Source organism: Diabrotica undecimpunctata, chromosome 7 (genome assembly GCF_040954645.1).
Source record: "Diabrotica undecimpunctata isolate CICGRU chromosome 7, icDiaUnde3, whole genome shotgun sequence".
NCBI lineage: Eukaryota > Metazoa > Arthropoda > Insecta > Coleoptera > Chrysomelidae > Diabrotica > Diabrotica undecimpunctata.
This window is the reverse complement of record NC_092809.1, coordinates 27,620,081-27,692,169: the sequence shown is the minus strand read 5'-3', so window position 1 is coordinate 27,692,169 and position 72,089 is coordinate 27,620,081. Positions and strand designations below refer to the sequence as shown.

At 34.4% G+C, this 72,089-nt stretch overlaps 2 protein-coding genes and 4 non-coding genes across 6 annotated transcripts; 2 read left to right on the top strand and 4 right to left on the bottom strand.

Annotated features, from left to right (window-relative positions):
• Positions 1–25,023: 25,023 nt before the first annotated feature.
• LOC140445112 (mitochondrial fission process protein 1) lies at positions 25,024–44,237 on the bottom strand. The gene is made up of 3 exons (XM_072536940.1): positions 44,028–44,237; positions 43,848–43,975; positions 25,024–33,094 (listed from the first exon to the last, which is right to left on the bottom strand). Exons 1-3 carry the CDS (start codon positions 44,095–44,097, stop codon positions 32,810–32,812), a joined length of 483 nt encoding a protein of 160 aa, XP_072393041.1. The 5' UTR covers positions 44,098–44,237; the 3' UTR covers positions 25,024–32,809.
• Positions 44,238–44,308: 71 nt separating this feature from the next.
• TRNAP-CGG (transfer RNA proline (anticodon CGG)) lies at positions 44,309–44,380 on the top strand. The gene has a single exon. It is a non-coding gene; the product is annotated as a tRNA-Pro (tRNA).
• Positions 44,381–45,030: 650 nt separating this feature from the next.
• Positions 45,031–65,149, bottom strand: LOC140445111 (18S rRNA (guanine-N(7))-methyltransferase). The gene is made up of 7 exons (XM_072536939.1): positions 64,965–65,149; positions 64,867–64,904; positions 64,539–64,717; positions 63,940–64,014; positions 63,398–63,516; positions 62,085–62,295; positions 45,031–45,244 (listed from the first exon to the last, which is right to left on the bottom strand). The coding sequence occupies exons 1-7, from the start codon at positions 64,998–65,000 to the stop codon at positions 45,078–45,080; spliced, it is 825 nt and encodes a 274-aa protein (XP_072393040.1). The 5' UTR covers positions 65,001–65,149; the 3' UTR covers positions 45,031–45,077.
• On the bottom strand, positions 45,317–45,400 carry TRNAL-UAA (transfer RNA leucine (anticodon UAA)). The gene has a single exon. It is a non-coding gene; the product is annotated as a tRNA-Leu (tRNA).
• On the bottom strand, positions 49,152–49,235 carry TRNAL-UAA (transfer RNA leucine (anticodon UAA)). Its single transcript has one exon. It is a non-coding gene; the product is annotated as a tRNA-Leu (tRNA).
• On the top strand, positions 53,007–53,090 carry TRNAL-UAA (transfer RNA leucine (anticodon UAA)). Its single transcript has one exon. It is a non-coding gene; the product is annotated as a tRNA-Leu (tRNA).
• Positions 65,150–72,089: the final 6,940 nt, after the last annotated feature.

Here is a 72,089-nt window from a genome sequence, read left to right as displayed (position 1 = left end):
AATGGATGAAATCATAAAGAAAGTTAAAAAAAGAAGAGGATATACAATGGGAGAAAAGGAAATAAGGATAATATGCTACTCCGACGACGCCATAATAACAGCCGAAAATGAAGATGACCTACAAAGATTAATTAAAGAATTCAAAGATACGGCTCTCATATACAACATGGAGATCTCAACAGAGAAAACTAAAGCGATAGTGATATCAGCGGAATTGAGAAGATGTAAACTAGTCGTAAATAACAAAATAATAGAACAAGTGATAGAAACTGAATACTTGGGAATAAAACTGTCAAGCTACGGAAAAGTGGAAGAAGAAGTACAAAAACAAGTGAACATGGCAAACAGAACAGCAGGATGTCTCAACAACACAATCTGGAGAAACAAATACCTCACAACGGAAACGAAAACCAGGATATATAAATTAACAATAAGACCGATAATGACGTACACAGCGGAAACAAGAGCAGATACGGCGAAAACACAAAGACTACTGGAAACAACAGAAATGAAAGTCTTACGAAAAATAACAAACCAAACTCTAAGAGACAGAGTAAGAAGTGAGGAAATACGAGCGAGATGTGGTATAGAGGAAATAAACGCGTGGACCAAAAAAAGAAAAGTGGAATGGAATCAACACATCGAAAAAATGACAGAAAACAGAATAGTACGAATAGCAATAGACAAATCATCAAATGGAAGAAGATCATTGGGACGACCGAGGAAAAGATGGTCAGACAACGTCATTTGATGCTAAAAACCGAAGTAAAACAGTCATTTTGCCTATTTATAAAGTAGGAAGAAGAAGAAGAAGAAGAATTTGACCCAGTCAAATGCCTTCTTAAGGTCCACGAAACATAGATGTGCCGGTTTGTTGTATTCTAATGATTTCTCTTATTATAAATATAGCGTCGATGCGTGGTCTATCCGACCTGCTGTGTTGTTCTTCTGCTAGTGTTATAATTTCATTCAGTTTATTTGTTATCATTTTGGTTGTTAATTTTAGTGTTGTGTTTAATAAATTAATTCCTCTGTAATTTTCCAGGTCTGATTTGTCTCCCTTTTTGAAGAGAGCTATTAGGATGCTTGATCTCCATTCTTGGGGAATTCGGTTTTGTCCATTAACATTCCAAGTTAGTGAACAAAAATTTAATGCAATAAATGATGCATTCTCAAAATATGGCCAAGCCTGTCCCATAGAAGGATTTAACGTAATAAATGTTCTTAGCTTTCATGGTCTTTATCACCCACCATAGAGTACCACATATGATAATCGCAGATAGCGGTGTCCGATTTTAAGAACGGCCTTATTTCAGAATTTATCGATACACAAAAAATTTTGATTCACTACACAACACCAGATAATCCATAATTAAACGAAATGATAGAACGTTTTCACCCTAGAGTTTTAGAATACCTACGAATACTTGGGAAAAAAGAAAGATTCTTAGTATTAAGGAACATAAGTTAAATGCTATTTTGGGATATAACAATTTATTCTAATCATTAGAATTATTAATCCTCAAGATCCATTCGATATCGTGATTAATAAAACTAATTAATAAATAACTATACACTGCACCATAGATTAAAGACAAAAGAAATCTACAAAGAAATAACCAAAAAGCTACAAGAAGCTACAAGAAGAAAAATATCGACAAAATAAATGAAAAAAGACAAACATCGATAACTTATAACCTAAGCACGAAAGTGTACAATAGAAAAACAGTAAAAAGAAACAAACTCCTTCCGAAATTTTCTTCCCGCATTATGAAAAATAATAATCCAGTGACAAACGACATTCAAGATAAGTCAGTACACAAAAAGATCATTAAACAATCATCATCATCAATTAGCCTATATTTGTCCACTGCTGAACGTAGGCCTCCCGTAAAATTTTCCACCTATTCCTATCTTGTGCTTCTTGCATCCAGTTCGTGGTGATGCGTTTGATATCATCCGTCCATCTAGTCGGTGGTCGTCCTCTGCTTCGATATGCGTCTTGCCTTGGTCGCTGTTCCAGAATCTTTCTGGTCCATCTATCATCCGTTAATCTGGCAACATGTCCGGCCCAAGCCAATTTAGCCATGGCTATTTTTTCCACTGTTCCTCTTCTGTGACTCCTGTTCTTCTTCTTATTTCTAGGTTTGGTACTTTATCTCTGATGGTAATACCTACTATTGATCTTTCCATAGCGCGTTGTGTAACTCTTATTTTTTCTATTGTTCTTTTTGTCAGAGTCAGTGTTTCTGCGCCATGTGTAAGAACCGGTAAAACGCACTGGTTAAAAACCTTTCTTTTTAAACAAACTGGGATAACAGACTTGAAAATGTTATTCAATCTACCAAAGGTAGCCCATTTGAGACCTATCCTTCTTTGTATTTCAGTTGTCTGATTATCTCGGCCCTAGATACTTGTAAGCTATTACTTGATCGATGCTATGGCTCTCAATCATAATTTTACCGCTGACTACAAGGTTGGTCATAAATTTTGTCTTTGAGGTGTTAATTTTAAGACCAATTGTTTTTGACACTTTATAGAGCGTGTGCAGCATTTTTGTAGCTTTATCAACTCTATCGGATATTAAAACGATGTCATCGGCAAATCTTAGGTGGTTCATATCTTCCCCATTTATATTAATTCCCATGCCATTAAACAATAGCCAAGCCTAAATATAACGTTAAAACTGCTTTACAGATGTAACTTAGTAGCAGTCCAACAAGTTCAAATATATAACCTGAAGGACAATCCAGGGACCCTCCCAAAAACCAATAAAGCAATAGAAAATGGACTCAGTCAATCCTTTTTGATAGCTTAGAAAACTTTGATAAAACTGTACAGTACCTCCTCCAAACAGCAAAAGGGAAACTAGACACAATATATCAAATATCTAGAAGTAGAAGAAGACATAAATGGACTGAGAAGTGTGATAGAATCTATTTCTGGTAATCTAGATCAAGAAGACGCACAAAGATACAACGCTGCAATTAAATCACTTGAAAGTAACCAATATATTATTATTACCAACATCAAAAGCCAACTCTGTCTCAATAAGAAACTAATAACTAGACTTCGGCAAATATGCATATTGCATATTTTGCATATTGTGCATATTTTATGCAAATATTTCATATTTTGGCATATTTGTATAAAAGTTTGCATAAAGTGCATAAAAGTTCAGATTTTTATACTGTATTTGAAAATTTTTAAACATACCAATTTATTTCAATTCTTGTATAAAATTTTGTAGTCATTTTAATCAAGAAATGATCTAAGTACGTAATCTCTACAGGTACAAAACATTTACAATTTCAAAGAAGATCAATTTAAGTAGCCCTCAACATTCTTAGAAAGTCTCGGTCACTGAGGCATTCAGTTATTGGATAATCGCTAAGGGTTCGCTCATTTGCATTTTATGATCTAATCCCCAAATCTATCTACAATTTATTGTATCTTAACAGCAGGTAAACGGCTAATAGTTTTGTTCCTAATTTAGGGATTTTCCAATATCTCCCAGTTTATTGAATTAGGTACCTAAACATTTCTAATTTGATGCTCAGATTTGTAAATCATTTTTGTTTTGATATTCAAAGCGTAAACACTCGTTGTGCGTAACAAAAAGGAAGATTGTGATTTTATAATGCCTAAAACAACCAGTGCTTCAACTTGGATTAAACCTTATAAAGAGCTGTCTATGGATATGGAAAAAATCTACTGTTCAGTCTGTGGCAAAATTGTAAGTATCTAATATTTTCTATTAAATATCTAATATTTCATACATACAGGGTGTTTCCAAATGACACTTACAACGTTTGACTGTAGATACTTCTCGAAAAATTGAACAAAACGATATAGTTAATGAGGGGTCAAACTTATTTACTTTTCGAGATACAGGGTGTTAAAATTAAAAAAAATTAAATTCTTTTAGTTAATAACAACAATAACTTTAAAACCAATAAACGTATTTACTTGAAATTTAGTACTCGTAGATTGTTTTTAAATGAAAAATAGCTTCCTTTAGTGAGAAAAAATTGTCCATGGTACAATACAATGGTGTGTATTTAGAAAATTTTTTCACCTTTACTTTTTTTATGAAGTCAGCTATTCTAAAACACAATTATTTTTATTGTAATTGAATTAACAAAAAAAAACTTTTGTTGAATTTTAAAATAAGTTATATGATGTACTAATGGTTAGTAACAAAAACTAATTTGTGGATTAATACTGCATTTAAAACACTTAGCGAGTGTTTTTTTTCCAAACCAGTTATTTGATTAACCAAAAACACCTTGTATATTTTTATATTTTAAAGGTTGGGTTAAAATAAAGGTTTTTATTTTTATTTATAGATAGCATGTGAGAAGAAATTTTAGATAGACCAACATGTGAGAACTGCTTCACACATTGCAAAAAAAGGAAAAATAGGAGGAAAACATCAAACTTCAATGGCTAAATGTTTCCAATCTACTTCAAAAAAATTAGATGAGCAAGAAACTTTTAATGAAGACTTGTGTCGCGCATTAGTGTCTGCAAACATACCGCTTTCAAAATTAGCAAATGTAAATTTTAGTTCGTTTCTAAAAAAATATTGCAAACTTAATGTTCCAAGTGATCGGTCTCTAAGAAGAAATAATGTGAACGGGCTATACTCGTCGGTGTTAATTAATATTAAGGAAGAAATTGCAGATAATTATTTTTACATATCTGTAGACGAAACCACTGATTCCTTAGGAAAGTATATTGCTCATTTATTGATTGGTGTTCTTAAAGAAGATACCTTACCAAAATCTCATCTTATTTCATGCCAGCAACTTGAGAAAACAAATGCTTTAACAATTTCGCGTTTTATACAAGAAACATTAGCAACTTTTTTTTCTTCCGACAACTATTCCTTCTAATAAATTACTGCTTAATTTATCGGATGCTGCTCCTTATATGGTGAAAGCAGGACAAAATTTAAAAATATTTTTCCCAGATTTAATACATGTTACTTGTGTAGCGCATGGATTAAACAGAGTTGCAGAGGAAATACGAAAAAAGTTTCCTCTTGTAAATACCATGATATCCAGTGTCAAAAAAGTATTTCTTAAATCTCCTATAAGAATTCAACTTTATAAAGAAATGCTACCTAACATTCCTCTTCCACCACAACCTATTTTAACGCGATGGGGAACATGGTTAGAAGCAGCTAATTTTTATGCAGATCATTTTGTTAAAATAAAGAACATAATTGATACGTTAACAGATGAAAGTTCCCAATCTCTTATGGATTCTAAACAAACTTTTCAGAGTAACTTGCTTCAACAAGAACTTTCATTTATAAAATCAAATTTTAGTTTTGTTCAAAAAACAATTACTCAGTTAGAATCACCAAAACTGTCATTGTTCGAAAGTACAGCATTAATAAAAGAATTTGCGTCATGTTGTCGGAACGTTAGAGGTAATATTGGAAAAGATATTTTAAAAAAATTTGAAGCTACTATGGAAAAAAATAAAGGTTACCATATTCTTTCTGAAGTAGTCAGTGTTCTAGCTGGAAATATTTCGGAAACAATTAATTTAGAACCAAATGTTTTGGTTAGTTTGAAAAATGCTCCCGTTACATCAGTTGATGTTGAACGAAGTTTTTCCATATATAAATATATGTACTCAGACAGAAGCCACAAGTTTTTGTTAGAAAATTTTGAACACCACTTGGTCATTTATTGTTACCATAATTCTAAATAAGTTTATTCATACTTAAAAATGATGTAGTTACTTAAAATAAATGTAAATCTTAATGAATAGTAGGAAATATTTAGTTATGTACACTTTTTTTTTTAAATAAAATTGTTACTATTTTACGATTTTTTTATTTATTTGTATGCATATTTTGTAAAATATTTGCATATTTTCGGGTAAACACGTGCATATTTATGCGCATATTTTCTACATTTTTATTTGCATATTTGCCGAAGTCTACTAATGACCAATCTTAATAAAATTATTTTATTACTTAAACATAACTAAGACATAGCCGAAGAGAAAAATGAAAATTAATATAGATATGAACCGATTTGTTTTCGACTTTAATCGTTATATGAGGTTCGAAGTATTTTTGACCAGATAAATCTAAATTTGCACAATTATACAAATACTTGATGGTCTACAAACAGCAATTACATTTGCAAGGATCAAAACTTTACACAACGGTCTCATCAAACCTGAAGAAATACAATGGACTGTACAGAAGATGCTTGAACACCACCCTGCATCCAGCTGGTTCCAGTAGATGTATTGTCCAGTAGATATAATTCGAATTCGTAGTCTTTTTCGTCGGCACCTGTGCTATGCAGAATGGGTATAAGAATACTATGGCATACATTATAATCGAAAGCCTTACAATTCGTATGAATGTTCTGATCTGAATCCGAATTCTGCTGCTGGTGTAATTTCTATTATTTTAGTCTCTTCCTTTAGCCTAGATAATATTAACCTCTCAGCAATCTTTCTTATTGATTATTAGGCGGCTTAATAAATAATGTAAACCAGTGATTCCCAACCTGGGGCGATTTGAGATATTCAGGGGGGCGATAGAGCGAAGGTGGCGATATGGGGGGCGACAGAGAAAAGGGGGCGATAAGGGGGGCGTTTAGCATCCGGAAAACGAGAAATGGGTAAATGAGAAAAATAATAAAAGAGAAAAAAAATACAATACTTTCGATCGGATATCCATAGGATAATAAAAAGTAAATATATGTATACCAATGCAGGTAATAATAACACAAACATCTCGTCTAGTCACAGAGAGCTATGAATCATAATACAATTTAATTCTATACATTATCGTTATAATTATACATTATAACGAATTCTGCATTTTCCTTTGATCGAGCTTTCGTATTGTGCCATCATCCGCACAAAAGAAAAAGAGAAAGAAGTGGGATAAGAATGATGAGAAGTAGGTACCGCTACTGCCGATCTGACTCGAACAAAAAGCGAACGGCCGAGGTTGTCGTCGCTTCAAATGCGGAGTCTTTCGTTCCCGAGTTTTGTATTGTGGTATATAAAGTTGTTTTGTTTCAACTGACAGTCATTGTGTTCAGTGAGTCAAAAAGTGCCAAGCCGCACACAATTGGAGAAGAACTCATCCTCCCAGCTGTCAAAGAGATAGTTGATACTATGTTGGGACCCAGTCAGGCCAGCCAAGTAACAGATGCAGTTCCTCTCAGCAATAATACTGTCTCCAGAAGGATTGATGAAATGGGAGCGAATGTCGAAGATGTTTTCTGCAACAAATTGAAAAGCAGAGAGTTTACTGTGCAACTTGACGAGAGTACCCTGAGTGACAGCACAGCTTTGCTGCTGTCATGTGTCCGATTCATTGACGACAATGGAGAAATGGCCAATGAAATGCTGTTTGTTAGAAGTCTGATTACTGATACAAAAGGATCTTCCATATTTGAGGTCGTGAAGAGATTTTTTGAGGAAAAAGAGATTCCCTTATTAAATATGATCGCCTGTGCTACTGACGGTGCAGCATCAATGACAGGACGCCATCGGGGATTTATTGCACATCTGAAACAAGCAGTACCTGGAATTTTGTGTGTTCACTGCGTCATTCACAGAAAGCATTTGGCTGCCAAGAATTTGAGTGGGAGGTTGCACGATCCTCTTCCACTTGTCATAGATGCGGTAAATAAAAATAATAACCAAAGAATGATCGAATATTTCGTACACTTTGTGAAGAAAATGATGAGATATTTAATACATTGCTACTACATATGGAAGTCCGCTGGTTTTCTAAAGGCAATTGCTTAAGGCGGTTCTTCAGCCTCATGGATACTGTTATTGAATTTCTTAATACTTCTGACCCCACACTGAGTACAGAACTACAAGAGAAGCGAAATGACATCGCTTACTTATCAGATATTTTTCAAAAATTAAATGAAATGAACCTGCAACTACAGGGAAAGAACATAAATATGGCCAAAGCGAAGGGAGTAGTCGGAGCATTCATTGACAAACTATCTATTTTTGAAGAAAATATGCAGAGAAGAGATCTGACCAAATTCCCCAACTTGAAATCTTCTTGTGTTGATTCTGAGGATCTTCAAACATACTGCCTTCACCTTCAAACACTGAAAGAAGATCTGCAGTCCCGATTCCAAGATTTGACTAGTCTGAAAGTGCCAACTTGGTTTATCAATCCTTTCAGCGTGGAAGTTTCAACGGTATGTCCTTCTCTTCAAGAAAACTTGATTGATTTGAGACATGATGTTGAAATTGAAAGTTTGTTTCGGGAGTGTGGTACGAAAGATTTTGGCCGCGGATAAAAGAAAGGCATTCCAATCTTGTGGAATACAATCAAATTATTATTATTGGCATTCCCCACAACATATCTAGTGGAGAAAGGTTTTAGTTCTATGTGTATATTGAAAAACAGACAAAGAAATAGGCTCGACATAATAGAAAGAGGGGATTTGAGGTTGTTATTAACCAACATTGAGTCAGATATAAAGAAATTATGTGAGGGACACCAGGCCCAAGGAAGCCATTAACAATTCTTTTACACACATATAACCATTTATCATTTTACGAAATGTAAAAATAAATAAATATGGATACTTACCTTTTGTATAGATTCATTATTTGTTTCAATTTAATGGGGGGGGGGGCGATTGTAGTATTCATAACTAGTGAAACCTGTCTAAGGGGGCGATCAGGGGAAAAAGGTTGGGAACCACTGAGTAAACGGCTTCTTATCCGTTTTTTGAGACCATATTTGTCACTTTTATTGATTCAATTCCTGTTCAAAAAAGAGCTTCGGTATTTATGTTATTTTTGTGGTTACCCTCAACAGTCCCCTGTTTACCATTTTTTGGTGGTGTTATTTTCTAATAGGAGGGTAAGCCATTCTATTTTGTTATATTTTTCCAGTAGTTTATACATATTCGTTTTTCTTTATAGTTTTTGTCTGAATATAAATTTAGGTGGTCCTCTGTTTATTTTTATCTGCTCAGTTTCTATTGATGGTGCATTTTTTTTCTCAATAACTATTAAAAAATTCTCTTTCTTTCTTTTTTCAATTTTTTTCATCTGTCTTCTCCGATTCTCTTATTTTCGTTTGTCTTTTTTTTATACTCCTCTTGTTTTTAATTTTCTTCGGTTTTTCGAGTTTACTTTATTATTTTTCTTTTTCTTGACGACAAATGTAAATTCTCCCTCATTTTTCCCTCCATATATTTACTCCTCATTTATTTCCATTTCTGATTCGCTTATTTCTGCTTTGTTTTTTGCCTTCCTTCAATAATTGAGCATTACTTTTATGTTCTTTCTGTCCTACGAGCTGTTTCATAAGTTTAATTGTTCATTTAGGAGTGAAAATTATTTTGCCGTGCCTTCGTCCATTCCTTGTTTACTTTCTACTTGTTTGTCTTTTTCTTGTTTGTGTTTCTTTTTTTCACTTTTATTATCATTATCACTGTTTGTCCATTTCCTCCTCTTGATTGTTTAGATAGTTTTCCTCTTTTTGTTGGAAGAATATTCCTCGAATATGCTGGACCACGGATCTGATGTTACTTGTAAATTACTTACTGGTAAATTTCCATTTATGTTTGGCTACTTGAGTTGAAACGGCATTTTTGTAACTTTTTCCAACTTTATATCATTTTTAAATTACTCGTTTTAGGCACGATTTAATATTATTTACTCGTATCATATAATATAACTGCATTGGTATTTCAGTGAAAAAGTTATAAAATCTGACCTAGTTTAATCCCTTGTTGTATTTTTCAGCCGGGACCGGAACAAAACTATAGATGTTCTTAGAAAGTCCAAATGGTCAAATAGGAATTTACATTCTTTTATTACGAAATATACATTGTAAAATAATCTTATTGAACAGGTAAATATCCCATACAAATTTGGCCCCAAAGTTCCCAAGGCTAGATATTTAATACTAATAAGCAGAATGATTCATTGTTATTACAGTATATTGCGGTGTATAATAATGGTTAGCATTTTCAATAGATTATCAAACTTAGATATTTATAACAATTTGCGTGTACTATCTTATCACCTGTGCTGTCATTGATCTATGTTCTTAAGTTTTATCCATACCTACTTTTTATTCATACTTTGAATTATATTATTTTTGTTTGTTATTTGTGGTTCTCCAAGACCATAAAACTCCTACAAGTGTTCAATACCGTCGACGGATTTAACGAATGATTCTAAGATTAAAACTATAGACTACATACTATATACGTAATACGATATAATAGTAAAAACCAACCTAAAACCAAAGAATATAGACGCTTAGCGTCTATATTAGTATATATAAGCGTCTATATTCTTTGCTAAAACTGACGGTTTAAGACGTATTCGACTAACCCACCTTAAGGCGGGTACACATTTGCTAGCAGAACTGTTCGCGAACCGTTTGTGAGCGCTATATTCGTTAATGTGTACGGCAGAAAAAACCGCTTGCGTACTGTTTCATCGTGACTCGTCGCGAACCAAATTGTTGCGGTTTATTTCACGACTTCAAAGGAAGCTCGGCTTTCAGTTTGGACGGCGCTTACTAGACGCAGCGAACATTTTTATTGTCTCTTATCTTATCTAAAGTCTTATCAAATCGACATTGTGTGAATGACGTGTTCCATCCTAGAGAGACGTGAGAAAACAGTAAACTGATTATTGTACATATTTTTATTTTTGTTAAACAAGCAAATGCTGTTTTGATTTAACATTTTCGATTGTGCCTTTCGTGTGTGTGGGGGAGACTGGTGTGGGTTGTTACAAATCTCACAAATTGTTTTTTTGAGTCAGTTGAAGTTTTTGAAATTTTTAATTTATTCTAGCCTATACTAGGGAGTCTATTACACAGTATCTTTGGCTCAAAAGCTGGTTAAGTATTACAGAAATGATTGCTGGTGTTGATTGTTAGAGAAATTAACCCATAGAGTAAATAAATTAAATAGAAAGTAGTAAAAAATATATTTAATACTACAATGACAGAAAAGAATATGTGTAAGCGTTCGAAATAAAACCAATAACAAATTCTGGTAACATATTTTTAAAGAGAAAACACTAATCACAGTCAGATTTACAATTAAAGCAAATGTATAATGGGCTTTTGTTTATACAGTTTAAATGGGTAACGTGCTTACATTCTCGACATTGTACTAACCACCAATCTTCGGAGCTTGATGAATATGGACCACCGCATACCAAGCACAAAACTTCCTCATTGGAAGACTCTTTTTCGGTTGCTTTCAGGGCTGCTTTTCTCTTTTTGATATTTTTCTTTAATTGCAAAGATTTTGTCTTTAGATTATGTTCAACCTGAACTTTACGCTTGAAGGTGTCCCTTTTCTTCGAATTTTCTTCTTCAATCAACATCTTCTCTGGTGTATCAGTCAGAATATAGCTGTCTTTCGTCTCGTTCTTCCTTCTTTTTTGAGTTTGGTTAGATATGCTTTCGGCAGTGGCTTAATATCTTGAGGCGAAATAAATACAGCTGGATTATTAGGCTTGGCTGACGGAATAGTGTGTATTTTAGGTGACAAGGTAGTGGATGGACCCGGTTGACTTTTCAAGTGACTGTTGTCTTGAACTGTAGGTGGTTCAGGTTGATTAATTTCTATGGTTTCTTCATATAGAGGTCTATGAGTTACGGTCTATGAGTTGATGCAGTAAAATCACTATCGTTGGAAAATATCTTGATTGACAGGCCAAATACTAGTGCAGGAGAAACCAGCAAGAATATTGACAGGCATAGTGGTCAAAGGAAATGATGTTCTCATAATTGAAGACCAATCGTATAGTCATTCTTTTTTCAGCATTGTTTTTCATCCACTGATTTATTATCTAAAGGTTTAAGCCTATGTGAAGTGTGCGGCAGAAATGAAAGTGGAGTAATGAAATTAGCTCTCCAAAATTCAATCAGAGAAATTGAAATATGAGACTAGTGGTTGTCTAGCAATACAAGCACTTTATTGGCTTCACTTGATTTTACGTGTTTCGTAATAACAAGAAATTCATTATCTTGCGTCCATCCAGACTTATTTCCAGTTCCTATACACTCAACTGGTCCATCTCTAATAAAGTGGTCTTGAAAACGTAACCGTGTGAAGACGAACATTGGAGGTACGGTATTCCCCACTTGCTTAGTTTTTTTTTTAGCTATAACTTTGGATAGCTTGTAAGGCTCAAAATTATATCTGTCTAATTTAGTTGACAATTTATTAAAAAAGTTTACATTTTCTTTACTAAAATTCATTGCTCGTGAAGGGCTAGTAGCTTGAGGTGTACAAAGACTTAAATTTGAATTTCGTCGCATGAATGCAATAAGCCAATCTTCACTTGCACGTTCAGTCGTGTCCAATTTTTCTGGGCAGGGCAGTCTGTTACACTTTGCAAATTGAAAAGCTAACTTGCGTAAATCTTTTGTGGTAAGTCCGAAATACAAATATACAGCAGTTTCGCAGTATTTAGCAAGCTGTAACTCCATTTCGTCATTAAATACTCTGTTGTGAGGATTGTATCCAACCAGAGATTGTGAGTTTTCAGCTAACGATTTAACATAGCGATATAAAGAATCGTGACACATACCATAATCTTTAGTCACTTTTCTAATAGATTGGTTAGTATCTATTTCCTTCCTAGCTGCTTCGTCATAAATAACTATTGGTGTTAACCCCAATAATTGGTTAAATGTGCACTGGAACCAGTCTCTTAAATTGCGCAGCCAAGATATACGTCGTCTCCCCACGCTTCGTTTGCCCTGAATCTTTCCTTGGATAATTAACTGGAACAATCGGTACTTTTTCCCTCTCATCACATGGCCAAAATATTCCATAGAAAATAATTAAACTCTATTAAATAATAGTATAATAGGTGTAAATTGTAACATGTTAGAAACGACACCGCAGTGTGTGTTACAATCGACACCAAGTTAACCTATAAATAAGAAAGATGATTTTTGTATATATTATGCCCTTCATAGAAAAAGTTAGCTACAGTAAACGGAGGTAAAGATGTTAAAAATCAACAATTTGTGGCGCAACTAAAATTTACTTTTATGATGATGATAGAAACAAGTGACTCTAACTTGTGCAGTAGGTTACGGCCAACTCTGAAACTACAGTCGGTGGTGTGAGGCAGATATCCGTCTATGCATATTAGTGCGTTTTGATTTATCTCAAATGATTGCGCCAATATCACTCTTGTTACAAATGACACCAGTCTCCCCTACGTCTCCAAAATGTGTACGCATTTTGACGTTGAGTTCGCGGTTTTTAGTTTAATTGGTTTAAATTTTGTACGGAAAATGAAATATTTTGTTGACTGAACATGAAGCTAGAAACGTGACGTAATAAATACCCTAATTACAAATTAAATGAATATGACGTGTCCCTAGAGACGTGAGAAAACAGTAAACTGATTATTGTTAAACAAGCAAAAACAGAAACATAATCAGAAACATAATCAGTACCCAAATTATAAATAAAATGAATCATTTCGCACATATGTGTGTTCGTTGTTGGTTTGTCGCTTTCCATGGATCGAGATAAGTATGCGATCAGTACGATGTAGAATATTTTTCAACGATCTGTACGCGTACGGTTCGCGAACAGTTCTGCTCGCAAATGTGTACCCGCCTTTAGAGATGAACGACCAGTGTCGTAGAGTATATGATTGAAACATTTATTTGAACTAAATAAATATATTTTTTAAATTGTACTTATGTAAATTGTATTTTTTAATAAAACTTATTTATTTTATTCAAAAATAAAAAGTTTCTTGCCATTTGTAAAAGATACATTTATTTAATTAAGGAAAAAGGCGCCAAATGTCGCCTGGCAAAATTTCCAATGTGTTTTAAATGTATCCATTATTTTCGAATCCGGAGAAAACTAATAAATATTTTTGAAAAATTTAAACGCAGAATGAAAGATTACATTATTACTCAGGGCAGAAAGTCCCTGAAAACTTCTACAATGTTTATTTTAATATGTTATGTAACAGGGGTGAAAATAAAAGAGAAAATATAGTATAATTTTTAATTGAAAATATTGCATGCAAAAGAAACTTTTTATTTATTCTAAAAAATATTTCATTCTGCCTTTAAATTTTTCAAAAATGCTTTTTAGTTTTCTCAGGATTTGAAAAAAAAATGGATACATTTAAAACACATTGAAGATTTTGACAGGCGACATTTTGCGCCTTTCCCCTTTAATACCTTACGATTACAACTACTATTACTTACCTTATATAATTACGATTAGAAAACTATTCAAATTCAAAATAAATAGGATCAACTTCGGAATCCGAGTCGTCTTGAGGGTTAATAATTAGGTTAATAATCTCTACGGTCGCATCAATTATGTTATCAAGATCCCACATTTTTTGTTTTTCTTCTATTACATGTCTTACTGCATCTTTCCAGTTTTGTTTTGTAATATGTTATAAAGACTCGTATAACAATTCACGTACAGCTTGTATTTTATATGACGTATTTTTTCTAGCCACATAACTTTTCATTTGTGCCCAAATGAGTTCAATTGGATTTATTTTGCAGTGGTAGGGTGGAAGTCTAAAGACTGTGATGTTTCGACTTTCCGCCATTTTGTCAACTACGTATTTCTTGAACTTAGATTTGTGTTGCCGGGCAATTTTTAAAAGTTCTGCTTTTACCATTCCATCTTCGTAAGGCAGATACTTATTCCGCAGCCAGTCAAGAATATCCTGTTTCTTCCACGCATTCGTTAGAAGTCTTTCTACTAGTCGTGAATGATAAGGTGCATTATCTAATACTATAATTGAATTTGGTGGTATGTGTTCAATCATTTGCTCAAAATACTCTTCGAAAACATCAGCTGTCTTCTCCTCGTGATAGTCTTTTGTGCTTTTGGAATGAAATTCCAACAAACCATGCTTAACAAATCCTTTTTCAATGCCAATGTGAGAAATTATTAATCTACTGCCTTTACCATAAGGTGGGGAGATATCAGTAGACCAGCCTTCCATAAAGGCTTGCCTGGAGCTTAATATGTTTTTATCTGACGAAATTTTTTTTAGGGTATGACCTGAGTTTACCCACGTTTCATCCTGGTAGAAGATGGGCCTTTCTTCAGCCCGGAATTTTCGTATGAATCTTAGATAATTTCTTCTCCAACATCATCTTCTCCTCCCGGTCAATCAAAAGTGATTTTCAGTCTGATTTCTCCCACCGGAAATTTAATTCTTTTAAAACTTGCCACAATTTAGTTCGTCCGATATGAGGCAAATCCGGGTCGTCTCTAACTTCTTGTAAAATTTTGTTTAGGTTTGGTATTTCTTTTTTGAAAAAAAATCCATGAATTTTCCTTCGAATACCATTTTTGGCAAATTTATCAATTTAAATAGGCTTTTTCCCTCTCTTTAAGTTTTCGTTTGTGTTTGGGTTAGCTATACCGTGTTTTTTTCTTTCTGATAGGAACCTATATAAAGTTGACTCTCCTACGCCAGTCATGTTGGCACAACTTTCGATGTTGCGAACAGTATTTGTGGGATTCTGAGAAACCAGAGCATCTTGAACATTCAGGACAATAGTCTTCTCTCTTGGTGAATAGACAGACTTACTGACTGTACGCAACAGTACCGGTGTAAAACTTGATGATGAGGCCATCACAAACAATCCAACAAAACGAGCACGAGCGAAAGGTACGTATATGTTCGTAGGTATATGGAATAAAAAATCACTCACGCACTGCATATAATTCGCAAAAGAAATATTCGAGACGCTAATTACTGCCGTAGACGCGGAAACACCGACGAGCGGTAAATTACATGCGATCAAAAACGTACTAAACAAAAAAATTGTTTTCGTTCGTAATAACTTCACCCTTTCAAGTTAAGTTTCGAATATAATTATATTATTAAAAATCTGGGGAATTCCATCTTAATTATCTTGCAACGAATAGTACCTTCGGATATGAATTCCAGGTTCTCTAGTAAAGTGATTAACATTAGTCGTGAAAGTTTTAATTGTTTTTTTGCTAAATATATTAGTATTAAAATATTATCAATATTATATAACAGTATTAAAACATTATATTATTATTTAATGAATAAACACCTTAGGAACGCCTATGATTTACGACCGTTTTATGAGTTTGAGGCATATTTCGTGCTCTCAACAATTTTGAACAGAGAAGTTCTAGCAAAAAATTGTAGATTTATGTCTGGAAGACATGTGTCGAGTAACAATTGAATACACATCGGTCAATGGATAGAAGTGGTGTAACAAACGAAATAACAAAAATTGGAATTGTTACCAATACTACTAATGTAGTAGGGTAGAAAGGAAAAACAATAATCACAGACTGGGAAGATATGTAGAAGAAAAGAAAATAGGAAGATTTGGAATTATCGGAGTATGTGATCAACACGAACTCAAAATTTTAAAAGGATAGTTTCCACACAAATCGGTACATAAAAATACCTGAATCCAGGGGCGGACTAAGGTCTAGACAACGTGTCTAGCATCCGTAACTTTTGAGGCCTGAAAGTTATGTTTGTAATGTTTTAATTTTTTATAATTAATTTTTATTTTTATTAACTGAAAAACGTGACATTTATAATTATTGCTGCAACGTATCCAAATTATGCCGATCGTTGATTAATAAAGTCGACAAGGGTAAACGAATGTTCCTGTGCTTATGCATACACACCCTCGAGTGTAAATGTGTGTAAATAAGATCGAGCCTCGCGCCTATCGAGCCTATTTTTTTTTTTTTTTTTTTTATTTAGAAAATCGCATCGACCAAATGGCCATTAGCGAAAAATTAGTGGATTACATTAGGTACAATTACTTCAATACAATTTGGTTTATTAAATCTTGTGGTACTTATTAATGTCTTTCAAGAAATTCAGAGTATTATTAAAGTTACAGTCTGCACCTAGGGCTTCTATAAGTGTTCCTGGTATCTTGTTATTGCTTCGTTGTTGATTGTAGAGGGGATATTCACATAGTAGGTGCATTATTGTTAGTGTCGTATTACACGTTTCACATCGCGGCGGTTCGCACTTTTTAATTAACTACCTAGTATGTCCGAGTCTGAGGCGCGTTACTATTATTTCTTGGCTTCTTGACTTAGGTAACACATTCCATGCCTCTATGCTGGGTTTCACTTGTTTTAATTTTGAATTCAACACATTCCATTTATTTTTCCACGCACTTAAGATTGAAATTTTGTATATAAGCTTTTATATCCGTTGATACTGATGTGTTTACGATCTCGGAAACGTCACTCACTATCGCGTCTTTCGCACTATGGTCAGCAGTTTCGTTGCCTTTTATTCCTATATGGGATGGGATCCAGATGAAATTTATCTCATTATGATTGATATAAGCCTAAAGAAGGACTGTTTTAATTTTTTTTAAAAGCGGGTTTTTTGGATACAGTTGTCGGATGCTTTGTATGGCACTAAGTGAGTCTGTTAAGATAATATATTTGGAATTTGTTATCAGATTGATTAGTTCTATGTATTAGTTCTGTAACATTTACATGCTAGATTATTAATATGTTCTTTCCATTTCAACTTTCTGTCAAAAGTAACTCCTAGCAATTTTAGCGAATCTTTTTGTTGTAGTGATTGGTTGTATAGATATAATGAGATTGGTGTACTGACTTTGTTTTAAGAAAATACTATATATTTAGTTTTAGTTGTTGAAAAGATAAATCCAGTTTCCTTTGACCATTTGTCAATATCTAACAAGAAACTCTGTGCAAGTTGTGAGAGGTTGTTTAAGTTTTTGCTTTGACCAAATATTACGAGATCGTCAGCATATAAGCGGCCTTTAAGTGGAAGTTTTAAATTTCGTAGAACATCATTTATGGCAATTATAAATAGCGTAGGACTTATAACAGATCCCTGAGGAATTCCACTTTTGACGACAAATTACCATTTACTCTAACTTGGATATATCTTTTATATAAGAAGTTTTTTATAAATGCAAGGCAATGTCCTTTGATTTCTAAACCGTACAGTAATCTGATGATACGGTGGCGCCAAGCTGTATCAAAGGCTCTTTCAATGTCGAAGAATATTCCAATACATTTTTGATTAAGGGAGAAGGCTTCATGTACACTGCTTTCTAGGTCTATAATATACTATTACATTATTTAATTAAAATAATATATAATATAAAATACCACAAATTGTGATTGTGACATTGAGTAAAAATAAATTTAATTAAAGATCATTTTATTCTTTCTTTTTAGTGCGCAATCTTTAAAATGACTTTCTATAAACATTTAAGTGGGAGTTAAAAAAGAAAATAAAAAGCAGATCGAGATAAAGTAGCCAAACAAATGAAAAATTCGTTGGACAATTTTTTTACTTGATATGGAGAATAATTACAACAATCCTCATGATTTTTACAAATTTCAACTGCTTAAACTCCAGAATATCATTTGTGTCCGAAACTACCCTGCAAAAAGACCAGCAGGAAAAACCAAGTAATACCGATTTTGAAGAAGAAACAAAAAGAGAAAATATAAATTTAAAATCGTCTCAAAGTAACGATGAAACTAAGAGTTTTGTAAGCGATATTGCTTTATAGCCAGAATACTTAACAGACGCTATGCGAGAGTATTATATAAAAATCCACAAAAATTAATGAATGGATCTTTGGAATCATCTTTTATTCGATGCAACGAAGGGTCAAAGCAAATCACAAGAAAATTAGCTATTTACAACACTAATGACAAAAATGACGAATTATTGGAAACATGTACATAAAAACTTTTTTTTTGCCTTATTTTGAGCTTCTGATCATTACATTCCCCTACTTTTCAAAATCTGCCCTACCTCGTCATCCCAGGTTTTCCGTGTTCTGCCTCTGGTTTTAAACTTTTTCACTTTAGCCTTCCAGACTTGCTTAACGGGTCGGTTGTCGCTCATTTGGCACAGATGACCAAACCATTTTATTTGTCGTGTTTCAATAGCATGTAGTACAGATTCTGTACCCAGTTCTTCTCTAACATCTTCATTTCTCATTTTGTCTCGTCGTGTTATTCCTTTGACTCATCTTAGATATTTCATATGAATGGCTTGTATCTTGCTTTTTAATTGCTTTGTTAAAACCCAGCTCTTGCTTCCAAATATCAAGATTGGTCGGAATACTGTCTTATAACCTGCATTTTGGTTCTTCTGCTGATTTCCGGTTTACCTATCAATGCTCTACTAAGATTATGGTACACTTTTGAAGCAGTACTTATTCTTTCTGTTATTTCATTCTGCATGGTACCTTTTCTGTCTATTGTAACCCCTAGGTATTTGAATACATCTACTTGTTCTATGAGTTGTTGGTTAATTTCTATGTTAACATTTCGGTTAGTTTTCGCTATTAGCATCACCTTGGTTTTCTTAAAATTAATCTTCATGTTTCCAATTGCCAGCTCATTATTCCAGCTATCTATATTTTTCTGGAGGTCCCTTTCGTTGGAAGCGCATAACATGAGATCATCTGCGAATGCACACTCAGCTATACCGACCGGTCGTAGTTTACTATATCCGATATGTACTTTGTGTAGACTTGCTTTTGTTTCCTTAATTATATCGTCAATAATCAATATGAACAGTGTGGAGCTCATAACACCTCCTTGTCTTAGACCCTCGTTTATTGCAAACATCTCTGATTCCAAGTTATCCTTACGTACATAACTCTTGTTATTTTGATACAGACTTTTGATAGCACCTGTTAGTTGATGGTCAATATTTCTATTTTGCAGACTTTTCCAAACTGCTTCCTGGGACACTCTGTCAAATGCTTTCTCAATATCTAGAAAAGCCATAATATATTTCTGTGTTCTTTATTCTAGCTTTCTCAATTATTTGTTTCAACGTAAATATATGGTCTTGCGTACTGTGTCCCTTTCTAAACCCACTTTGTACTTGATCCAGATGTGGTTCAACGATGTGCCTTAATTTCTTTTCTAGGATGCTTTCATATATTTTGGAGACGATACTGAGTAGATTAATTCCTCTCATAATTTTCACAAAAACTTGTGATTCCCATTGTGGTCTCCATTTTTAAAGATTGGTAGTATTATGCTATTATGAATAATCAAAGAGAGGAAAATGCAATACTTGGGTCATGTGCTGAGAGGCGAAAGATATGAATTACTTCAAGTTATACTGGAAGGAAAAGTACAGGGTAAAAGATCAGTAGGAAGACGCCAGAACTCGTGGCTGAAAGACCCGAGGAGATGGTTTGACCGCTCATCCGCAGAGATCTTTCGCGCAGCAGTTTCCAAAACTACAATTGCCATTTGGATCGCCAACCTTCGAAAGGAGACGGCGCAATGAGAAGAAGAAGTATTATGCCAATTCTCCAATTTTCGCGGACTGTACATCGGTTCCAAGCCATGTTCATAATTTTGGTTAAAAATTCAACTCCTTTCGGTCCCATTGTCTTTAACATTTCAGCAGTGATTTTGTCATGGCCAGCCGATTTACCTCTCTTTGTATTATTAATTGCTTCTTTGACTTCTTCTATTTGGATATAACTTTCTTGTCCATATTCTCCTTCTACTTCTATCATTACAGTTTCCTCTTTCGGCTGTCTTGGTGTTAGCAGCTCGCTGAAGTATTGTCTCCATCTTTCCATAATCTCATTTGGTCTGATAATCAGTGTGCCGTCTTTACGTTTCACCTGTTTCATCGTTGTTTCTGTACCTTTTCTTAGCGTCTTTAGTGCCTTGTAAAACAATTTTTGGTTACCCCGGCTATCTGCCTCCATCTTCATTCCAAACTCATCCCAGGCTTTCTTCTTCTTCTTCAGCACCATTTCTTTCACCACCTTTCTTTGTCGTTTATATTCTTTATAACTATTTTCTGTTTTCTTGTTTAAGTATATTTTCCATTTCTGTTTTTTATATTTTATTTGGGCTTTTAATTCATCGACCCACCATCGTGTTTGCTTCTTATTTCTGTTTACATGGTTTATTCCACACGTTTCTTTTGCTGTCTTCACCATGGTTTCTTTAAATTGTATCCAAGTTTCCTGTAAGTTGTCAGTACTATGTGCATTATATAATTTGGCTAGTTTTTCTTCTATTTTACTTTTGAACATGGCCGCGACTTTTTGGTCATTTAGTTTATAGTTTTGGATATTCTCGTTCACTTTATTATTTTTCGTTCTTTGTTTATTGGTTTTAGGTGTTTTTTAAGGTAATCTTATCTTTGCCAATACCAGATACATAAAACTTGTAAAAGGATGAAAACTCCAGTAACCACATTAACAGTCCAGTGACAGTAAAAATCAGTCACAGTAAAAATGAAAAGTTTTTATAGTGTAAATAAGGGTAATTTTATAGTTGCGTTGGAATATTTTTCCGAGTTAATCCACTTTTGCGCGAAAACTTGAAGAAGGTTATTTTAGAATTTTTAAATAATTTAGATTTAGACATCACTGTCTGTCGGGGACAGATTTATTATAATGCGTTTAATATATTAGGTGGATATAAGAGACTCCAATCCAGAATAAAACATTTCCTTATTTCCCCCTCTCCCTTATTTCTGGTCTTTTTTCATTTATTCGATTATCTGTGGATGGTGGAGAACAAGGTCTATCGTCGACAAAAGGAGTTTGTATGTATTCTTTCCATCTCCCTGTCTTCTGTATCCATGATTATTTCGTTATTATTATTTTTTAATATTGTTGCTTGTCTCTTTTTGTGTCTACCTGTCATTTCTTTTACTTTTTTATGAATATTAAAGGTGTCGTATTTTTCCTGAAGTTGTTCGATTGACCGGTATAATACATCTTATTGAATAGCTCCAATTACATTCAGGTTGTTCTCGTTGAAAATTTTCAAAAATTCAACTCTTATTTCATCGCGTTCTGTTCCTTTCCCATCTTTCGTTTGATCTATAGCTTTTATCAGCTCACTTTTCTATATCTTTGGTCCATTTAGTTCAAGAATGCTCGTTACATGACGATAATCCGTAAACAATTTTTTTATTTAAATGTACCATGTGTGTTTGTCTACAATAAATTTGTTGGTCTTGCTTACTAACTTTCCAATCTGTCATTTCTTGTAAGTATAAGTAAACTCTTTGATTTTTTTGTGCATGTTAACGTTATCGTATCTTCATTCTACAGGGTGTTTCAAAAAAAGGTAACCCCGTCTCTAGGGTAGGTAAAAAACTGAAAAATAATTGGGGTTTGCTTAGTAAAAAATTTTTCTAACACCATCCGTTTTCAAGATACAGGGCATTGAAGAAAAAAAATTTTTACGCATTTTGTACAATTTTGCCGAAACTACTGGCAACATTGTAATGAAATTTTATACGAATATGTTTTGGAAGCTGATACTTCCCATGAATTTATTTTTATATCTGATTCTCATAGAGGGTGCTAGTTACACGGATCGTACTAAGTATTAGTCAATATAACTTTTTTAAGAGTATAATTATTAATCAAAATTTCAAGTAATATTAAACATCATTCAATTTTACACGAAAAAGGTACTCTTGATAAAACGATACTGTGTACCGTTTTCGGAATATTTTGTATTGAAAATTATGAAGTAATAATTGATGCTGGTAGTAATGATAAAGTTCTAATAGGTATACTTCTATTTTCTCCAAGTGTACTATGGAAATCTGATATTTATTGATTGTTATGACGATAAATCAACAATAATTAGAGTTTTGAAACCTTGTTATTTGTAAAATCAAATCAAAATGTACTCAAATGTTGAATACACTGACATATTATTCACCTTAGGCGAATGTTTAGGATCTTCTAGTGCAGCTGTGACACGTTATGCAGAAAAGTTTCCTAGAAGAAACTTACCAAGTAAAAAAACATTTAGAGCCGTTGAACGACGTTGTCGAGAAACTGGAATGTTAGACCAAATAAAATAAATTCTGGTAGACCAAGAACAACAAGAACACTTAATAAAGAAAATAATATTTTAAATTTACTTGATCAAGATCCAACAGTTAGCGTAAGGAATATAGCAAGACAAACAAATACTTCTTCTTCAAGTACTTGGCGGATACTGAAAAAACAGCAATTACATCCTTATCATTACAAACAAGTCCAAGAGCTCTTGCCAGATGATCTACCGGTTAGAGTGGATTTTTGTGAAACATTGCAACAAAGGACAGCCCACAATCCAAATTTTTTAAAATGCATTCTTTTTACAGACGAGGCCACCTTTACGCGACAAGGTATGTTTAACTCCCATAATGCACACTACTGGTATGATGAGAATCCACGAGTCAAAAGGGTATCACATTACCAACACTCATTTAAAGTTAATGTTTGGGCAGCAACTTTGAGTAACAAATTAATAAGTTATCATATTCTACCTGGAAATTTAAATGGTGATATGTATCTTGATTTTTTAAACAATTCCCTATTCGAAATATTAGAAGATTTAACGCTAAACGAGCGAAGATCTTTATTTTTTATGCACGATGGAGCTCCACCACACTTTGATAGAAGGTGTCGTAATTGGTTGAGTAATCATTTTCCGAATCGATGGATTGGTAGAGGTGCAGAAGCTCTGATTCATTGGCCTCCTCGGCCATGCGACTTTAACCCTTTGGACTACGCAGGTTGGTCGTATAATAAGAAAAAAGTCTTTGCTACAGAGGTAAATTCACGCCAAGAATTGGAAGAAAGAATTCAACGACTATGACATCATAGCTGATCCCCTACCGTTTAGAAGGTTAATGGAATCTTAAAAAAAAAAAAGAATAGACTTATGTACTCGCGAAAACGGAGGGCATTTTGAACACTTACTGTAATTGAATGTTATTTTATGTTTTTAGTCATTAATTTAATTTTCTTCTTGTGAGTTTTGTTTAATTACTAACTATTTTAGCCCAGCATCAATTATTACTTCATAATTTTCAAATCAAAATATTCCGAAAACTGTACACAGTATCGAGTTTTGCCAAGAGTACCTTTTTCGTGTAAAATTGAATGATGTTTAAGTTTACTTGAAATTTTGATTAATAATTATACTCTTAAAAAAGTTAAATTGACTAATACTTAGTACGATCCGTGTAACTAGCGCCCTCTATGAGAAACAGATATGAAAACAAATTCATGGGATGTATCAGCTTCCAAAACATATTCGTATAAATTTCATTACAATGTTGCCAGTAGTTTCGGCAAAATCGTAAAAAATGCGTAAATTTTTTTTTCTTCAACGCCCTGTATCTTGAAAACGGATGGCGTTACAAAAATTTTTTACCAAGCAAACCCCAATTATTTTTCAGTTTTTTACCTACCCTAGAGACGGGGTTACCTTTTTTTGAAACACCTTGTAGATCTTCTATCTCAGCAATCATACGGAGTCATTCCCCAAGATTTCCTGTTTGAGACGAGAGATTCGTTAAATTATATAAATAATTTCGATGTTTTTTAGTAAAACCCAGAAGTTTTATATAGAGAAAACGTAAATTTTTCATATGTGTTATAGGTACTTTTAAAAGTGTCGTAAGGTAAATAAATCCCCAGCATTTTTCTTTCCAATTCCTTTTTGAATTTTCTTTATCCGTCCAAGATGTTCTTAATATACCGGTATAAGAGGGAAGAAGGTAAAATTAAAAGGAATAAAACGCTTACTTTTTTAAACACGTTGTATATTTACAGTTTCATATAAATATAAATAACAAATTAAAAATAATCAAATGGAGGTTTACAAATTGGCACAATCGGTAAGAATATGACTCCGCAAATTTGAATAAAAAAATATAATTTAAATATTATGTTTGCATGGGATTAAGCCACAATAACTAAGTTAGTTAAAAATGTGAATTTCATTTAATTACAACCAATAATTGTGTAATAAAAATATAAAATATTATTTTATAATTTCTCTCATTATTTCTCCCAGAACTACATTAACAGTAATAATATAATATGATTTTAAAAGTATGTAGATATAATAATTATAACAGCAGATGCCAGTATTTATAATTAAATTCATCATAAAGATGGTATATTATAGAAATTAATGCTCATATTTTTCTTCCCTTGTTACGTGATCAGATTCAAGTGTTTTTTAAAATATTATCGTCTTGGTTTTTCTATCTTTCGAGATTTACCTGACTTTGGGCATTTCAATTGGAATTTAACATATATTGGACAAACACACAAATATCTACATAGAACGGTTGTTGCACACAAATAAACAAATTAAACACTACAGCCTTAGCTTAGCATTTTCTAGACAATAGGCATTCTTTTGGATTTTCAAAATGTATAGATTATTGAAAAAGAACTAAACTACAACAAAAATGCATATTGGTGATGATTGACATAAAAAAAGATCAAAAATCTATCAATAATAAGATTGATATCAAAGATCTTTCCAATATGTATCTAACTAAACTAAACTACAACAAAAGATGCCTATTGGTGATGATTGACATATAAAAAGATAAAAAATCTATCAATAATAAGATTGATATCAAAGATCTTTCCAATATGTATCATAATTTAATAAATTGAGTTGTTTTTTAAATGCAGCATTGACAGATATTTAAAATACGACCCTGAACTGTATGACCCTAACCATGTTAACTATCAAAAAGTGCAGACATAAAATGTAATTGTGTATTTCATAATGTCAAATAATTAAAGTGCTTACTGAAATAATAATATTACAATCAATATTGTCTAGATATCAGCCACAGTGAGAGAATGACTCAAGTAGTTTGTTACGTCAAAACAAATACATCGGATGTTTCATTGATTAATTCGCAGTTCTTGACAAAACAGGTGAAGGTCTCAGTCAAGAAATCCTAAAAAAATTATACAATTAACTTGGGGACTATAGAGATATCCTACGACAATGGGGCAAATATGGTGGGTAAGTACAAAGGAGTTCAGTGCAGATTACTTTAGGACAACGAGCTAGCATATTTTGTCCTATGTGTTGCTTACTGCCTCAATTTAGTTGATGTTAATGTGGCCAATGTTATTATTGAGTCTCAGAATTTTTTCGGTAATTTGAACAGTGCATTCTTTCTTTGCGACTTCAGCTCCACGCTGGAAAGTTCTCCGAAAATATGTGCCACTGTTATTAAAACCTAAAAGCAAGACAAGAAATATGGAAGCAGGATTAGATGCGGTCGAAGCTTAGAAAGTTTAATTCATCGTTTTGGAGTGTTTTAGGCACGCTTTGTTCAAAAAGATCAGTTGTATCAATGAGTGTTTGCAAAGAAAATATCTGACAGTAGATTTGGCTGGCCGGAACGTTTAAGGGTTTTTAACGTTCTTGAAATCTTGCACAGAGTTTGCTTCATCTAAGGGCATTACTGAGAATCAATTCTTAATTTCATTCTTAGAAATCTAAGATATAGATTTCTAAGGAAAAAAAAATAAATGATGAACTGTGTGGCGATGAAGTTTTGTCGAGTGCTGATAATGTGTACCAAGTAGCCATGTTAGAGATTATTAACCGGATTTTGGTTCAAGGTTCGAGCCTTTGGACACGATAAACAGCAAGTTTGGATTTTTAAATGGCGTTCGATTAGAAGAAATGCAAATAAAAGATCTAAAAATGAAAGCAAAATAATTAACAAATATCTACAAGCGGATCTCAACATTCAAGAATTTGAAATAGAAAGTTTCTTAGAGGAAGCCACATCGAAAGAAATGTTACATCTTGTTTATAAAAATTAACTAGTCGAAGGCTACCCTTACATTACTACTACACTGAGAATATTTCTCACGTTGCCAGTCACAATGTCATCTGAAGAGCTAAATTTTAGCAAACTCAAAATCATCAAAAACTACATGAGAAGTACACTGAAACAGGAGCGACTTTTTAATCTACGTATAACATCAATTGAATATAAACCGACATTCTTTATCAACTTTGACGGTATCATTAGTAGATTTTCAACTAAGAAGACTCGAAGAATTCAATTTTGAGGTACATTACATAACAAATTTTCCTCATAGTTGCAATTAAGTTACAATTTCTGTTACTTGTATGTAACTATATTACTATAAGTGTTTTTCATAAACAAAACTTCTTAATGGGGTCGGAAAAATTTGGGGCAAATTGATCTTTGCACAGCCTGACAAATCTCCTAGTTCTATTGACACTTATACAGTTATAAAAAGAACGGAATCAACGTATTTTCAAAAGTGCGACTGGGTTGTTTAGTATAAGATGAACTGCTGAGAACTCCTACGATTATAAATTAAATACGAAATGCTCTTATTTCACACCAACGTTTACATTTTTATCAAATATTAATCTAGGTTATTTAGCTACTATAAAAAAAATTGATTTTAACATTTTACAATATGTGTTATACTTAAATACATTCTAAAACAAATTGTCTTTTGTGTTTTTTCCTTTTTATTTATGTCGTGTTTACTATCTAATTATTAAAATTGCCAATAGCGGTTAAACAATTCCATATGTACAAGTACATAATTAATTCCTAATAAAATCTTTGAAATATTTTTGAATATATTGTGTCATTTACCGGATTTGATGCATAGACCGTCAGATTTCAATACTATGTTCGACCACGATTTTTGCCCTTATGCCTGTTTGTGTACTGAAAATTTCTTATGACATTTAGAATTGAACCAGTGTGCGTTTTTCGGAAAATCAAATTCTACTAATTTTCCGCACTTTTCGAACGTACAACATTTGCTTCTGGTTTCCTAAAACAAAAAACCCCTTCAGAATCACGTCGACCAACTTAGCCCTGGGTCGGACCTCCCTGCCCTCCATAACTCCGATATAACCAGCTAACCCCTACCCCTCTCATACTAGGGATTGTCCTTCTTCTTAACATGCCATACACCAAAGTGCGTAGGCGACTATCTCATTACTAGAATTCTGTTCTTGGCGGCGTGACACAGCTCGCCTGTATTGTGTATTCCTGTCCATTCTTTAATATTTCTTAACCAGGATATTTGTTTGCGGCCGGCTCCTCTCCTACCTTCGATCTTCCCTTGTAGGATTAACTGTGGTATTTCATATTTTGTTCCTCTCAATATGTGCCTAAGGTAACCAATGTTGCGTTTTTTAATTAATTTAAAGAGTTCTCTTTCCACGCCGGCTCTCTTAAGGACGTCATCGTTTCGAACTCTATCCACCCAAGGTATGCGCATCATTCTTCTTAATGACCACATTTCAAATGCTTCAAGTTTGTTGATAGATGTTTTTTTCAAAGTCCACGTTTCCATGCCATAAAGCAAGATGGACCATATGTAGCACTTGACCATTCTGTAGCGTATTTCGAAATGTAGGTTTTGATTACATAGGAGCGGTCTGAATTTCACAAAAGCTTGTCTTGCCATTTGTATTCGGGTTTTTATCTCTTGTTGTGGATCCGATTGGTCATTGATTGTGGTGCCAAGGTATTTAAAAGTTTTCACGCGTTTTATGCGATCGTCACCTATGCATATTATCGGGTTTTCTGGAGGGTTTCTGCTAATGACCATATATTTCGTTTTCAAAATGTTGATTTTGAGGCCATATTTTTTACCTATGCTATTCACCCTATCAAGTAATAACTGCTGATCTTCCAATTTATCAGTTATAATCACTGTGTCGTCCGCATAGCGTAGGTTGCTAATTGGTATGCCGTTCACCTTAATGCCTAATTCCGTGTCTTCTAATGCTTCCGCAAATATATTTTCAACATATAAATTAAAAAGCATCGGAGAGAGTATGCAGCCTTGGCGGACACCTTTCCGGATTTCAAATTCATCCGTATATTGGTCTTGATCAATCCTCACCTTTGCCATTTGGTTCCAGTATAGATTCTGAATAATTCTGATCTCCTTCTGGTCAATGTTGGCCCTATGTAGTAGTTCCATCATGATATCATGTATATGATATCATATCAACTTCTTCCCGATGTCGTTCTTTTGCCTTATTCTCAGTCGCTCGTCATCACACATCAGCTTTTGTCTCTCGTACTCATACCAACACCACCTCCGCCTCTGCCTAACCAGATTTTCTTCTTCGCTTTCCTTCCTACGCATACATACCTACCTTCCGACCGTCGCTATTTCAGCCTCTTCACCGCGATGAGCTGTCCGTGCATTATTTGTCGCCGTCCGTCTGCACCTCAGTTGACACTCACCTCATTCCACTTGCACTATTGCTCTCTCATGCCTGCCGCAATTTTCGCCTCTTTCACTCTCTTATTCATACTTGCGTTTACCCTTGTGTTGAACCTCTAGCTAGAATTGTATCTAGCTTCTGCTCTTTATTCTCTTTTAGCGGCAGCGCCTTTCTTACAAAATTGTGAATTTTGTTCCACCAGCGCTCATCCATCACCACCTTCTATACCATCTCTCTCACCGACTCAAACACTCTCTCTAGCTTATTTCTTTCTCTTAAACATTTAACACACTCTAAAAGGGTATGTGACACAGTGTCCGAAGACCCAAATTAAAGGCAATTATCCGATTCTGCCTTTTTGAACCTGTGCAAGTAGCTACGAAATCTCCCGTGTCCTGTGAGCACTTGCGTCAGATAGCAGTCTAAGCATCTGTGCCCGCAGTTCAGCAAGCTCCGCAGATTCGTTAACAGTGACTTCGTCCACTTTGTTACATCCCCGTTGCATCCCACTCATCCTTCTTCTTCTTCTTCTTCGTTTAGCCATTCACGTCCACATCTGAACATAAGCCTCTTCAAGTCTTCCTTTCCATTGTTTTTTATTGTACGCTACTTGTAGCCAATTTTTCCCAGCAGTCCTTTTCAGATCATCTGTCCATCTCATAGGAGGTCTGCCTCTGGGTCTTTTGTGTTGGTATGGTCTCCAGGTTAAAATTGATCTGTGCCATTTGTTTAGATCGCTCCTAGCTACATGTCCAGCGTATTCCCATTTCAACTTTAATGATTTTTGCACCACATCGGTGACTTTGGTTTTCTGTCTTATCCATGTGTTTGTTTTCTTGTCCTTAAGTGATATACCTAGCATTGCTCTTTCCATCCTCATCCTGCCACATCCCAAATGGATGTGGCCCTCTTTCCGCTTCTAACGTTCCCCACTTGTATCTCCTTATTTCTCAGGTAAAATATCCTTTCACTCTCTCTCTCTCTCTCCCACCAATACCTGTAAGGGGACTCAGCCGATGATGACCCACAGCCCCTCACACAGTCCTCCAGTCCACAGTCCCCCAGCGTGGGCATTACTCTCCCCAACACAGCCGCTCATTCTGCCGCCTTATTCCCGGACGTGCTCCCCCAACTCCCATTCATATGTAAGACCACCCCAAGTACATACCGCACTTCTTAGGAGTGATTGACACATCCATACAATCAAACACAATACTTATATCTCTCTTTCTCGGACCTTTAAGAACTACCCCCTCTGTCTTATCCGCCGCGAGACTCAAACCATGGTCGTTCATCCAGTCCTGGACCAGAACACTTGCATACTACCATACCCGGAATAAGAGTTTCTCCCTGTCTCACGCTGCTACCAACATCGCGAGATCATCCGCGAATTTTAAGGGGGTAACTCTCTCTCCAAATTCGCAATCCATGACCGCTAGAGAACCCAGCACAGAAGACCACTCCAAAGTATTAAAAGCGAAGAGGAGTAGAAAAGCCCACTTGTTACAGTTTCCCATCCAAGCCCGGAACATCCACATCAGCGAGTCTACCGTACTCTTACCCTTGCAAAATCCATACTGCTTTGGGGACAATCCCCAGACCTCTCTATCACTACTTCGATTCTTTCACACAACATCTTCTCATACAACTTGCTTATGCTCGAAAAAAGGCAGATGTTGCCGGAGGAGACGAACGTCCTGACCTCATCAGCCATCTCTCTTCCACCGTCCAGTACGCCCTCATTCTTAGTCTTCCTCATCCGCTTTACCACTACATCTTATCTCTCTCCCACTCCCGAGCGAAGTCCTCTCACCATTTCGGCAAAGGATTTATCCTCAGCACGACTACTCCGTTTTTAATATCAGGCCCTCTGACGCTCTCTTTCTCTCCGAACAATATCACCGTCAGGTTCCTGCCTCTCACTGCCCACTCCGACAGCTTGTGGGAAACCTCCATCCAGAAACATTGACGGTGCCTCTCCATCCTTCTCCATTCTTTACAACAACAATCTCAGCGCTGACCTCATGTTCCCCAGAAAATCACAAAGTATTCACATATTTTACTTCCCTTGGTTTGATCTTTCAGTACTCTCAAAGGCATAAGGGAGAAAATTGTGGACGAAATTCGTCGGAAATCCGATGGTGTAGAAAAGTAATGTGTAAATAATCATTTACTTTAGCCGTATGTGTTTATTATCTTAAACATCGCCTTTGATCTAGTGAACTAAAAAAAAAATTGGAAGAAAATGCGGCAGATTCTCTTTAAAATTTAAATGACACTATAACATTATACTACTATAACAAATAAAGGAAAATATCAGCACATAAGCAGGTCTTAAAATAATTATGGAGACAAAGATTTACGGTAATAAAGGTAATGGACACGACTAAGAATTCCATTTGAACCAAATACTCTTTATCTCTTTTTTTATTGTCTAAGCCATGTAAGTGGATGTTTTTTATTATCTAAGCTCTTTATTGTAAGCCAATTCGACACCAACCAACCAGAAATCAAATATAAATGCGACAGGAAAAAAATACGAAGGAAGTGCATACATCGGTATGTAGCATCTTACGGATTCCGACAAAATAATAAATGCTTTCGACGTGTTTTGTTTTAGATAAATGTTTAAGAATTTGTTGTAAATTCTTTAAAAAAAAAATGAATCAATACAAAAGTCAAAGGGATTAAAATAACACTGGATACAAAAATTCTTGAGACCAACTACGCCAACTATAAGAAATATCGGAAAACATCAGCCCAAGGACAAGTATTAACATAAAAATGGAGAAAATAAACTGTATGGTAATACATATGTATAACAATAACAAAATTACAATTGAAAGTAAGCTTTGTTAACCGAAGATCAAGTATAAAGCTTAAAGGTAAAAAATTACAAAAAGAGTCCATACAACCTTACGGATGTTGATAAAACGGCAATAGAACTTTTCGAATTTTTTTTATTTTAGGCAAATGTTTAAGAATTCTTTGGTAATTATTTCCAAAAGAAATGCATTAAAAGGTACTCGAAAAGTTAAAGGGGATGAAATAACTTTGGACACAAAACTTCTTGAGAAGTTTGCATTTGGGGAAAAGATAGAAAAAGAAGAAACTTGAGTTAAACGGCTGCAAAACAGTCTGAATTGCTTTTTGCGTTTTACTGTACAAAATATGGAAGAAAAGACTTACAGATATGGACGGAAATTTAAACGGACAATTCACGTTGTTATTACACTTGGACGAAATAAAAGACTAAGATGTAGATCAAAATACCTGTGTACAATTCTTCTTCTTCAAATGCCATGTTGTCTGAGAACATTGGATACCTAAACAATGATTTTAACTTTACCCACAATCTTTCGAAATAATTTGAATCCTGAAAACCAAAGTATTTTCTGTTAAATTAATTATTAAATCCAAAACGGTAAAAGTTTAATATTTTGAATATATGAAACATACTTTTTTATACTATGGTATATAATCAATCACTAGGAGTTTCCCTTAGTGATTTTTTGTTAAACATATTATAAATAGTGCCTATTTAAACAAATAAAAAATAACTGGAAACCTAAAAATGCATGGCAGTATGTTTTGTATACCTATATGTATTTATAGCAGTATCAAGCAGTATTTATCTATCATTTTTCTTGAAAAATCAAGATCTTCTGAGGAATGTTTTACTGTTTTCTACTTTAAAACGAATTCTATTCAGGTTGATACTTTCTAAGACTGTTATCCATCGTCACGTCTACAAACTTATCGATAGGTTTGATTATAAATGGTATAGTGAACAATCCAATACCCGTGACCAGCCATTTTCTGTTAGAGGAAGGAATTTTCTCACTTTTTTTCAACAAATAATTGGATAATGCACAAACCCTATTTATTGTGAATCCAGGAATTGCCACAGAAGCCATTAACTGCCAAATGAGAGTATCTGCAGTTGTGTAAACCACTTTTTTGGTATGGTTCTTTTCATTTATCGCAGTCTGTAACAAAAATTGACATATAGAGTATTTTTCATATAAAAATGCGTGCACGTCACAATTTATATAAAAAGACATCATATTTAAAATTTCCAGAAAGTCGACCTTAGAGTTCAAATTTTCCTAACACAGCTAATAATACGAAACCCATACGGAACGGCTCGATCTTTCATGGGCGTCAACATGGTATAATAATCAATAAAATGTAATCATCATTATATCATTATATCAATATTTCACAAAATAATAATATTAATTAAATATATTAGACAATTGTACGCAACTGATATGGGCTTACTTCAAATTTTTTGACAGTTCAGCGTGTGGCAAAATTGTTTCAAGGGTTGCCGCTTTTTTAGAGTAAGAATTTTGTTTATGTTTTGATTTCTTACACAATTTGATCATAATATATTATATATTAATGAATTGTATTTATAAATACATATTAAATTTAGATTAATAGCTTTAAAAACTAATTATTGTTGTGTATTGTGATTGTGCTATGCCAAAACAACTAAATAGTCTGTAGAAAGCTGATAAACTTTAATATAAGATAGATTATTTTGAACAAGAAATAATGGCGGGACGTTTTTACTATTAATAGGGTAAGTTTAAAATTTAGAATATATAATTTTGTATTAAAATGTTTTCTTATGTATTTTAGTGTGTTACAGTAGTCTTAAAACTAAGTGTATTTACTGTTATATAATAGTTTGACAAATAGTTGACATTTTAAAAATTCCTCACTTATAAACTATTCTGATGTTTTGGCAACGCTGTGGGGTTCTGATGTCGTAAATCTTGAATGACATGCACGCATTTTTATATGAAAAATAATATACATATATAATTTAAAAAGTTAAAACATGCCTATGATCCAACTATGATCATTATAACTACGTATATTGAAGGCTGAAGGTCATAATCATTAACGAATTGCAATAATGCTGTCATTTCGGTCGGTCTAAATAAAATACATGCAAAGGTTATAGAATAGAAACCAAATTATTTTGGACAACTTATCGAACGGTGCACTTGTATTTTTATTTGAATTGTATTATTACTTCAAATACAGTTTTAAAAAGCACTACTGTCGCACGACTGTATTAGTTTGTATATGAATTTTTTCCCTTTAAATATACAGTGGCTCACAGCTTAAATGATGCAGTCGCTACTCAATAAAACTAGCTTTGTGTCAGTGGCTCAATATTTATTAGAAAAAAATTACATACTCAAATTAAATTACTGTAAAGGTCGCGGCATATTATCGTGCACGTATAGTTTCCGGCATGTAGCGTTTCCACTCAAGCAATTGGGCTGCGCGTTCACATATTCATACATAGAACGTTTCAGTTTGGTTCGGTGAAGATATGATCTCGCTTTTCTCGACACAAATTATGTGCAATTGCTCTTCTTTTTAACGATGAAGAATGAAAAACTGTGTTAAAAATAACGTTTGAAGTACATCCAATGCTAAGAGAAAGGAAGAAGGAATGTGAATACTGGACTTTATACAGAGAATTAATTGATGACGATGAAAAATATTGTGGATATTTTAGAATGAATAGGATTCAGTTTAAATATGATTTAAATTTAATTACACCTTCAGTTAAAAAACAAAATACTACATTTAACGATACATATCAAACCAAAAAGTATTTTTAAAAAGAAGAGGTATCACTTCTGTACAAAAGTCCTAATTGTTTTATAGTTTATTCGTCTTCCGGGTTTGGACCGTGTCATTTGTGAGTGACCCAAAAGTGGGTTCATCTCGACGTTTCGCTACAATTGTATGTAGCTTCTTCAGGAGAACAAAAAGAAAAAGAAACAAAAGACAAGAAGATGGGTAGTTAGCAACGGTAACTCAGTTACTCAACGCAACCAGAGGCGAATACTAACTACCAAGATGGGCATTTGGTCACAGTAACTCAACTACTCAACGCAGCCAGAGGTGAAAACCAAATGCCAGGACAGGGATTCACGTCCAACAGCTCAGAACACTAACGCGTCGAGAGGCAGGGAGTGAATCCGACGATTACTCCGCTGCCGCTCTATTTATAGTCGCGGTGACCTGTCGTGTCGGGACGTATCGGCACACTCCGTGGCGCGAACGTCAAGAAGCGCGCGCTGGCCAATCATGTGGCTGCATCGTGGTAGCGGGACCGGACGGTGGCTCTAGACTGGGATTCCAGATGGGAGACAAGTAGTATCCTTCCTCTCGATTGATATTATGTGGATTTTTTCGGATCTCTAGAGATTCGCGGATTTTCCTGGAATAAAAGAAGGGGCTCTTAGAAATGATATGAGTTTTTTCGAACAATATGGAATGACCGGTTTCTTGGCAGTGTTCTGCAACTGCAGAATGGGAGAAAAGACCTGATCGAATGCATCTTTGATGCTCTTGAATCCGAGTTTTGACGGAACGACCAGTTTCGCCAATATACACTTGTCCACATGAACAAGGAATAGAATAGACACCACAGGAAGATAGGGGCGGTAATGGGTCCTTAGGAGAGGGTAGATATTGTGAGATTTTCTTGGGCGGTCGAAAAGTAGTCCTGATACCTTCCTTGCGAAGAATTTTGCCAATCCTATCAGTGACACTTCGAATATACGGAAGAAAAGCTACAGGAGTATTACCCGAAGATTCTGAATTTGTCGTCCTAGGGTGTAAAGGGGGATGTAGATGTCGGTGTGTAATATTTTGAATTGTGGACTTGGAGTAACCGTTGGCGACAAGGGTTTTTTGCAGATGGCCAAGTTCTTCTCTAAGGTTGTCAGGTTCAGAAATCGAAATGGCCCGATGGATGAGAGAGTTGATCACAGAATTCTTTTGGGCAGGATGGTGGTGTGATGAAGCATGTAGGTAACGATTCGTGTGAGTCTTTTTTCTATAAACAGAGTGACCCAATCGGCCATTGGGCTTGGAGGTGACTAACACATCGAGAAAGGGAAGGGACCGATTATTTTCTACTTCCATTGTGAATTTTATACTCGGATGTTGTGAGTTAAGATGATCTAGGAAGGGAGAAAGGGTATGTTGACCATGGGGCCAGATGATAAATGTATCATCAACGTAGCGGAACCAGACTTTTGGTTTTAAGGGGTAAGATTCTAGGGCTAAAGACTCAAAGGCTTTCATGAAAATGTCAGCAATGACAGGGGAAAGGGGAGAACCCATTGGTGTTCCAGATATTTGTTTGTAGAAATTGCCTCTAAAAGAAAAATATGTTGAAAGGAGGCATTTTTCCGCAAGATCTGCCAAAACCAAAGACTTGTTATCATTGGTCAAGTGATCTCGCAGAACAACTAGAGAGTCATGTATGGGGATATTAGTAAATAGGGATGATACATCGAAACTGACGAGAATGTCTTGGGGATCGACCGTGAGGGAGGAGATTAAGGTGATGAAATGTGTGGAATTTCGGACATAAGAAGAGGTACGACCAGTATAGGTCTTAAACTGATTCGACAAGTACTTTGCGAGTTTGTAGGTAGGAGAGTTAATCGTAGTCACAATGGGACGAAGAGGTACGTTGTCTTTATGGATTTTGGGAAGACCGTAGATTCTGGGGCAGATGGAGTTTTTCGGAACTATGGACTTCTTAACATCATCGGGAAGATCGGATTGATCGGAAGAAAAAAAAACCCTTGTCGCCAACGGTTACTCCAAGTCCACAATTCAAAATATTACACACCGACATCTACATCCCCCTTTACACCCTAGGACGACAAATTCAGAATCTTCGGGTAATACTCCTGTAGCTTTTCTTCCGTATATTACACACCGACATCTACATCCCCCTTTACACCCTAGGACGACAAATTCAGAATCTTCGGGTAATACTCCTGTAGCTTTTCTTCCGTATATTCGAAGTGTCACTGATAGGATTGGCAAAATTCTTCGCAAGGAAGGTATCAGGACTACTTTTCGACCGCCCAAGAAAATCTCACAATATCTACCCTCTCCTAAGGACCCATTACCGCCCCTATCTTCCTGTGGTGTCTATTCTATTCCTTGTTCATGTGGACAAGTGTATATTGGCGAAACTGGTCGTTCCGTCAAAACTCGGATTCAAGAGCATCAAAGATGCATTCGATCAGGTCTTTTCTCCCATTCTGCAGTTGCAGAACACTGCCAAGAAACCGGTCATTCCATATTGTTCGAAAAAACTCATATCATTTCTAAGAGCCCCTTCTTTTATTCCAGGAAAATCCGCGAATCTCTAGAGATCCGAAAAAATCCACATAATATCAATCGAGAGGAAGGATACTACTTGTCTCCCATCTGGAATCCCAGTCTAGAGCCACCGTCCGGTCCCGCTACCACGATGCAGCCACATGATTGGCCAGCGCGCGCTTCTTGACGTTCGCGCCACGGAGTGTGCCGATACGTCCCGACACGACAGGTCACCGCGACTATAAATAGAGCGGCAGCGGAGTAATCGTCGGATTCACTCCCTGCCTCTCGACGCGTTAGTGTTCTGAGCTGTTGGACGTGAATCCCTGTCCTGGCATTTGGTTTTCACCTCTGGCTGCGTTGAGTAGTTGAGTTACTGTGACCAAATGCCCATCTTGGTAGTTAGTATTCGCCTCTGGTTGCGTTGAGTAACTGAGTTACCGTTGCTAACTACCCATCTTCTTGTCTTTTGTTTCTTTTTCTTTTTGTTCTCCTGAAGAAGCTACATACAATTGTAGCGAAACGTCGAGATGAACCCACTTTTGGGTCACTCACAAATGACACGGTCCAAACCCGGAAGACGAATAAACTATAATTCTGACTCTGGCCGTGGAAGCCTACGATTTCATTTGACCAACCTCTACGGGGAGGTTATATTCCGCAAAACCTCAGAGTTCTCCAATCTTCGCTCTAAAGTTTCATCTCTACTTTCTTCGCTCACCTTCCTCTCTAGATGTCGTGATAATAACTTGGTTCCCAATTTTCTTGTTCTAAAACATCACATTTCCTCTTCATCTTCTTCCCGAATTCTACATCGAGCCAGCCTATCTCTACTTCGTGAACGGATTCAACATATTCGAAAAACCCTTAATTTTCAATCCCAAAAACTTTTTAAGCTGCATCTTGAACTTTCCAGTATTCTTAGTGTCGATGATTGGTCACTTTTAGACCGCATTTCCTATCATCAAGCCGATAAAATCCTTCTTCTAAGCAACGAAACTCACAAAAAGAAATTCCAATCCCTTGTATCTAAGAAAAAATCACATTCCACCACTTCTACTTCTCTTTCACCTCTTACTAACACCGTCGTTAATCTTTCTTCTCACCAATTAACAAGTGCAGAAAGCAGTCTTCTATCTAAAGGTCTTAATTTTGCTATCACTCCTTCCAGAATTCCTACCGAAGAAATAGTTTCAAATGTGGAAGCGGCACTCCGCACAATTCCTAAAATTCCAGCCGACCGTATCCGCTTTGACGTCGCTAAATGTCTTGATACAGCCAAAATCCCTACTTCCAATATATCTCGTGAGGAATTCATAGCTCTCAAAAATCTCCGTTCTCTTTCTGAGATAATAATCCTTCCTGCAGACAAAGGTAATGCCACAGTCATCCTGGATACTCCTTCCTACATAGAGAAAGTAAACGACTTACTTAGGGATACATCCTGTTATAACACAATTTCTCGAGACCCCACTCCTAGAGTCGAACGCGAAATTTCCCATGCCATCAAACAATCCGATCTTCCCGATGATGTTAAGAAGTCCATAGTTCCGAAAAACTCCATCTGCCCCAGAATCTACGGTCTTCCCAAAATCCATAAAGACAACGTACCTCTTCGTCCCATTGTGACTACGATTAACTCTCCTACCTACAAACTCGCAAAGTACTTGTCGAATCAGTTTAAGACCTATACTGGTCGTACCTCTTCTTATGTCCGAAATTCCACACATTTCATCACCTTAATCTCCTCCCTCACGGTCGATCCCCAAGACATTCTCGTCAGTTTCGATGTATCATCCCTATTTACTAATATCCCCATACATGACTCTCTAGTTGTTCTGCGAGATCACTTGACCAATGATAACAAGTCTTTGGTTTTGGCAGATCTTGCGGAAAAATGCCTCCTTTCAACATATTTTTCTTTTAGAGGCAATTTCTACAAACAAATATCTGGAACACCAATGGGTTCTCCCCTTTCCCCTGTCATTGCTGACATTTTCATGGAAGCCTTTGAGTCTTTAGCCCTAGAATCTTACCCCTTAAAACCAAAAGTCTGGTTCCGCTACGTTGATGATACATTTATCATCTGGCCCCATGGTCAACATACCCTTTCTCCCTTCCTAGATCATCTTAACTCACAACATCCGAGTATAAAATTCACAATGGAAGTAGAAAATAATCGGTCCCTTCCCTTTCTCGATGTGTTAGTCACCTCCAAGCCCAATGGCCGATTGGGTCACTCTGTTTATAGAAAAAAGACTCACACGAATCGTTACCTACATGCTTCATCACACCACCATCCTGCCCAAAAGAATTCTGTGATCAACTCTCTCATCCATCGGGCCATTTCGATTTCTGAACCTGACAACCTTAGAGAAGAACTTGGCCATCTGCAAAAAACCCTTGTCGCCAACGGTTACTCCAAGTCCACAATTCAAAATATTACACACCGACATCTACATCCCCCTTTACACCCTAGGACGACAAATTCAGAATCTTCGGGTAATACTCCTGTAGCTTTTCTTCCGTATATTCGAAGTGTCACTGATAGGATTGGCAAAATTCTTCGCAAGGAAGGTATCAGGACTACTTTTCGACCGCCCAAGAAAATCTCACAATATCTACCCTCTCCTAAGGACCCATTACCGCCCCTATCTTCCTGTGGTGTCTATTCTATTCCTTGTTCATGTGGACAAGTGTATATTGGCGAAACTGGTCGTTCCGTCAAAACTCGGATTCAAGAGCATCAAAGATGCATTCGATCAGGTCTTTTCTCCCATTCTGCAGTTGCAGAACACTGCCAAGAAACCGGTCATTCCATATTGTTCGAAAAAACTCATATCATTTCTAAGAGCCCCTTCTTTTATTCCAGGAAAATCCGCGAATCTCTAGAGATCCGAAAAAATCCACATAATATCAATCGAGAGGAAGGATACTACTTGTCTCCCATCTGGAATCCCAGTCTAGAGCCACCGTCCGGTCCCGCTACCACGATGCAGCCACATGATTGGCCAGCGCGCGCTTCTTGACGTTCGCGCCACGGAGTGTGCCGATACGTCCCGACACGACAGGTCACCGCGACTATAAATAGAGCGGCAGCGGAGTAATCGTCGGATTCACTCCCTGCCTCTCGACGCGTTAGTGTTCTGAGCTGTTGGACGTGAATCCCTGTCCTGGCATTTGGTTTTCACCTCTGGCTGCGTTGAGTAGTTGAGTTACTGTGACCAAATGCCCATCTTGGTAGTTAGTATTCGCCTCTGGTTGCGTTGAGTAACTGAGTTACCGTTGCTAACTACCCATCTTCTTGTCTTTTGTTTCTTTTTCTTTTTGTTCTCCTGAAGAAGCTACATACAATTGTAGCGAAACGTCGAGATGAACCCACTTTTGGGTCACTCACAAATGACACGGTCCAAACCCGGAAGACGAATAAACTATAATTCTGACTCTGGCCGTGGAAGCCTACGATTTCATTTGTCCTAATTGTTTATCACTTCCGTGATTAATTGTCACAAAGCAATAAAAACACATGCATAAATGACAAAATAGCCTCGAAAATTATTTTTTTAAATACTCTCTATCAAAATCAAACAAATACCTAAATAAACAAAGGGGAGAAAACGACGGACATCTAATTCACATTATCCTTACCAACCGGTTACGACTCGTTACGTAGCCGTCGGCATCAGTAAAATATTGTTTTCGAATATACTGAACGGAAACGTTAAGTGTCTGAAACGCTATGTTCCGGACAGTGTGCGTTGTTCATATTTAAAACCATTTAAATTATATTTTTCGGAAACTAAACGCTATGTGCTGGGAACGCAACGTGCACGATAATATGCCACGACCTTATGTCTTCTAAAATAGCATAAGCTATTTTTTGGGTTTCAAATATACCACGCTTAAATAAGAATAAATATTTAATTATTTTATGTATGATTTTGATGTCACACCTAAAATGAAGCATTAGGTACACATTACACAACTTATCAATTTAAAATTTGCGAAGTAGGCGTTGCATTAAATTCATATTGCAGTTATTTTTATGTTTAAATTGTCATTTCAAAGTATTTAATCGGCAAATATCAAAATTATTTAAGAATGAGCCGCCCAACTACGATCAGTGACAGAAATTTAATTACTGCTCACAATAGAAATGGATATAGCCAATGAGACATATCCAACATAGGTAGACATTAAATAGTAACCCAATATCAAATAGTAATAAGTCCATCATCAGTACATTTTACAAAAGACAGTTGAGATTTAATTAAGTGTCTATCCGTACTTATTTCGTCCTTTCAGAACCCATCAGAGCGCCTCAATAGCGTTAACCTAAACGTAAAATCAAATATTTTTTGCCAAAGGAAGTAATAGTGTAATTACTTCGTAAAGACGCATACGGCGACATCTAAAAATAAAGTAAAGATTTCTACTTGTTCGAAACCAAAATTCAAATTCTCACTTAAATCTGTGTCTTCTACGATTTACTAAGCAAACAGACGATGAATAAATATTTAATTATGACTTCCGTTGACGGAAAAGATTTGATTTCATGTTTAGGACTTCCTACTAAGGCTCTCTGATGAGTCATGAAAGAAAGAAATACGTATAAGCGAATTGTAGAGGCACTATATGTGAAATCAAATCTTAACTGTCTTTTCTATATCTTTATTTACTCGTATTTTAAGTATTAGAAAGTTCATTAAAGGTTCTTACTTAGATAAATCGATATGATGTGGAATGCAATTTTAGATTCCCATGTCGGTTTACTCATCGTCTGTTTGCTTTGTAAATCGTAAAAGGCAAATATACAAGAGAGAAACTCAATTTTGCTTTCGAACAAGTAGATATCTTCGGATTTTTACTTTTTGCGTTAAATGCAGTGGCGGCTTTTGGGGGTAGGCAGGATAGGCCGGGCCTACCCAATAATTTTAAGAGCTTTAAAATTGAAAAACATATATTCAAAAATTATGTTAATGCATGTAAATAACTTTTCAATGTACTAAATTACTCAATACATTAACGTCTGTTAAAACAACTATGTTATTATATTACCACAGAAAGCATCGAATCGTATTCAGGCATTTTAAATATCATTAATAGGCCCGATCGTAACTGGCCGACCCAGCTCACATAAGATCCCCGTACAAAAAGCGTTTGAAGTTAAGCAGCGTGCCGGACAACGATTTATATTGTCGTGTTTATGCTTGCTGTTTAGGCACCAGACGATCGGGCCTACGTCGACCATCGCTGTCACTTGTAATGTAATTATCGAATTGTAATATAAATTTTCTTTTAAATTATGATAAAAAAATATGTAACATAATCTATAATTGTAACATATTTTTAAACAAACAACACAATTGCAAACAAGTGCACGGTTGCCCAAATAAATTTTAAAAAATTCGTAAAATTCGAAGAAAAAAAATCCCATTTGCATGATTTCTATATCGCCTGATTGTATGCAACTTATATATGTGAGATTGTTTTATAACTGATACAATAAAAATGAGTTTTTATGACGCTTTACCCAGTTGCAGTAATAGTACCTAATGTTGATAATGAGTGTTTGGACATTGTTGTTTCACTATTGGAATCGCCATTATCTAGAAGAACTGAAATTGATAGAAAAAAAATTATTATGAATAAAAGGCCTACTCTAACATTGCGTATTGACAAAAAAGATGGGAAAAAGGTGCGTACTTTTAATTGCTCTTGGTATGATGTCTACAAATGGTTGTCTGGAAGTATTACGAAAAACAGACTATATTGTTGACCGTGTTTGTTATTTTCTAATACGAAATGTGTATGGACTTGTGAAGGATACTTTGATTTAAAAAATATGTCTGCCTCCTTAAAAAAACACTCCAGTTGCAAGGAACATTTAAGTAATTTCCTGTCCTTTAAGGAAGCACAGAAGAAGGCGTTTTCTGTTCGCAATTTGCTAGATGAAAATCTAAAATCGCAAAAATTAGATACAACGCAGAAGTTAAAATGAACAGAGAAATCATTAAAAAATTAGTTAGGGGGGGTCATGACCCCGTGACCCCTCCCTCTGGATCCGTCACCGATTACACATAGCTAGTTAAATGATGTTGTTGTCAGATTTACAGATTTACTTCATGGCATCGCAAGACTCCTTTGTTTCGGGTGAGCAACCCCTGGGAGTTTTACGTTGCTATGAAATTAATCTGTTTAAAACAACATCATTTAAATTTATCGACAAATACGTAATAATTAACACAGTTATGCATGAGCACTGATGATGGACTTATTACTCCGAAAATGTTTTGTGGTGTAACCCGAAAAGGTATTTTTTAGAATATATATACCTTTTATAAAGGATTTTTTTTAAATAAAAAATTTTATGATTAATGGTATACATCCAACTACAGAAATTGAATTACAACTAAAATAAATAGATCTGATAAATAGAACACCCAACACATGCAACCAATATTACACCAAACACTATCTAAAGTTGCATATTAGGTGTTTTAATATTAGGTACCTAATAATATTTAAATTATTAGAGTAGTTTCGATAGTTCCATAATTTTATAAAATCACTTACCTTATAAACTGCTATACTTTTATCGGTTGTATCAGCCAAAACGTACAAAGTGGCTACGGCGTATGAAAAGTTTACCCATTTGCTACCGATTATTGATCTGAATGCTTCTCCTACTTCATTCGCGTAACCTTGTAAGAAATTTAATTATTATTAGCTTTATGTAAGTATTAGAACGCTTACCTAGATATCTAACTGAAGTATCCCTATATAAATCTAATTCTTTTGATAGCTCTTCTTGAATTTCATCCATACTTGCACATAAACATTAACTAACTGAAAAATTAGGTTATTGTAAGTTTCAAAGGGTATACTTTAGCGTACTATGTTAGAATGGTATTAGAACACTTAAGTATTAAATGTAATTTAAGTAAATAATGTTTAATTCTTTAGTAAAATATGAGTAAATGTTCGAATATACGTGTATGGTCAGTTTATTACATCTATTAAAATCATATCACAACGGCCTGTTGGTCTAGGGGTATGATTCTCGCTTCGGGTGCGAGAGGTCCCGGGTTCAAATCCCGGACAGGCCCAGACTTTTTTATTTTCTCGAAATTTTAAATAATTATACAATTAAAAACCAACGTTCTTTTTACTGTTGCGAAGCTATTTTCTTCTGGTAATTAGGTACTATTTTAATGGGAATAAGCAACAATTGAAGTTTAAAATAAGTTTATTCACGTTTCAATTTTTCACTTCGGAAATTGTTCTCAAAATACAAACATAAAAAAATTAAACACATGTTTTTTGTTACTTGGTGAAAAATTCTTCTAATAATTTAATTTTATCTGACTCATTTATATTGACAATTCAGACATAATATACATTTTAATGTAAACGACTTTAAAATGATATTGCCAATATAGCTGAGTTAAGTTCCTGAGACGATTTTGTTGTAAGATAGTTCATTTGATTACATGAAATCAACTTTAACTTGAGAATATCCGTCAGAAAATAATATTCTTTTGAAACAATTTTTCTACATTTTACATTTTTGAGATATTCAATAGCAAATTGTAAAATATTTTATTTCGCGTTTCGCATTCTGAATCCAAATAAAGAACTTACCTAACAATATGTCGTTTATTATCAACAGAATATTTAAAAAATAACAATAAAGTTCCGTAATATAGCAAACAAATATCATACATTTACTAAATTATATGAATTAAAATACATTAAATGGAGCAACAGTCTTTTATTTACAATTTTTTACACAAGTTAGTAAAATTAAAACCTTCCACTTCTTTTTCTTCCCGTATATTTCGAATTAGCTCTAACTTCTTTCCCTTGTCTTCGTCTTCTTTCTTTTTTCTCCAAAATCCAGGCTTTCCCATTTTTTAAAGGTTTTCCGCGCTGTTGCTTCATTTTATCTCTCTTAGCGGTATATGAAACACCTAAAATGGAATATTTTTCCTATAAATATAACTAAAAAATTAAAGAGAAGAAAAATAAAAAAAAAGTCTGTTTGTCAGGTGTGGGGTTCGAACCCACGCTCCCTCTCGGGAACCAGAGCTTAAATCTGGCGCCTTAGACCGCTCGGCCAACCTGACTTACACCGAATGATGATATTGTGAGTATAAGATCTGAAACTTAAAATCTGAAAATAGTAGGTTAATTATTATGGTTTCTGAAATTCATAAAAAATTGCGTCCTATCAATATTTCGTAAAAACTTGCTGGTCAAAAAACAGTTAAGATATCAAATATTTTTACAAGCGATTATAACTGAATATAAACAAAAATGTGCTACGACTTCTAGATATATCTTATATGACAAAATACAAAAGTATCAAAAACATTAACACGTTTACTGCACGTGATTTTTTAATAAAAGGTTCTTCCACGACAATTTTGTTTAGCAATATATATCGCTGTTGAACGTGAAAACGGGAACAAGTCATAAAAGGTGAAAACGAGAAAAACGCTATTTAAAATTTTACAAAAAAAAATGATTTTTTTTCAGCTGTTTAGAATGATAATCTACTTGAAATTTGTTTTTAATTGTACTTTTCCTACATGAATTAACACTTTTTTGTAGTATTTGGGACAAAATATGTTTAAAGCGATATTTGTTTGATTTACTTCGTTTTTCACAAATACGCACATGACTTACTACTTTTGTAATTAAACATAATAAGGATAACACAGGACAATATTTTATTACATTAATACAAGCTTAATTAAGTGCAACGTATATTTAAGTATTTAAAAAAATAAACATTAATTACTTACGCATACAAATTTAGCTAAAAGCTAAGTAATCGTCGTCAGTAAGTAAGTAAGTTGATGAATCTGGGAGCATATCAGCTAAGTCTTTATCTGTAGGTAGATATTTGTAAAAGTCCCACAGTGATTCTGATATATACGGCAGTAAGTCCATCAGGTGCTTTTTCTTTTCTATCGTTATAGGCACAGGCTTGGTATATGCCTCATTGGTAATACATTTGTAACCGCTTTTCCCCTATTTCGTAAATCTACGGTCTGAAAAGGTTCTTCTTTGTCAAAGGATAACTTGTATTTAAACTGTTTAGATTTTTCATACGGTAACCAACTAAACCGTCTCAAGTTTATCTTGTTATTCTGAGTATCAGTTTTGCGGTTAACTACAGATTGTCTCAAAGTGACTAGTCTGTACAGGGTAAATGCACAACATCGATGCCATACTTCTTTGCAAACTTGTATTAAAATAAACGTCACTTCTTACTACTTAGCCTAATCTATATTTTGTGTTGAGAGTAGCTTAAGTACTAATGCTCACTAAGGACCCTGCCTGGCTTCCTTCTGTCAGTGGTTCTCAAACATAAATAATATTTGCTACAACATACTTGGGCTAAATTAAAATAAATAGAAATTAAGAAATGCCTTTTATTTATGTTATCCCCTAGACAATTAGGATTCTGCAAAGAAAAGAGCACAATTGACGCAATTTTATGTGTAATTGAGACATTGCACAACATTTCAGACGAACAGCGCTGGGCGGCTCTGCTGCTCTTCGATGTTAGAAATGCATTCAACACTCTGCAGTGGTAAGAGGTGATGCGGGCATTGGAAGAGAGAAAGTGTCCTAACCATCTGATGAATATGATGGCGGAATATCTTTCCGAGAGAAAGATAATGGTTGAGAAGGGCACGATCGTTGACGTAACGGCTGGAGTCCCACAGGGATCGGTCTTGGGTCCGACGCTATGGAACCTGGCATATGAAGGGATCCTGAACTGCGAATACGGAGAAGGTATAACATAACCTTTCGCTTTTGCGGATGAGCTTGCTGTACTTATAGTAGCGCGGGATGAGCCGGATCTCCGATTTCGGGTAAGACATACGGGCAACGTCGTGAAGGACTGGATGATCAATCACGGACTAGAACTCGCAGCAGAGAAGACCGAAGCCATCATTCTAAAGGGTAAACGGAAAAGACAAGGGATGGAACTCCAATGTGCAAGGAAACAATTAACATCAAAGAAATGCGTCAAATATCTGGGAGTGACACTACACCAATATGGCGGATAGGGGGGCATATACGGGTGGAAGCCCAGAAGGGAGCGAAGAGTGCGGCTGCGATGGGGAGGGTTATGCCTAACATTGGAGGACCCAAATCAGAAAGGAGGAGGGCCTTACACGGTGTTGTGCAGTCAATCATCCTTTACACGGCACCAGTCTGGAGTGAGACGATAGAGATACCGACCTACAAAGGGCTCATGATATAAGTAGACAGAATAAATCTGTTGCGAGTAGCATGCCTAGAGGACTGTATCTGCGGCGGACTTGTGGACTATCACGGGTTGTGTTCCTCTTCATGTGTTAGCAGTAGAAAGGAGACATCTCTATGAGAGAAGAGAATATTTGACAGCAGCCATAAAAAAAGAAGAAAGAAGAAGATCAATAGAAAGACGGCAAGAAGAGTGGAACAAGACGGAAGATGTTGCTCAATGGACCAAGATACTGAGCCCGAGCCTAAGGGACTGGGTGGACTGTGGTCACATGCGAGTGGATTACTTGGACATGGGACATGGGTGTTTTGGGACATCCTTCATAGATTTAAAAAGACATACAGATAAATGTCTATAATGTGAATACTCTGACACTGTTACTCACACAATGCTGGAGTGTAATAAATAGACAGTGAAGAGAAACATAATGTATAGACAAATTGGTATGAACCCTGTTACTGTGAGGGAGATGATCGTGAAGATGACGGAAAGTAAGGAAGGATGGAATATTGTACATAATTACATTCGAACAGTAATTAAAAAAAAGAAGAAGAAGAGAAACACCAGCCGGACCAACAACAGAGATAAGATATAGATAAGAGAAGGGAGTGCTCCGAAAGTGTCGTCAGCCTTACAGCGGCCATTCCACTTTCGGAGTACGGTGCGTGCGACTGTCAACTGCCCACAAGTAGGAGAGGGTGGTTTTAGTTGGAAGGTAAGACAACAGAAAGGCATCTGTTTCCAGGACCTCCTTCTACGGGGAAATGGGCTCAGATGTACTCCTCTACCCTGAATCCAACACACGCCAGCCATCCTTAGGGATGGGTTACCCTGGTACGGTTTTGGAAATTTCCACCCTCAGAGAAAAAAAAAAGGCTTGTGTTAACACATTTAAGGCTAATGGTATTATATTCGGCTAAAATATTTGAAATCTATATTCAGAGAAGCACTATTAGTAAGGTTAGGTAAAATCAAGATTAACGGAACTAGCATAAACAACTCAGGTACGCAAATGATACTGTCCTAATAGCAGCCAACGCACAAGAACTACAAAATATAGGGAATTCAGTAGTTCATCATAGTGAAATGTTCATTTTAAATCTAAGTTTCCAAAACTAAAATTCTAGTATTTTCAATGACAACCAATAAACGTACATTGGTATGCCAAGAGACAAATAATAGCATTGGTAACTTCCATAAAGAATCTGGGAGCAAATATCAACAGCCAATGATGGATGCATTGCGCAGAATGTAAATAAATAAGAGAATTCTTCTTTCAGGGGAAACAAAGTGGAAGAAAGAGCGAAAAAATGGGGCCATAAAATACAACATGCGATATCTAAAATTAATAAAAACAGATTATATTCCAACCAAAATCACATTGATAAGGAATAATTTGACAGAGAACCGTAAAGAAAAACGTTACGATTTATTCCAAATTTGATGATTGTTTTTTGTTGCACAATATTACTCAATTTTGTATAAATTTTTTAAACAACATATTTTAACGCGTTTTAAATAATATATTTAGAAATATACACACATAATTAGTAAACTAATATTCCAAACGAGAAAAACGTCAAAATTATTTATGTCAGGTGTGGGGTTCGAACCCACGCTCCCTCTCGGGAACCAGAGCTTAAATCTGGCGCCTTAGACCGCTCGGCCAACCTGACTGTAGTAACATTATCGAATATTATTTAAATAATATTTCTATATTTCAAAATATTGCACAAAGCCATACAATTCAAATTTCATAAATATTTTCCACAACAAAAACAAAAAAATACACTGTTCACGTCCGTACTTACACTAGTTTACTTACTAAAACATTATAATTTCTTAAACAGTACATTATTTCCAAATGTTTATTCAAACCTTTAAAAGGGTACAAAAGCTGCAGTGGTACTTTGGGGGTTATCGTACGCAAAAAACAATGGATTTGTTTATTGTTATTTTTTAAAATAGGCCAGTTCCAGTGGAAAAGCAGTACTGTCGGTCATCATAATTTGAAAAATTTGGATGTACAAATAGAAACTAAAAATGTCTACCAGATCAAACCAGTCGACATGAAATGACTCAAGAAATAGGAATTGGAGAAACACAGGTATGTACATTTTCTGAAGAAACGCCCTGTTCAAGTGAAAACTGGAAAGAATATTTAGAAAAGAAATAGAAATAACTGTTTTAAAATGTAGACCACTTGAGACAGTTTTCCTGGAGACCATTTTAAACCGATGGAATTTTGTGAAAAGTTGATGGAGGGAACCAACGAAAATAATAACTTATTGTTATTAATCCATCAATTCATCTATGGCGTGCTATGATCCAGGGAAAACAAAATTTAATATTGCTGTGCGGACACAGCATCTTGTTCTCTTTACAGCTCTAAAATCCGCAATAAGCTTTACCTTCTCTTAAAAAAAACCTCCTAGCATTATCTATTCAGAGCCAACATTTTCTTTTTTTATTCCACAAAATCAAAATACAAAGTTATAGATCTGTCTACATGCCTGACAAGAAAAGTGTTTGATCAATGCGTCCTACCAGTGTTGACATCTTCTTCTTCCTCGTCAACCATTTTCCATCTACTTATAATAAAGTAAAAATATTCTTGTAGTATAGGCAGGTCGATGTTTGACTTCAAAAATTTCATAATTTTTTTTTCAAAAGATGCATCAGTGACGGGCCCGGGCCATTCGGGCTGGGCACGGACGGGTCCCGTCCTGAAAACGCCAATGTATAACATATACTCATAAGAATACATTATTGTTTTTTTTTGCCGGGCACTTTTTGCACTTTTTTTGTCATAACATGGAACGGACAAGAATATGTATAAATCGACCTTAAGCCGGACGAGAAAGCAATTCGGAACTTAACTCATTAATTTTTGCGATCTGTGAGTCGATGTATTGTTTGGAGAAACAACACTTTTTTGTTCTGCATATGGGGCAGTTTCTCACTGAAGTCCTGCTTCAATTTGTCCAATAATGCACAATAACAATAATATAATAAAATAAAACTTAACTATAAATTAATAAAATTGTATTGTGGCTAAGACCACGCTGTATTGTATTGTGATTTTGTGGAATAAAAAAAGAGAAGACTAACTGAATATGGAACGCTGGAACGATTTTTTAAGAAAAGCCAAAGTTCATCAAGGGCAATATTTAATTCCCTAATTCCCTTTTCTTGGGTCATTTTATGTCGATTGGTTTGGCCTGATAGACATTTTTTAGTTTCCATTTGTAAAAAAATAAATAAAATATGTTATAAATTTGTTATAAACAAATTCATTGTTTCTTGCATAGGATAACTCCCAAAGTACCACTTTAATATATGAGCTTTTTAAAAGGTTGGATAAATAATGGAAAATAATGTACCGGGTTTCTCATTATATTTTGACTCCCACTTATTTTCCTTAATTTCGGGAATACAAAAAAAAGTTTCAAATAAAAGTTGTATTATTTTATCTGTACCGACCAACAATGTAGCAACAGACCAAATTTTGTATACAGGGATACAATAAAATGCATCTTCAATATTTCAAATGGGACACCCTGTATTTCTTATAGTTTTGAGTAGCCTTGCTTTTCCTGATTACCAATATATAACATTGTGTAGCATTAGTTTTGTTCTATAATGGCATATGGTACTACAAAAGGATAACCATAGGTGGCTGTGCAACTGACATTTCAAAATGAAACAATTATTAATTTATTATAAACTGTCAGTCCTCATACTGAAATGGGTTATACTGCAGATGAAAAAGTAGATATATTCTCAATTTATGTAAAAAATAATAAAAACAAGCAAGCGACAGACTCCTGCAAATACATTTTTATATAATTATCGTCATGTCATAAATGAAAAAATGTTTGAACGGAAGAAACGTACTATCGTAGGAAATGATAATGAAGGTCTTAATACTTTGCTTTACTTTGAAGGTAAAAATTAAATACTTTAATAATAGATTAAATCCATATTAACATTTTTATTTTAGAAAAGTCCGAAACTAGTCTAAACAATGCTACTAATGCATTAGAGAAAAGCCGTGCGACGATACATAGAGTTTTAAAAAAGCGCAACTATAAGCCCTACAAAATATTACCGGTACAAGAACTTACCGATCTTCATAAGAGAAAACGTTTACAGTTCTGTCAAGACATGTTTACAAATTTGAACAATGATCCTAATTATTTTTATGGACAGATGAATCAAATTTTTCAACTTCAGGCATTTTTAATAGAAGAAATAGGTATTCGTGGGAACAGAAAAATAATAAAAAAAGAAAAATTAAGCAAATAAAAAAGTCAGGAAGAAAATCAATAAATGTGTGGTGCGGAATATTTCAAAACAAAATAGTTGAACCATTGTTTTATGATTATAAATTAACTGGGGAATCATATTTGGACACAGTCATTACAGAAGTGGATGAGTTATTAAATCCAAATTATACACAAAATCAATTAAATAGTATATGGCAACAAGATGGAGCACCGCCACATAATGTCGTAGCCGTTCAAGAACATTTAAATAATCAATGTAATGTGTGGATCGACAATAAGGGTACCATTACATGGCCACCAAATAGTCCCGACTTAACACCATGTGATAGCTTTTTATAGGGGTTTTTAAAAGAAAAAGTGTATTTTCATTCAAATACAAATATTAACACTATCAGGGCAAAAGTTCTCGTGGAAATTGAAAATTTAAATGGTCATAATAACACAATATCTGACGCATTAGAAAATTTGAGACGAAGATATTACTTGTGTATTGATAACAATGGAGGGCACTTTGGGCATCTATTGTACTCTTAAATGTATGTAAGTCATTAATTTTGTTGACTTTCTAAATATATTTTTTTCTTATCTTAGTATAGTATAGTAGTACCATACGCCATTATAGAACAAAACTAATGCTGCACTATGTTATATATTTGTAATCAGGAAATGCAGGGCTACGCAAAACTGTAAAAAAATACAGGGTGTCCCATTTGAAATATTAAAGATGCATTTTATTGGGCACTCCCTGTATACAAAATTTGGTCTGTTGTTACACTGTTGGTCGGTACAGATAAAATAATACAACTTTTATTTGAAACTTTTTTTTTGTATTCCCGAAATTAAGGAAAATAAGTATGGGGTCAAAAGATAATGAGAAACCCTGTACTTACCGTTTAAGAAATTGTAATGGTAATTAAACAGGTAAAGTTCGTGTAACCTTTTAGCTAAGGACTAGTGTTAGGGTTTTCAGCTTGCTAAGCCAGTAACATAGCCACTGCCCTACTGCTGTCACGAAGTAAACAGTTGTAAGTATATGCGTAAACATTGTTTGAATTGTTTTTGTTGTGGAAAATATTTGATCAAATTTGAATTATATCGCTTTGTGTAATATTGGGAAATATAGTTCGATTTATTATAATATTCGAAAAATTGAGTATAGTCAGGTTGGCCGAGCGGTCTAAGGCGCCAGATTTAAGTTCTGGTTCCCGAGAGGGAGCGTGGGTTCGAACCCCACACCTGACACAAATAATTTTAACATTTTTCTCGTTTAGAACATTATTTTTCGTGTAATAGTGTGTGTAGATATTTTTAAATATACATATTATTGAAAACTCTTAAAATATGTTGCTTAAAAAAGTTATACAATATTGAGTAATATTGTGCAATAACACAATAAAATCAAATTTTGAATAACTCTTGTTTTTTGTTCTGTTTGGTGACTTTTTTGGTCAAATTATTTTTGATCAGTTCAATTTGAGTAAAATATTTTCGGGTAGAAAATTCTTGCTAGTAATTTTTTCGAAATGTTTCTATCCGGTTTACAAGCGTTGAAAACGAATGACGGTATAAGAATTATTTTCCTATGTAAGAAAATAAAAAAAAAATGTAATATGTGGCATCACTTTGATTTGAAAAAACTTGAACAAAAATAGTTTATACTTCAATTTTGTGCTAGTGAATATGTTGTAAATGCTACAAGAATGACACTTCTCAAAGTGTTTAAAATGTCCCAATGGCTTTAAAATGGATTTAAAATAGTGGAAAGTGGAAATGTATCTTATCCCTTTTAAGATATTGTAAGAACAGAGATTGGATAATCTTCGCGCCAGATAAACCAACAAGAACCAGCCGCAATCTAAGAGTAAATGACTCAACAATCGACGTATTTATCACAAAGAGAATAATAAAGTAAGACTTAAAGACACATTTCGAAACCAACTCTGGCCACAAATCAGTTACAGGAATCATGACATCAAGAGTAGATCTACACAAATTGGCCTAGCTTTAGAAGATAGCTTAACGAAATGGAGGAAGAGATAAAAGAGAATTATAATCGGAAGAACTGAAAAAAAAACTAAAAGAAGAAAAAAAGAAAGAATATCGAATACAAAATACACGAAGAATCCCTATCAGAAGAGATAAGTACAAGACTTAGATCTCTCACGGAAAATAAATGGCATAACTAAATCAGAACAGCGCCAGCGGAAGATAACATCGGCAACGAATGAAAATTACTAAAAGCCAAAAGGTGAATCAAAAAATGCCACAAATCATAGACAACGAATGAACGAACTTCGAAACTCAATCAACAGCGGACGCAATAATAAGAAAACTAGCAAAAATACACGAACAAAATCAACACATGTCAGACGGACAAACTATAGAAATGCTAAACAACAACTACGAAAGGATAAAGAATAGAAACGAATTCACAGTAGAGGAAGAAGACAACCGTTCATCAGAAGTGGCAAAAATAATAAGCAAATTTAAAGGAAATAGAGCACCAGGAATAGACGACATCCACAATTTTGCACTAAAGGAACTACCAAAGAAAATCTTCAACTTCTGGACTTCAACAGTAACAAAAGAAACGGAATGGTCATACTGGACATAGAATAAGCCTACGAGACAGATTGTAAAAAAGCCTTAATCTACAACATAGAAAGAGCTAGGCTGCCTCATTACTTAGTCAACAAATATAATACATTTGATTTTGAGAGAGCATTTGATTAATAGAACTTTTCAGGTTTCAGCTGACAAAATGTCCAGGATGCAAGCAGTTCAAGAAGGGATGCCTCAGGAATGTTATCACAGATACATAATATAATATGTTTGTTTAATGAAAACAAACTGAAAATGCTGTATTCTTGAAAAAAATTCTATTAATCTGTAGGAGAAAAATGCCACTCTAGGGTAGTAAAAGTTTCTACTGGTAGTATGTAAGAGGAATTGGAAATGGGTGCGAAAACAGCAATTCATAACCTTAAAAAAGCAGAGAGAAGTGTTTTTTAAGAAGTAAAAGTGTAAATAAGATAAATCTCAATACCCTAAAGGAATCATATCATGTTTAATGATGTTTTGGAAACAGTTGAATATCTTCAAATTGGTCGGGATGTCCTCCAACAGATCGACATTTTTTAATTATCCAAGGATATGATAAATGAAATTGTGGAAAAAGTATCACCATTTATATTCGAGAGCATCTGCCCTTTCTATAATCACAAGGGTAAGTTAATGAGTAGTTAGTAGCTATAGCTATTGCAGGAATTGATTAATTTATCATAAATCTTTATAATAATGTTTCCACAATAACACTATCTTTCTCTTTGTTGTAGTAAAAGGGATTTCTTTTATTTATTTAGCTTTACTTGTCTCGACAGCATAGGTCACTGACACAGGTAAAATTTTATTACATTACAAGACTATAAAGTAACATTACAATCGATAAAGAAATACATTATATATTAGTATAATTAATAATTATCAAATTCTAAACTACATTTATTCTTCTAAATTTCCTGGTAAAGCCTGGTTTCATAGATCTGTTCTGTTGAAATAGGGACAGTTTATTGTACAAATATTGTACCAAAATGCCATAATGTGTGTAAAACTACATGATACCACCAGAGAAATTCATATAAAGTGAGATGTGAGACAGGGCGACACTCTATCACCTAAATTATTTATAACAGTCCTCGAATGCGCCTTTAAAATGCTAAAGTGGGAAAATAGAGAAATAAAAATAAACGGGGAAATGCTCAATCATCTGCGTTTTGCCGACGATATAGTTATTACCGCAGATCTGCATGAAGCACAACATATGCTATAAAAATTAGAAAACGTATCTTCAACAGTAGATCTAAAAATGAACATCAGTAAGATCAAAGGACCTTCCATCATGGAAGGAAGCTCAAACTTTTTAACGGTGGGATTTTATTCCTGTGATCTTGCCAAGCCATTTGGATGATATTTTTAAAAGCCGATTGTAAATTATGTAGTTGTATGTTTTCAGTTTGACTATTAGAAGACACAGTTTTTTTGCAAAGAGGTCGGCTAGCTCGTTGCCGGGGATTCCTACATAAAACGGAATCCAAATCATGGTTATGAATACTACCAGTGAGATTAAACTATAGAAAGAGTTTTGAAGATCTTAAAACAACGGATGTACCGTGTACCTTTTGAGAGAATAGACAGACGCTAAAGAGTCTGTAGATATTACTTCTTCTTCTAGTTCCACACTGTTATCGACCGTTGGATATCATGTTGGCTATCATATTCGCTAGGGCGACTTTGTTGACAGCAGCTATAAATAATACATATTGCTATTTTTTTTTTTAATAATATTAATATTTAATAATACATATTGCTATTTCCTGGTTGATAGTGAGGTGATAAGAGGACAGAAAATAAACATTTTTTTATTGGACATATCTGGTTTTTACACAACAATATTATTTTAGGATTATTTATTATGATATGAACAATAAAACACAAAATACCAAGATTAAAAAGGAGTAAATCAAAATTCTTCGGATTCATCTTCACCATCTGCAGTTGGCCATGTAAGTAGAGAATGATAAAATATCTTGAATACAGAAATGTTCTCATCCAAGTAGGGTGCAAATTTCAGATTCAGATGTTCTAATTTCTTTTTCTTAATCGGAACTCTGACTTGAGGATAGGCCAAGTTGACAGGCAGTGACTCTACTTTGGTGAATGTAGAAACATCAAATGTATGGTCCACAATTCCATCAATAAATTCACGAGCAACAATTTGACCTTTTACATTTTGCGAGTTACAAGAAAGGTGCATGAACTAGCTGATAAAAAAATTAACTTTTTGTTCTTTGGGAATATGCCTACCTAGTGATCATAGTGATTTAGAAAACATTTCTTTTGTAATATCTAGTCCACCAGAACTCATATTCTTTGATAATACTATTATCATTCTCGATCAGATGGACAGTGAAATTTCTTTTAGTACTAGTAGTTATAATGAGTTCTACATATTCTTTAAATGTGTAAATTCTATCAGCCTTTCTTATTGTTCTCTTTGCTACAGCAAAGTTACGGTCACAAGGCATGAACGAGTGACCACGAATAGGGTAGTACTGGTTCACCGTTTCAAATCTTCTGAGCTCTGTGGCACACCTTAAAATTTGTGGTTTTTGTTTTGACGTGCAGCTCCATCAGAGAAAATTTGAAAGTGTTACACTTCCTCAGTATGTTTTAATATAATCTATTTTAAAGTAAAACTCCTCAGTAGGGCTCTTTTGTCTAACCTTTCGTGATACACGTAGAAGTAGCTTTTACCGGTTTTAAGATAGTGTATGTTGAACACACTAATTGTCAGTTGAATCAGGTAAAATGTATCTTGGATAGGTGTTACTGTTAGAAATAGATTTTACACATAGTCAATGCATATTCCTTCTACTGATGGATCCACTTTGGTAAGGGCCTCTAACTGTTTCATTCTAGCAAAAAAACTTTTTTGGCCGACGTACATGCACCATCTTTTCAGCTATTGCTCTTAGCATTTATCATTCAAATATTGGGACTTCATTTTTAAATCTAGTTCTTCGCATTTTCTGCATGTACATATTTAACAGATGCATCTGGAAATTTTTCCGAAAATAATGAATGCATTATTTTATATTCAGTTTTTCGTTCACTTTTCGTTCAGGAATAAACTCCTGTACTTGTCACTCTGTACGAAAATGAGTATTCGTGTGGTTTCCTCCTGTTATCTTCAGTGTTTGGTCTAGGACACCGTCGAGCTACTGTCAATATTTCAGTCAGGGACTGAAGATATGAGATAAAACTTCTTCTCTACATTCACGAGGAATCGCAAGAAAGCATTTCTTCTTATATCTACAATGTAATAAGTCTAATTAGAATTAAATATTTAATGAAATTTGAGGTTATAAAAACATACCTGCATGGTTCTTCGATACTTTTGCTTGGAACGACTTATAATTAATATACTCTTGTCCATATTGTTTTACTTTTTTTTTAATAACAGCCTTCCAATACTCTGGATTTCGCCTTTTTTTACTTTTTAATTCGAGATTCTCATCTTGTACTTCTGTAGTGATGAATGACAAATGTATATTGGGACAAATAGACATGCGTAAAAGCTCTTGTAGAAAAGGTGCACATGTCCAGGACTTATCCGGTTTTTCCGCAATACCATAATTGCTAATACACATAAAAGCATTATTAGTACGAAGATATCTCCGGTTTCTCTACAACTTGTTCTAACTAACTGTCCGGTTTCGTACTTTATTCCTATTTATGGACATATCCGCTCTCTCCTCTCACCGACTCATATATGATAATCAGTTATAATCTATGTATAATTTTGTTATAAATAAATAAATATGTAAGTAGGTGTACAGATATTTCCCACAATCTTCTTTTTTATAGATACAAAAGTGTATGATCTCTCATTCTTATTTGTTTTAGCATAGTATTTCATGTGATTAAGCTACGAACATATTTTTTTGTGCTACTAAAATAATCTTTTATATTATTTGATCCTGCTCTATAACAAAATGATTTTAAATAAAATAACTATACATATTTAATGTATTGGTTATTTATTTATTCTACAATATATATATATATATATATATATATATATATATATATATATATATATATATATATATATATATATATATATATATATATATATATATATATATATATATATATATATATATATATATATAATATATGAAAATTACTGAGTTCTCGGGAAGAACCGCGTTGAGAATTTAAAACTCGACGTTTCGGCACCCATTTTGGAGCCATTATCAAGAGTGATACGGTTCGGTTCGAGTTCGGGGTCTCAATCTGCCTACTCCCCTTACTCGAGACGTACCAGTATCGTGTTCTATATTGCAAGAACTGTCGCTCGGCACTGAGGTCTCAATCTGCCTACTCCTCAGTGTCGAGTGACAACCGGTCTTACCCTGTGTGGCTGCTTTTATACTCGCTGTATGCGCGGGAACGGTATGCGCTGACGTGGTCTGAACTGACGTGGCCTGAGCGGGGTGGGTGGGAGGTCGCTGAAGCAGGGGTCGCCATGTTGCCGGCAATCGTTTCGCGTCATCGTGCGTGTTCAAGCTGTTAGGCCGTTTTTCGATTTCGATAGCTTCACGAATGATTCTCGCTTTTAATGAGCGGATGGGAGCGATGGTTTTTGCTTTTTCGAAATCTATTTTGTGGCCTGTCTGAATATGATGTTGGGCTAGGGCTGAGGTGGTATCGGAATGTTCGTAAATACGGTTATGGATTCGTCGGTTTGTCTGTCCTACGTATGTACGTGGGCAATTGGAACAAGGCATCTCGTAGACACCATGGTCTTCATTGGGGATTTGGTCTTTTACGGATCTGACGAGATTGGAGAGTTTGGAGTGAGTGGTAAAGATGGTTTTTTCTAGATATGTGGTTGGATCATTTGGAACATGTTTGTATTCTGTGGAATTCAGAAGTTCGGACATTTTGTCGAAATAGTTAGAAGAGTTGAGAGTGGCATTACCTTTGTCGGCCGGAAGGATGACGATGTCAGAGTTGTTGTAAAGTTCTTTGAGGGCACGTCTTTCTGAAAGACTGATATTAGAAGGTGGGGGTTTGGAAGTACGGAGAATTCTGGCGACATCTTGTCTGGCAACTTCGGCTTGGTCGGAAGGAAGATGAAAAATAGCTTCTTCGGTTTGACAAATAATTTTCTCAGTTGGAATGGAAAGAGGAGTGACAGAGAAATTGAAGCCTTTTGACAGAGCTTTGGTAGCTGAATCGGATATGTGAATATCTGAGAAATTGTGAACAACAGTAGAAGGTTGTTGATTTGAAATGGGCGGTGGATTTTGCTGAGAGATAAGTTGGTCCAGTTTGCGTTTCTGGGTTTGGGTTTTGTTGTCAGAAATGTGTTGGGCTTTTTGGTGAGAAAGACGATCGAAAGTGTCATAATAATGGATGGATATTGAAAGAGTGGATGTCATTGTAGGTTTTAAGAAGTTGGGAATTTGTTATATCTAAATTGCGTCGGGTGGAATGAATTGAATTTCTAAGAAGCGAAAAACCAGTGGCTCTAAGAATTTTGGAAATTGATGAAGATTTGGTGTGATGTTTAACTTGTAAAGATTTTGGAATGACTTGATGGTCACGACATGATTTAAGAAAAGCAAGATCACAGGGAAGACGGTATTTGCGTGTTACGAGATTAGAAAAGGATTTAGTAAGAATGAAAAATTCCTCCCCGTAGAGGCGAATAAAATGTTCGGATAAGTTTCCGCGGTCAGATAAATGAAAATTACTGAGTTCTCGGGAAGAACCGCGTTGAGAATTTAAAACTCGACGTTTCGGCACCCATTTTGGAGCCATTATCAAGAGTGATACGGTTCGGTTCGAGTTCGGGGTCTCAATCTGCCTACTCCCCTTACTGGAGACGTACCAGTATCGTGTTCTATATTGCAAGAACTGTCTCTCGGCACTGAGGTCTCAATCTGCCTACTCCTCAGTGTCGCTCATGTTCAGACAGGCCACAAAATAGATTTCGAAAAAGCAAAAACCATCGCTCCCATCCGCTCATTAAAAGCGAGAATCATTCGTGAAGCTATCGAAATCGAAAAACGGCCTAACAGCTTGAACACGCGCGATGACGCGAAACGATTGCCGGCAACATGGCGACCCCTGCTTCAGCGACCTCCCGCCCACCCCGCTCAGGCCACGTCAGTTCAGACCACGTCAGCGCATACCGTTCCCGCGCATACAGCGAGTATAAAAGCAGCCACACAGGGTAAGACCGGTTGTCACTCGACACTGAGGAGTAGGCAGATTGAGACCTCAGTGCCGAGAGACAGTTCTTGCAATATAGAACACGATACTGGTACGTCTCGAGTAAGGGGAGTAGGCAGATTGAGACCCCGAACTCGAACCGAACCGTATCACTCTTGATAATGGCTCCAAAATGGGTGCCGAAACGTCGAGTTTTAAATTCTCAACGCGGTTCTTCCCGAGAACTCAGTAATTTTCATTTATCTGACCTCGGAAACTTATCCGAACATATATATATATATATATATATATATATATATATATATATATATATATATATATATATATATATATATATATATATATATATATATATATATATATATATATTGTAACGCTGATAAACATCGGTACTATCAGAATATATACGAAGAAATTGAAAACCAGGATCAAAAACAACTAGATAACAGATCTAGTTAGAAAAAAACTTAGCTGTTAAAAACTACAAAGAAGATATAACAGGTACATGGAGAGAAATATGTAGAAAGATGATCAATATCAGGAATTTGTTCACTAAAACCCTGATGAAATAGGACCTGATATACTTTAAATAAAAATGGCAATCAGTAAACTAAACTTCAATATCGACTAAAATTCGACACCAGAAATTAAAAGAAATAACCACAAAACTTTTGAGAAAGACCATACATAACACCAAGACGACTACTACACTCAACGCATAGGGAGAAAAAACAAACAAGACTTCGAAAAAAACATATTAGCAGGTCAACGTTGACAGCATTGTCATTTGCCAATTTTCTGGTCCTATTTTTGTCTCTTTAAAAAGAATCGTCTCGTGTGGAGTTCGAAGTCCTCAAGAACCAGATATTAAATCTGGCACCTTAGACATGCGTAGAAAATCTCAGCCAACCTGACAATTCAAAAGTAACCGAACTGTTGCTCTTAATATATTTCATAATATTGCACACAATTGTGCAACTTAAATTTCAATAACTGTTCATTACAACAAAAATAATACAGACATTGTTTACAACTCAACTTAATTTTAAAACGGAATTTAACCGGAAGGTAATGTTATTATCTTGTTATTATCTTCTTTTGGAGCAATGAGCACAAATAAATCCCGAAGTTACCATTCAAAAATTGTTACTGTCCAGGAACTATGATTAAAATAGTTGAGCATAATACTAACAGTATTGGATGATCGTCGAATAAAAATTCGTAATATAGCGGATATGGTGGGTATTGCAAATGACAGTTTGTACATAATTTTAACTGAAGAATTGTAAATTATAAAATACTCGGCGCGTTGGTTGTTCGTTCCATACAAAAATCGTCTTTAACAGACTCCACAAATTGATCTGACAAATCAATATTTTTTAAGAATGAATAACACAACGTTACGAATCTTAAATACAATATTAAAAATACCTTGAGAATCCTGTTCGGTGCCTAAAGCGGCTGGTAAAGGTACACTACCTCCAGTCATCAGTACCAAAAAGTATTTTTTAGCCTTAGTACTGTTTGGATAATCAACAACTACTCCTCCATAGAATCCCGCCTTCATTGCCTGCGCTGTGACTAGTTCCATCTGTTCACTATTTTCTGGATAAAACTGGAAAACTGCTCTTGCTGAACGAGTCTGAAAATAAAATAAAATTACTTATTTTCAACATGAAAAAACAAGAAATTAGAAATGAGCCACAGAAAATAGGCATAGGGCAATCTTAATCATAGAGAGACGTTCCAAATATTTATCCAAGATGGAAATCGTTATTCTCGATTTGAAAATGCATGAATCACGGCTTCAGAACAAAAAAAATTATAAATATTGATACCTTTTTGTCTCAGTTTTGTATAAGAATTTATCATTTCTAAGCGATAACCTGACTATCCTATTGAATTCCGACTATAGACCTAACAATATCGAGACAAATGTCGCAAGCAGAGTTATTAAACCAAGTACGAAAATGGAACACGCACTTCAATAAAAAAACATTCGGACACAGCAGACTTTATAGAAAGGATAGACGAATTAAGCCTAGCCTACGAGATCAATAAACAAGATCTTCTATCACAGACAACACATCACACAAGATATCACAGACACTCAAACATTAATTAGACGAGAAGGATCTTTTTCCAAATATCAAGAACTGGAACTGGAACAGGAATATGCTACCGGAATGTCAATGTCAAGAATCTCAGATATGCAGACGACACGGTACTTATTACCTCCAATAAAGAAGACCTGCAACTACTTATAAACAGGGTAATCGAAGCATGTGATTAATATGGGCTAAAACTTAATACTTCTAAGACAAAACTTATGGTTGTCAGCAAAACGGAGTTACAACCAACGAACGTCAGAGCGTATGGAATAGAGTTAGAAAGAGTCCACAATATTACCTATTTGGGCGCAAACGTTAACGATAACTGGGATATAAATAAAGAAATAAGAATACGCATTGAAAAAGTCAGAGCCGCCTGCTATTAAAGAAAATTAAAGAAAAATAAGAAAAATAAAAAAGAAAATTAAAGAAAATAAAAGCAAATTAAAGAAAATTCTAATTTATAGAGATATTACGTTAAACCTTAAAATCAGATTAATTTTTCCTTTTCCTTTCCTTTTCCTTATACCGCCTCATATATAAAGACAGAGAACTTCTTTCTTTACATAATAAAGTAATTACAATTAGAATTATGGAACTGTTCTGGTGGCAAAACATAAATTATTTACTCACCAGGCAAGCATATAAAGTGCAAAAAAAGTTGTATAATCTCTGTACGGGCTTGTGAAACGATTTGTCTGCATTGCATAACCATTGGAGAGCAGATATGCTGATAGCACCATCAAATGTTCCTAAAATAAAACATAATTTCTTTAAATAAACTAAACATATACAATATACATTACTAAAATGTTATACTACAGCTACAATAGAGAATGTAATATAAGATTTCTTTTAACATCAACACAACAACTTAGGAATGTAATATAGATGTAGTCTGTTATGTTTTGAACCTAAGGAATAAAAGAGAGGTAAAAGGACCATAGCTATGCTTTAAGTGCCTATACACAGTGTGTTTTAAAAGACCTATTATGAAAAGGCAAAACAACTAATATTTTATTGCGGAATTGTTTTGTGTGATGAAAAACTAAACATTTCTCTGATATTTTAAAAATAATAATGTCCATTAGTGGATTAGACAATTCCAATTCTAATCGTAATATAGGAAATGTAACTTATTTTAATATATATTCAAGTAAAAGTAGTTTATTTACCTGCTTTAAATGGACATCCTTGGCCCATATCAGACAACACTAGGTCCCCTTCTACTTCTCGTTCCACTGCAATATCTAAAATAATATGTAGTATATATATATATATATATATATATATATATATATATATATATATATATATATATATATATACATAAACAATTAAAAACTTTCAGCAAAACCTTGCTGTTGCTCTGATGAATTAAAAGCTAAATATATGCCAATGAAACACAAACTAGTAAAACCTTTCACATTTGAATTGATATCAATAAACTGATATAACTATTATTTCGGTGTCCCCACCTCTTCAAATGTTCGGTGTCCCCAACCAATATCTCCAAAATACTTCCCACTGCATACCGAACTGCCATCTACTTTGTTGGTCATGTACGAAAATGATTTAATAATATGGTTTTCTGTCCCTCTGGGCTATTAAAATGTGCAATTGATTAAAAACTTTAATGTGATGGTAAAAGATGTAAAAGTACATAAGGAACTATCAAGTAATTGATTTAAATTGATTAAAATAAATGTAGTTGTTTATTAATGTCAGTATGTAAGATCTAGATCACTGTCAAGCTTTTTAAAGTTTACTTTACCTAACATAGCTTCTGCTATATCCATGCCAACCCAAAAATGTCCTTGATCTTCTAACACACTTCCGCTAAGACCTGATCCACAACCAAGATCCAAAAGAAAACAGGGTTTATCTTCTGGTAGTAACAGTAATTCGATGGCCCTTTCACTCATCTGAACTTGAATATCAATAATTCTAGTGCTAAAAGATTATTTATGTAAATTTGTTGCTAATAATATTACTCCTAAATACAAATGAATGCACATTTTATGACTAAATTTTACTTAGATCACTAATCAAAAAGGTAAAACGGTAATATTAGTAATATTAAGTTGGTTATCAATACGTACTTTTGGGTATACTTTCGAGCTTCATCTTGATTATAAAACTGAAAAATTTAGGTTTTAGTCAAAGAAATTTAAGTAAATGTAAAAACATAAAGACTTACAATTTCGGGGGGTGAAAGATGCTCAGGTCTCGACATTTTAATTAAAATTAAGTTTAATTCGTTGATGAACTTATCAAAAAATATCAAGAATACGTAAATATTTACAAATGTTTAAATAATTCTCAATATACATATCAACAGTAAACATAACCTCAAAGGAAACACATGGCATGACAGACATACAAATTTTAAATTGTATTGTTTGTGCCGCCATAAATATTAATTATTTTATCAAATTAAATTTTTTTAAAATTCTAAAGTCTGTGTCAGACGGTCAAATATTTGATCAAACTACTTTATATAGCATATTTATTAGTTGCTTGTGCTTTAATTACGATTCAATTTTTTTATCCACAATAAAAATAAAAAGACTGAAAGGATTTTTTATAATAACGTGGATGCTCGACATTATACAAACAGCTTCTGAAACAGTTCTAATGCAGAACTGTAATTAAAATTTTTAGAGATTAATAATTTAGTACATTTGAAATAATTTAATCTATTTTTCAACTAAAAGTACGAATAAAACTGTGCATATTGTCTGTACCTGTAGTCAGGGCCGCCGCTACCATGTGTGCCAAGTGTGCATCGCACACGGGCGGCCAACAATAGGGGCGGCGAAAAGCAGTCCACTGATGATAAATAGAAATGATTCAGATAATTCTGTGAACTCTAATATTCCAAACAATAATAATTATTCAGTACGTGATAATACTTAAATGCGTTTCATTTATCATGTATGTGCAGGTACAGTCATAAAGTAGTTTCGGGAATACTTCAAATATTCAAAGCGGCTGGCGGCTTTTGGACTTCAGTTATTTGATATTTCACACGTAGATACTTTACAAGAATTTAGGCAAGTGGTTGTAAAGTTTCTGTTATAATATTGTTCCTATGGTTGTGTTTATAGATGGGTTATTATGTCTTATGTTCAGTCTTAGGTGAGAATTCGATAAATTCAGACACGCTTTTGATAAACGATTTTGTTTGTAAAATATAGTAGTGTACCGGTTTTTTTTGCACAGTAGATACTGTATTTCGAAGTAACGTCGAGATCAGAGCAATTTTATTCGTATACGCGTTAAGACTACATATTATTTGGAGAAACATTATTTGGACAACTTATTTGCAATGTTTTTGGATTTATTTTGTTAAATTCGCCCGGCTTCATTCTTAAGTGATAATTTCAAAATTGTAAAAGAAAAAGAAAACGACTTTTAGGTTTTTAATATAGAAAAATAAAAGAGGCAAAAACTGAGGAGAAAAAAAAACAGCGGTGCACTGGAACCATTTTTGATGAAAAACATACATGAAAATATAGAAGACTCGGATATAAATTTAGGACCTTCAACTTTAAGCGAAGTCCAATCCATAGAAAAAAATACCAAACAATTGAATATTCCTGCGAAAAGAGACGGAGGATTTGATGACAATAATAGCGATAGTGCGAGTGCTGATGCTGAAACGCCTGAACCTGAAACCACCAACCAAGACAGAACAATTAATGTTCCAGTTAATCTGGATTGCAGTGTAGGAAGCTCCAGCATATACTTAGTTTCAGATGATCCCGGAAAATTGCCAAATATGAATCCAAGTGAAGTTCAATTTGTTGTTGAAAATTTTCCGCAGGAAATTACAAAAATTAACTTCCCCAGAGATAAAAATAATAGGAAATTTTCAGAAACTTATTATTATCGCACATTACCTAATCAAGACCAAATTCATCGCCCGTGGTTACTTTAGTCATTATCACTAAATAGTGTTTTTTGTGCACCTTGTAAACTGTTTTGTCGTGATGAAAGCAGCCGACAATTACTTAGTGGAATTAATGAAGTAAGTAACTGGCAACATTTAGCTATTATTTTAAAAAGACATGAATTCGGTGCAGTTCATATAAAATATTCTCAAAAACTGTTTGAACTATCTACAACATTAAAAAAAGGATTAACAGTTGACTCTGCTCATCAAAACTTATATGAAATAGAGAAAAAACATTGGGGCGCACGTAGAACAAATAACAATTGTAGTAAGATATGTTTCTGCTTTCTGCAATGTTATCTATAGAACATGAAGTGTGTGCGACATTGGACATTAAAGATATTGTCAAAAAGTTTTCCGAAACGAAAGCCCGAAAAGTGCGTTTTTAGTTTTTTTATGTGTTTATGTTTCTATTCACGATTTATTTTAATTAAATGGACGTTTAAATTAGGATATTAGGATATATATATATATATATATATATATATATATATATATATATATATATATATATATATATATATATATATATATATATTCTGGACGTTTACATTAGGATATTAGGATGGGATATTAGGATATACATTAGGATAATATATGGACGTTGGATCATGGAGATTAGTCTAAATGTTCAAGTAAGTATTTATCTATTTACAAATTATTATTGTTATATTATGCATCTTCTGCACATTTCTTTAAATAATAGTATGTCTAAAGTGTTGGAAGGGGGGCGGCAAATATTAAGTTGCACACGGGCGGCCAATACCTTAGCGGCGGCCCTGCCTGTAGTTGCCGTAAATAAATTAAACCGGGTTAATTTGTCTATGCACACCACATAAAATGTCACTCTGTCACTGAACAGAGCACTGGTTCCGACTAAAACATGGCTGATTTCATCTGCGCGTACTTATTTTTTCAAGCAGAGTGGGCATTCTGATTGTTTATTATATTCTGTGATATAAGTATACATTTGAACTTTCTTGAGATATTTACAAGTTTTAATTTATAATTTAACATGCCTAACGAGGCTCAAGGCAAATCTGAACAGAATGGAAAAATAATAATAATGTTAATAAATATTAAATATATTTACAAAAGAAACATTTTTATTCTCGAGAGAGAAAGATAAAGAAAATATATCTTCTGTCTCTCTCTTACCTATATCTTACATATGTAATGATTTTGCCGATTCACTTCCGTACAAATTTCCAACGTCGAACGCGCGTATAGAAGTATAACTTTAAAAAGAAAATAAATTTTATCACGTTATGTCTAACTGCTGATTTTCATTTGTCTTAAATATTTTTCGACCAATCAAAATTAAAGTTTGATCAAACTGACTTTGACAAATAGAAGATCCTCCTCTATTTTAGACGATTTGATCAAACCAGATCGAACTCAGGATGTGACGTCATCTGCTATCAATTTTTTGGTTTGGTCAAACTAGTTTGATCAAATATTTGAAGACAAGGACTGTATGGATATAATATAATGGATATGGATATAATATGATTTATGAATTATGGATATAATATGTACATATTTATTTTATACTTCACGTCACCTCTTGTTAGAATTTTGGATGTAAAGACTGCAGAAGCATTTCTGTTCTTTTCTGACCACTGTAACAAAGAACCATCCAGATAACTACCCCGTTTCCTATTTATCCCCTACTCCCACTCCATCTGAACCAAAAGACTCAGACCCTCATCATACAAAAGCTTTTCTTCCTTACATCAAAGGTGTCACTGACAAAATCGACCAAATTCTTAAATCGAGAGAAATAAAGACAATATTTACTCCCCAACAAAAACTTTCATCTCTTGTCCGATCAATCAAAGACAAAATCCAAAAGAACAACACGCAGTTTATATCATTCTCTGTGCAGACTGCTCCCGATCTTATATTGGCCAAACACATCGTAGAATCAAAAATAGGATTTATGAACACACTATTCACACAGGTCACAAAATTGATTTTGAAAACTCCAGAACCATAGCCTCATTCGTTTCCATAGAAATTGAAAAAAGGCCAAATTGTCTCAATACAAGAGATGGCGGCATCCTGTTACCTTCGAAATGGAAACCTCTCATAAAGAAAATATCGTCCGCTCCACCCTAATCCAAATTCTGCTGTCAGAAAAGTTCGCGCCAACCCCCACCCAAACGACGTCACCATTGACGGTATAAATTAACCGTCCGCTGTTCCCAGTAATGCATTGATTAGTGAGACCTCGGAAGCACGAAGAAGACATCAGAGAGGATGTCGAAAGCTCGGCGAACTGATATTCAACGTGGTTCAATCCGGAAGTCTGTTGAGTTTAATATTAATTCTTGTAATAGTATTACTCTTAGCTTTAAGTTTAATATATATATACACATATATAACATTTGTATTATTTTGTTCAAATTTTATCCTGTCTTTTTTTTTAAATTTTTTTAGAAGCTATAAAGAAGAAAATCGGTGGCGCCCTTTGAGCAATAATATTATCATATTTCTTTGTTTATTATACCAATTGTTTCGGAACTCAAATACCTTGGTGTAATACTTCACACAAAAATGCTTTTTACTCAACATATTAACTACACAAGTAGTCGCTGCGAAAAAGGTATTAATTTACTTAAAATGCTCTGTAAGAGATCGTGGGGAGCAGATCAAAATATGGCATTGAATTTTTATCGAGTCTATATAAGGTCTATTATAGATTACGGCTGTTTGGTATATGGGTCAGCTAGTATAACTAATTTACGTAAACTTGATAGAATTTAAAGCTGTGGAAATTTTTGTTTTAGCCTTTGAAAACCCACTCTCATTACGCAGAGAATATGATGCAAGCAAATACTTTATAATTCAAAATTATCGGTGCACCTATAATACTAAAATAATTAATAAATTAAATACAGTTGATTTAACAACTATATTCTTCTTAAAAAAGAATTCACCCCACTTGAAAATGCTTTTGTAACTTGCAATGAACTTAAGTCCCTTTTTGAGAATCATTGGACATGCCACACCTGACAAGTGTTCTATCTACAAACACTATTATTCCTAAATACCAAACTGAATTTTGTCATAATACTCTCAAGGAGATCTTAAGAAGGTAACTATTCAGATAACATTGCAATCTATACAGATTGGTCAAAATTAGTAACATGTTCAACCAGTGCTTACTTTGTGCCAAAAATGAAGACTAAAACAGCATTTACTTTAAATAATCAATCCAGCATATTTTCCGCTGAAGCATGTGCTATATATAAAGCCCTTAAATGGTGTGAAAACCAGCGGAACAAAATTGTCGTGTGCACTGATTCATTATCAGTATTAAATGCGTTACAAAACTTTAAAGTCACAATTAACAGCAATATATTCATATAGTATTTTTCATATAAAAATGCGTGCACGTCATTCAAGATTTACGACGTCAGAACCCCACAGCGTTGTCAAAACATCAAAATAGTAAGTGAGGAATTTTTAAAATGTCAACTATTTGTCAAACTATTATAGAACAGTAAATACACTTAGTTTTAAGACTACTGCAACACACTAAAATACATAAGAAAACATTTTAACACAAAACTATATATTCTAAATTTTAAACTTATCTCTATTTAGAGCATTAATAGTAAAAACGTCCCGCCATTATTTCTTGTTCAAAATAATCTATCTTATATGAAAGCTTATCAGCTTTCTACAGACTATTTAGTTGTTTTGGCATAGCACAATCACAATACACAACAATAATTAGTTTTTAAAGCTATTAATCTAAATTGAATATGTATTTATAAATACAATTTATTAATATATAATATATTATGATCAAATTGTGTAAGAAATCAAAACAAACAAAATTCTTACTTTAAAAAAGCGGCAACACTTTAAACAATTTAGCCACACGCTGAACTGTCCAAAAATTTGAAGTATTACCATATCAGTTGCGTACAATTGTCTAATATATTTAATTAAAATTATTGTGGAATATTAGACTTAAAGAGTTATTTCATAAAATTTATATTATTAATAATAACAAATGTTTTTGGTTATTTAACCAATATAATTCTAAAATTCCCAATATAATGATGATTACATTTTTCTGATTATTATACCATGTTGACGCCTATGAAAGATCGAGCAGTTCCGTATGGTTTTCGTATTATTAGCTGTGTTAGGAAAATTTGAACTCCAAGGTTGACGTTTTGGAAATTTTAAATATAAGTGACGCTACTTTATATAAATAATTGTGACGTGCACGCATTTTTATATGAAAAATACTATATTATTTTTTCAACAGTTACTAAAATTATCAGCCCTATCATATGATGTTAAATTCGTATGGGTTAAGGGACATTCAGACATATGGTGTAGTATTGCGGATTCAATAGCTAAAAATCCACTAAAGAACCCACATATATTGATTGAAGAATTTAACACATGTGATCTCCTTGCATATGTCAAACAGCATATTAAATTTAAATGGGAACGTTGGATTCAGTTCGGTGAAACTACAGGCACTAATTTGCTTAAATTACAACCAACAGTGGCAGCGAACCAATTTTAGTTTTTACAAAGTTGTTGTACTAAGTAGAAATACAGTGTCGACCATCCTAAGATTAATAGTAGATCTTGGATGTTTTCCGAAGCATCTACATAAAATTGGAGTTCTCCCAACAGACAGATGTGAGTGTGGAACTAGTATAGCTGAACAAAATCACATATTCTTTAACTGTTCCTTACATGTCAATACATGTACGTGGCTGCTTCAAGAATTGCCGAAAGCAGGTTTAAAGACGCCCTTAAACTTAAATGTACTATTAAGTGAAGATAATACAAATTTTTTTAAATTATGGTATTTCTGCAAAAAATTAAATCAAAGGTGAGAATGAAAAATTTTATCGTTTGAATGGATATTTCCTTTGTATTTAAACCCATTTGTTGCCCACCTATCTAACCGTGGTTTATGTCTTGTGTTAAAATAAAGTCGCTCTGGTGGACCCCTCAGCATGAAAAGTGTCCTCTCTGTACAATCCAGGGTTCTAAACCAAGGCTAATATACAAAAAGCTTACTAGAGTATTTTAGCAAAATAAAGAGCAGAAGGGCATTATTTTTGTAAAATTTTAGGTAGTTTGTTTAGCAGAAAAATGGTTGACTACAATTACTGCGGTCGTAAATATTATTAAATTTATCTGACTTGGCCCATTGTTAAGACCGGTCCGGAGCGATAAGCAAACGAGGTAGACAGAGTTGGTCTTTTGACAACACGGACTAGACGGTACTCCTATAATAAAGAAAAGGATCCACAAAATTTACAATAATTAGGACGACAAAAACAAAAAAACGGATGTAAAATATATTGCTTTGCCTTATATACC

Bases quoted from the DNA above. Each gene is read 5' to 3' on its own strand.
- LOC140445111 (XM_072536939.1), bottom strand. From the start codon at position 65,000: ATGTCGAGACCTGAGCATCTTTCACCCCCCGAAATT. The intron at 64,905-64,964 runs GTAAGTCTTTAT...TAAATTTTTCAG, and splicing joins ATCTTTCACCCCCCGAAATT to TTTTATAATCAAGATGAAGC. The intron at 64,718-64,866 runs GTACGTATTGAT...ATAATCTTTTAG, and splicing joins GCTCGAAAGTATACCCAAAA to CACTAGAATTATTGATATTC.
- LOC140445112 (XM_072536940.1), bottom strand. From the start codon at position 44,097: ATGGATGAAATTCAAGAAGAGCTATCAAAAGAATTAGATTTATATAGG. The intron at 43,976-44,027 runs GTAAGCGTTCTA...ATTTCTTACAAG, and splicing joins TACTTCAGTTAGATATCTAG to GTTACGCGAATGAAGTAGGA. The intron at 33,095-43,847 runs GTAAGTGATTTT...TTTTTGTTACAG, and splicing joins AAAGTATAGCAGTTTATAAG to ACTGCGATAAATGAAAAGAA.